A 72,089-nucleotide genomic window follows, 5' to 3' on the forward strand; every position below is an offset into this window, starting at 1 on the left:
CTAGGGGCAGGAAACAGCTTCTCCAAAACCCGAAATGATTGGCCATGGGGATGGACAAATGCTCGAAACCCGACATACCCGGAGCGGGTATTTCATAACCCTCATGACCGAATGCCCTTTTCTCGATCATCTTGCCTTTGGATTTTTCGACATCGGCGGGAATATCCACCAATGGCGGCGGAGAATCCTGTATGCAAATTATTGTCTCAGATGAGGCCATAGCTTGTATCGGAAGGACGGAACCAATACCGTACAGAGGCGAAATATTAGGAAACTTTGAACATGATACAGATGAAGTTGCCTTCGATCCAGCGGATGCCCCGACCTTCAACCCGATGCTCCCTGCGTCCGTCGGTCTCGAGATGCCCCTCGATCCAGCCGAAATTCGACTCGAGTCTTCCACCAATGGTGGAGTGATTTCAACAGAACCGGTCAGATCATGCTCGAGGAGCTCGTTAATAAGACGATGCCCACCCAATGGCTGATCATCATCGTCAGAATGGTCCAATAGTTGACCAACAACCTCAGCATCCAAAGCACGGGCCGAGACATCTTCCGATGAGGTCTCTCGGATAATGATCCTCGATCTTTTCCTGGCCTGGGTAGGAGCTCGAGAAGATTCGGAGGGTCTTATTTTCTTTTTTCAGCTGGGTCTCCCTAATCAGAAGCTTCAATATCTTGCTCATCAGCTGAGGCCTCGGCAGTTTCCTGGCCTCGAATTCTAGTGGCCTTTGATAAACCTGTGAAGCAAAAAGAAGAACAGTCCTTATCAATCTAACGTGGCGTATTGCGTAGAAAAGAAAGGACGACGCTTTAAGGGAAGGACTTATCGTGGGTTCCAGCCTCCCAACAGGATCGGGATAAACGTATCCAGGTACGATCGACATAAGTAAGTTGGGAATAGATTTTCCCAATCCACTGGTCGAGGTTAGGAACCGCACCGAGGGTTCGGATAAGTGTTGTATACACATGAGCAAATAAAAGGTTCAGTACAGGTGCAGGCACATGGCCATATCGTACCAACATAAAGTTACTTACGGTTTGGGTTCCATCTCTCGAAAAACGATAATTTGTCAACGGGAATCAGATCCGGTGTCCTGACTCGGTCAAACCTGCCCTGCCAGCCTCGGTCTCTATCTTCGTCCAGAAAAGAGAAGGGCGCTTGTTCGGCTCGTTTTGAGAGTTTAATCATTCCCCCTCTGAAGACACGGAGGCTATATAGCTGAAGTAGATGGTGTACCGTGAATGGAATATTTACGTTTGAAGTAAAATAACGGAGGAGCACAACGATCCTCCAAAATGACTGGTGAATTTGGTCGAGGGTAATCTCGTACCGTTTGCAGAAATCGACCACCACAGGGTCGAGTGTGCTGAATGTGAAAGGGTAGGTATAAACACTTAAATACCTTTCCACGTAGGTCGTTATGGCTTCGTCCTGGTCAGGGATAACGACCTCCTTACCTTTCCACCCGTAATCTTCTTTGACTTGCTCGAGTTTATTCGGGGGTATCGTGCACAAATAGGCCGATATTTCGACACCTCGATCCCCCTATAGAGAAGGTTTATCGACCTTGAAGTCCCGGATGGTCGAAAATTCTTGAGGAATAAAGTCAGTCAGCAGTGGCTCTGGTTTAGGAGCCGAAGAGGTCTCACCAGCATTAGCCTTTGAAGATTTGCTCGTCATTTCGGAATTATGAAAATAAGAAGGTTTTGAGTGAAGGTTTGAAGATATGAAGATCAACGTATCCAAGGCACACGAAGGCAAAATTCCCTTTGGTAAAAGTCGAAAAGTGAAAAATAAAAGGGAAAACTTGCTTTTATAGAGTGGGACCAAGACGGTTTGCCTTCCGCAACCGTCCTCAGAGCCAACAGGGCCTCGACACGTGTCGATGTCAGACGGATGTGACCTTGATCCTATCTAATCATGGGAAGCGTATGCGAGAAGGAACCGGGACGTCCACTGAACCAACATATCGCTCTTAAACGGGTCGACCTTCCGAAGAAACCTAGATCGGGACCTCGTACAAACACCTCCATGATCGAGCAAAGCTTCCGAATAAGTCGCAAAGGATGTGGTTTCGAACCAGTCGTGGCCGAGTTTAATAATAAGATGTTCGACTATGGTGGCCGGCAGCATAACATTTCGGGTTTTTACGGATTATGGAGCAAGTGATTATTGATTGAATATAACAAAGGCATATACAAAGGTTTGGGTACAAACAATACACACGGAATGCTCAATGAAGTCCAATAACAACCAATTTGCCATCCCATTAAAGATTTTTTCCATTTCACAAAATTCTGACTATGTCGGATACATCAGTACATCAGAAAAAGCAGAAGAAACCCTACTCTACGACCATTAATTGGAAAACAAAAGTAGACAGCCACACCCTTAATCAACCTAACAAGTTGGAGGATGAGATCTCCGAGCCAATCCACGGGATGCAGCAATGATGGGTGATACCGATTAGATATCCCCGTGGCTTGCGCCAGAGGCGGATGACCCGGGGATATCCAATCCCGGTAAATCTTTCTCATCGAGCACAATCGTTGGCGGAGCTTCGCCTGAAGGCATTTCCCGACGGGTCCCCATAATATGACGAGTTCGAACTCGAACTCCAACCCCCGAATGCACAACGGGAAAACTTCCAGCCTCCCTGCGTCTAGGTGGCCTCGGTGCAGCAGGTGTTCTTCTTTCCCGAACTACGTCCTCAGCTATCGACTTTCCCTTCGAAGCCCTCCTCGTCTGAAGTCCTGAAAATCAAAGGTATTGAGTTAGGATATAATGCAGGGAAATGAGGGTCGAAACGATCAGATTAAGAAATTACCGTGGTCTTTGCCTTTCCACCCTTCAGGTGCCATTCTTCTCCAAGAACGGCCTAAGCTACGAGAAGCTCGGAGAAGGGCAATCACCCATGCAAAGATAGCAGTTTCAAGCTTGGGTTCAAGCGGATTCGGCGAAGGGTTCCACACTTCGGGAAAATCGGCAGATGATGGACGGTGAAGTTGAACTGTGCGTATCATCACAAACCGGTGAAGCTATCCTCAATCATAATCGTCTTAGGGGTCGATTAGGCTTCGGCTCCCCGTGGGAAGCATCTGAACAATTCCCCCTCGGATCACCCGAGGTACATATAAATGAAGCAAATGGTCAAGGGTGAAAGCGACTCCGGCTGCATTGGCCAACTTCTCAATACAATACACGAGCCTCCAAATTTGCGGGGCGATCTCCCCGATACATAATCGATACCGACGACAGAAGTCCTCGATCACTCGATAAATAGGGAGGGTGAACCCTATAGCAAAGAGATAAGTATATGATAACGAGTAACCGGCAACATGATGATTTATTTTCACACCATCCCCAATGGGGAGGATGTCGACGTCTGCGCCTAGATGGAAATATTCCCTGACCGTAGTAATGGCGTTATCACCGATACAGATTTCGAAATTCTCCACCAGGTCGAGATGACTGAGAACTTTACAGTCGTTCGTATAGATAAAACCCGACGGAACAATACCAACAACGATAGATTCTAACCCTCTATCAGAACCAGCGGTTCCAGTTGATGGCATGAACGAATGCTAATCTTCACCCTAAGTCAATAACGGTATGTAAGCCATGTTCGTGGAAGGTTTTCCTTAACGATAAGTAGTCACGCCCTGAAAAAAGAAGATTGAAGATCCAAGGAGTATTATGGGCTCAATACAGGAATAGCAGTAGGTTTTGAGGTGGAGCAAAGTGAGATTTGAAGAAGTGCGCAGATGCATGGAAAAGAAAGAAGACATGGGCTTTATATAGAAAGAGAATCAAGAGATCCTGTAGCGTATCAAGGACTCTGATACAAGGAGGATTCCCCAAAAAAAAGTTGGCGGCTGGGTAATGATGACCTAGCATCGGACAGAGTGAGAATTGACTGAAAGGTCTTGTCCTAGGTAATTGGAGATGGCTGTTCAGCTTATTTGGGTGTCAGTAATTGTAGTACCTCGGGAAATGGGGGGACTATCTGTATCGGGTAAAACCGAGGATACAGGCACGCTCGGTTTTCCGTTGTCATAGTTATGCTCGGTCACGATACGACCGTCTCATCGGGAACGAGGCTTCGAGTTCGGGGCGGGATGAGGCGATAAAGGAAGGGCGGTTGACTACCACAAGGAGAAAACCAAAATATCCGCCCTCAACCGGATAATTCGGCGTCGATCTCGGTAAAACAGCTATCACCATATTTATTTTCTTTATTTAGAATTGTACTAGGGTTGAAACTCCTCTACTATATAAAGAGGAGGTTTTCATCCATTAAAGGGGTTGGCAACAGAAAGAAAGAAAGAGTTCATATCAAAAGATAAAAGAATTACTTGTATTCACCTCCATTTTTGTTCTTGAGTTCATTTCTATTATCCATCGTATACAGACTCAGCATAGAGTATCGACCTCGGTTTTCATACCCAAGGCTGGACTTAATTAACATCTGGTCAGATCTGTTTTCTTGTTCACTTATTGGTTTCCCTTGTAATCTAATATCAAATTGAACTTAGCCACATATCTTAGGCATCACGCATAAATTTAATTGTTCCCCATTTTAAGGTTAAACAGTTTGAAGATTCTTATCAGTGTTTTCATCTTTAGCATGCTATAGATTAGCCTTTTCATATGGACAGAATGGTATGAATGGGATCTTTTTCTGCATAGCTTTAATTAGCTTGATGATTCTTCACCCAAAGAATCCTTCAGGTGGCCATTTGATTTTGTCACAACAGGTGTATTCAAGGAACGTTAGTTTTTAGACTATAATGTGATGGTCCTACAGCATCTCTCAGTAATGAACTTACTCTTCCATTGCATTGTACATTTTAATTCGTCCTACGGTCAGTGGCGAAGGCGGGAATTTCCCTAAGAGTATCAAGAACTAATACATGCATATAGTCATATTTGACCTATATACGCAGTATCATTTCAGACGGGGTGTGTGACCACAGTGAACTTCTCAAGATTTGTATCTTTAGGAGATTCACCTTTGCCCCCTTTATTGGCTCCATTTTATTTCCTTCTAACAAACCACTAAATAGGTTTCCAACTTCAAAATCCAAACCACAGTAACTTACACAAGAAAATCAACATCTTGGAGCTCTACAGGTAGTGTAACATATCCATCTTTAATAGCCATTAAGTCACTTGAGTTCCCTCCCAAATAAGATTCCAAAAAAGCAACCACAATTCCTCCAACAAACCTCTTCATATGCTCTCTAGATTTTCCATTCTTGCACAAACAATATATTGCCTGACCTCGAACCCCTTTCGTTTCATCATCTGGCATATCAATATGTCCATAATCCTTTACTACAAAGTAAAATGCTGGCTTGCAACATTCGTTGTAGATATTACGATGATTTACTCCCTTTGGGGCAAAAGCAGGAACAGAAGATTCTTCTTTACTACTCCCAAACCCGAGCCAATTACCAAAACCGCCATATCTAGATCGAAGGACTGAGTAATGTAGGCAAAGACAGGTGGTGGGGTCTGGTTTTTATTCTCCATACCATCAACAGGATCAAGGCCTATTAATGCTGAGAATTTCAGTTTAGGAGAAACATTAGCAACTTTGCCAAGAGCTAATGCAAATGCAGCTTTCCCCCCACGGCTATGGCCAGCTAGTGCAAGCTTTTTCAAGTTTGGCTCAACTTGAGATGGAATAAAATGGTGTAATCCTTCAGGTAACCAGTTTGTGATTTCAGCTGTGCATTTGATTTCTTTAGTTGTATCTGCTCCATCCACCAGATACAACTAGAAGCAAATGCAAATGCAACATCAAAGTCAGAGCCAAGAATCACATTCATATGTTAGTTCTTACTAAGATAACAAATGTTTTATATGTAGTAGTAGTTGATAAAGTTTCTGATAACTATTTCCACGTCCAAAATTAAGCTTTGTAGTAGCCCCCAAGCTTTGGTCTAGTGGTAAGAGCAAATACGTGATGTGTGGTTTAGGTGCCCGTTACAAGCTCTAATCTTGCCACGAACAAAATCTTAGTCTTTGAATGGAGAAAGGTAGAGGGCGGGTTCTTTATCCACCGAGTTTCAAACCATACGTCACTAGTCCACTGGATTCCTCGGTTATAAAAACAAAGTTTCATAATAATCAACCTTTTGAAGAAAATCCCTTGAAACTGCTAATTAGTTGAGAGAAATTTGGATGTGATTTTCATATTTGAGTTTTGACTCTAATGAAATGGGTAAGACACATGTAGCTAAAACAGTTTTAGATTATTATCTATCATTATTTCCAGCAGCTCATCATCCTTCCACATTAAACTAGTTTTCATATTACGTTACATAATTGCAAAAATGATCATGGCAAAAGGGGCACCAAAATAGGTAGATATCAACAACTAATGATGGCAAAAGGATCAACAAAATACTAGGTGTCAATCAACAACTAAACATGACAAAAGGGGAACCATTATAATGTTTTTACAGAGCTGATTGCAGATGTATCATATGATTTGTCAAATAATGATTTCTGAAAGACGTGCATCAAATGATCAGGAAATTAGTGAAAGGAATATCTCATATAATAAGAGTATGATCTAGTGGTCAATGGCGTGGTTGAGAAAGAACTCATATTCAAATTCTGTGGAGGCAAAACATTAGGTGATTTAATTTCTTTCCATCTGTCCACACTACTAAAATCCCTCTATTTTCCCCCTGATTTTCCACTAAAAAATGTTCAGTGGTTATTTTCCATTGAATGTCGGTGGGAAAAACCTAAACAGTAGTATTTTCATACAGAAAAATTAGGAAATTTCCAGTGATTCAATGGAACATGTTTCCAGTTAACTGATTCGATGAGAATGAGGTGGAAAATCATGGTTTATAGCACAAATTTTCCACGGAATGTCGGTGAGAAGAACATTTATTTCTAGTAGTGTCAAGGCTTGGTGGACAGAGTTACCTTGTACTAGTGCTGGTGGGCAGTAGGAGGTACCCAATGAAATTAGTCTCAGGTGAGCATAAGCTGACTCAGACTTCATGTTTATCCAAAATAATAAGAAAAAGAATATCCCAAGTTACTCAGGATTCTAATTCGTGCACCTTGTTTGGATGATAGTTATATATAGTTTCATAATGTATCATATTATATTGTATTGTACTTTATTGTCTTGATAAATCTATTGTTTGGATATATTGTATCGTTTCCATCATTGCATAATGTCACACATCAACAATTTGAAGGATAAACCTACAAGAAAAGCAGTGTATGGAGTAGAACTATTATTAAAAAGTATGATAAAGAATAAAATAGGATTATTAGATAATAAGGAAAGACAAAATTAGGAGGAAAAAAAACGTAACCACACTGTCATATCAAATCGGTTGTTACATAAAATAAGATTTTTCGTTGTTACGTGACGATGGATTTAACGATATGATACAAAAAAAAATAAGTAAAATAAAAACAAATGTTGTATTTAAACTAACAACACAATACGATACAATAGATAATAGCCATCCGAACAAGGTGTTGAAGAACATCAAGGGAATGACAACTTAAAAAGGAGAAACAATAACTAACCTGAGGAGCCGCAACGATGAAGCCATGAGAATAGATATGTTGGATAAGTTGAGAGTAGAAGGAACTGTGTAAAGAAGATATCCATGAAGGAATAACACTACTGGAAAATTTCCTGCTTCTGATAGGGTAGCAATTAAGAGTGGCTTAAGAGGAAGAGGAGGAGAAGAATTTGTGCATGATCGTGGCTCAACATTCAACAGCTTTGTTGAATAGTTTCCAATGTCAAAAATAGTTGTGGATGTAGTAATGGTAGTAGTAGAGGAAGAAGAGCAAGTTATGATCACTATGTCTGAGCTTATTTTTGTTTTTCTCTTTTTCTCCTGTAATGTATAATCTAATTTTGTCGTGATTTTTTCTTAGCTTGGGGCTAAAGCTGACCCTTGTTGCCCTTGTTTTGTCCACCTTACTGTGTTCCAAACCGTTTTTTGAGCTGTGACTTCGCCAGCCATCAGAGCAAGTTAAGACTTTTGACTTTTGGCTCGCCGGTCACTTCCTGACTTTGTCTTGTGAAATAGTCACTATCATGAAATTTCAATTACACAAATTGAACAAATGGCTATTCGTGAACTTTACATGCGCGCGCAGGGCACTATGTTCTTGGAATAGACATAACCGTTCATTGATTGGGCAGGGTGGAGCTTGTAGCTCAAAGGATTAGAGCGCGTGGCTACGAACCACGATGTGGGCGGCTTGGTAAGCTCTTTCAGCCCGCTTGCGAAGCATTCTCCCTTTGAATGATTATTTCTTTAGAATAATAATTAACATAAGTTCACATCAAAAAAGTAAGATATGTTTTATACTCAATGCATTTAAGTTGAAACTTATTGAAGAAGAAAAAACTCATTCTTAAGACATGGCTCGGGAGAAATTACCACCCAAACCTTAGTGAAAAATTCTTGTAAGCAATCTAAATTCTAACACAAAACTCTAACCAATGAGGAGAGTAATCTAACATCCTTTAACGAAAGTCATTTTATATCTCAACATCTTATACGCGTTACTTGATGCTTGCTCAATGACTGCGAAACCATCAACATATGACCAAGTTGTAGGCCCTTCTGGCTTAAGTGGGCTTCAATTCAATTCGTTTAGACCTAATGGGCCTTATGCATGGCACTTTTTTGTGCGAAATTCCTTCAAAGGCACTGGTCTATAATTTTTGCCACTCAAATCGGTGGTCTTTAATTTTTGTTCTTCGCTAAATAATCATTGATTTCGGATATGAATTTCCGCTCAGTTAAAAATTAAAAAAAAATTGTAAGGTCGAAATTGGATTCGCAAGTCATAAGTTGGGTTTCAAACTCTACCTTAAGGCATAAGTTGAAACAAGCAAAAAAAAAAAAAAAATTTAGCTGTAATTTTGCAAACCTCTGCCTTAAAGCCTAACTTTTGCCCCAATAGACCTCATTTTGGGCAAAAGTTAGGTCTTAAGGCAGAGGTTTGCCTTAAGGCTTAATATTAGGTAAAAGTTTGCCTTAAGGCCTAACTTTTCTCCGAATAGAGCTAATTTTGCTACAACCTCTGCCTTGCGACTCTTTTTTTTTTTTTAACTAAGTTTGGGTTCGAACCCAGGACTTCGAGGTATTAACCGAAGGGAAATAATCAAAGATCACCAATTTGAGGGACAAAAATTAAAGACCAGTGCCTTTAAAGGACAATCGTGCAAATGACCCTATCCATGGCATCGTACCATAAAAAATTTGCACGATTGTCCTTATTCGGGAGTGGTCTTTAATTTTTGCCCCTCAAATTGCTATTCTTTAATTTTTTTCCTTCGCCTAAAAACCTTTGGATTCCAGGTTCGAGCTCTCGCTCAGTCAAAAAAATTTAAAAAAAAATAGCAATGCAGAGTTTACCTTCAACCATAAGACAAACTCCATCTTGCGATTCTTTTTTAATTTTTAACTGAGAGGGGTTCGAACCCAGAACCTCATGGTATTTTTCATCACTTTCTTAAGCGAAGGACGAAAATTAAAGACCAACAATTTGAGGGCCAAAAATTAAAGACCACTGCCTTTGTCCTAATGAAGTATTTCGTTCCCACAGAAAAAAATAATCAAGTAGTAAATTGCAAAAACTTTGTTTAATCACTAAACTAAATTCCGTTTACAAAAATGTTTACGATTATAAGTAGTGCGAATAGTGAAGCTGCTTAACAAATGTTTCTTTAAGATAAAGACTAGATAAAATGTTATCAATTGTATTAATTAAAATTATCTAAGAATTAAGCAAAAGCTTTCTATCGTAGAAAATGCGACAAGACTCAATTAAAAGGTTTAGTAGAGTATGATTTTTATCAAGGTTCTAAAGCATATATAGTTGATGAATCAACTTCACTTACTTTCCCATATATTGTGATGTATGTCTAACATAATTAGAAACCATGCTGATTTTTTATTTATTTATAGAGTATTAGATAATAAACTATAATTACCACTCGATGTTTTTAGTACACAAAAGTTGAAAATTTGAACGTACTATCTTTCGCGTTACCGGCAACCGCAGAATCATCATGCTTGCAAAATTAATTCCCAACCTCTCATTTCCACTCCAATAACAATTCCACACACAAACCAAAAAAAAAAAAAAAAATGTCACCAACTCTTTCATATTCTTCTTCCTCCATATTTGATCTAAGCCAAACTCTTTCTTCATCACATTCAAAAACATTTGTTATTTGCGTGACCAATACCCCCATATCATTTCATCCCCATCCGGGGTTGATTTGATATCTGATAAAGTACATTTTCTCCACTAGTCCTAGAGGCATATTTATCATTTTAAAACGTAAGTGCATGCAGCTCATAATATAGGGTAAATGATTAAAAACACCTCTGGAATATACAAAATGAAACAATTTTACGTTTAGCTAAAAAATGTTCATTTTACCCTTATGGGCTAACAACAGCTGCTAAAAGGAAAATTTAAACCATTTACAAGTTCAAGGCCACATTCTACCCTTTTTTATTTATCTTAATAATTCAAGAATCGGTTTTCCGCCTGTAATTTTATTTACCTTGTTCAACAGCAAAGTGTTTTGTTCTCCTTGCAAAACGGAACAATTTTATTCTTCCTTAATAAGTATCTTGTTCTTGCTCCTGCCGTTATCAAAATGGCTCCATTCTGTCCATATGTCCAAACGACAGCAACTAAAGGACAAATTTAGACCACTTGCAACTTTCAATGGCAAATTCGACCTTTTTTTCTCTTTTGTCTAATGTAATTCAAGATCCAGTTTTCCGCTTGTAATTAATTCAAGATTCTATTTTTATCAGATCTTTCAGGAACACGTGAGAAGATGTTCAAGCAAGGTGGCATGGACATTGAGTCCGGCCAAAAAGGCGGTGGCGTTGGTGGTGGCCAAATATATCCAGGGCAAATGGAAGATCCTCAGATGAGATGGGCATTTATCAGAAAAGTTTACTCCATTATATGTGTGCAGCTTTTCGTCACCGCCGTGATCGCCACCGCCATGTTCTTCACTCCGGCAGTCAAAGTTTACATGCGAACCATTATGGGCAAAGTCACCATTATTGTCCTTCTTGTCATCGCTTTTATACGTACGACACTTCTTCTTATATACTTCCCTTATTATTATTATTATTATTATTATTATATTATTATTATTTTATTACTCCGAATCTACCAGCAACAATTTCTCTAGTATGCGTATTCCCGTTGTGAGATTTCACTGAGTATGTTATTGTTGTTATTGCTATTCTTTATTACTCTGAGTAACTTAATTTTGGGGGTCTTATTAAAAGATTATAAATATATTCCTTTCATCAAAAATTATTTGAGATTCTTTTCTTTTTTTATTCGTTTAAAAGAGAAAGTGGCACCCTTATTTTTACCTTTAATGAGATATTTTTGCGGGAATTTACATGATTGGTGATAAACCTTATTATAAGGGTACCTTTTGGTATATTTTGTGCATATTTAGAAAGAAAAAAAATTATTATGTTCTGGTAAATAATACTCTCTATTTCATTTTATGTATTCTATTAGTTTGACTGTGCACAGAGGCTAGGAAAATTCGAAAGATTTTTGGATCTTCTGATCTTAAACTAAATGTGTGTGCTAAATGTACCAACATGTCATTTGAGACTTATAATCTGAAATATGTCATGTGAAATATTGCATTTAAAGAATTTTTAAATATCAAAATAACATTCGTTTTTTTAGACAAACTAAAAAGAAAGGGAAAACACGTCAATTGAAAGACGTGCTAAACAAATTGAGACAAATGAAATTCTAAGTTTGTGGAAAACTTATTTTAACTCTTTTAGTTCCCAATTTAAGATGTTTCTCACTCTTTCTCCATCATTCTTCATAATTTTCATGATCAATTTTAAAAGTTGTACTAATCGTTTTAATTTTTTTTTATATTTGGTGTAAAATTGGCAGTTGTCTTCTTGATGGCAAAATACGGCAAAAAACATCCATGGAACTATGTACTTATGTTCGTGTTCACCTTGTGTCTGGCATGTGTTGTTGGAGTGGCCTGCGCATTTAAAAGCGGTAACTTTTATTGAACTTCCTTTGAATTTAACCTGCTATAAATTATAATAGATTAAATTATATTGATAGTCTAAAAAATCTTATTACATTTCGTGTATATTACTTAAATAATTTTTTCAATTATATATTGGATACCAGTATTGTTAATTGATTGTCGCACAAAATGCACAATATGAAAATTTTATTACAAATTTACACAATAATCTCCATTTAATATTTTCTTGGTTATTGAGCTCTGGAGCCTCATTAATCCAGATTCGGCCGGGATGTCTCATTTTAAGGGTTAAAGTAATTCCTGCCAAAGGTGACTCTATTCTGAATGCTTGATAACATGACCGTTGATTAGGTTCGGAGGGATATTACCACCCACCACACCTCTGATGATTGTTTTTTCACAAACATTAGAAGTACACGTATTATTTCATATAAATCTTACAAGGAGATAAGCAATTCATATTAATTTTTTAGCTACGGATAAGCGGCAGATTATAAGAAAATTCAATCAACTAGGAGCTATTTAGTGACGAATTAGCTGGGGATTACGCACAAATTTCGTAGCTAATTCCGTGTTTTCTATAGTGAGACTGACAATTAAATATGAGTAATGAGTTTAAGATTTTCACCTCATACAGTCCCTCGTTAAATCTTTCAAATTCATTGAATCCTTTTACACGTTCGATTATGAACCCCATCATTTACTCTGAAAGATGATAATATTGTATATCGAAATTCTAACTTTAATGTAATGTTTGTTTACAGGGGAAACTATCTTGATGGCTGCTGGGCTAACAGTTCTTATAACTGTTAGTCTTACCCTCTACACATTTTGGGCTGCAAGTAAAGGCAAAGACTTCACCTTTCTTGGCCCATTCTTATTTTGTGCCTCTATAGTCCTCTTTATGTTTCTTCTAATGCAGGTATGTATATATCACCTTATATATATATATATATATATATATATGTATATGTCTGTGCGTGTACTTATATCTATATACTTCTTAGAATTCGAAAATATATACTTTTTTTCTGCTAAAGATATGTTTTTCAAAATGCAACAGTTTGTTCTGCATCTAGGAAAAGAAGCACGCGTGGTATATAGTTGTCTTGCAGCACTCCTATTCTCAGCGTATATCATATACGACACAAATAACTTAATCAGGAACTTCACATACGATGAATATGTCATCGCAGCAATCTGCCTTTTCGGAGACATCGTTAACCTATTCTTAGCTCTTCTTGGCCTCACTGGTGATTAAAGAAATAGATACTCCAATTTGCTTGGAAAAAATGTTTGTACTTAATAATTTTGTGGAATAGAGCCTATGATTTTTTTTTTTAATTAGCAAACTGGAAGATTTCCTAGTCTTGAGAATGTTTAGTACTGCCCTAAATGTATGGTTCGTTTAATGTACAATTGGGCGAAGAAATATATTGACCTGGAGGTTTATATTACATTTGAGTCTTCAAGTGGCTTGCTTATCATTTTATACTAGTATAATTATACTACTTACGTCTTACTATATGTGATTTGTTTATTCTTAATTTGATTGTACTTTCCTTTTTCTTTAATTTAAATGTTGAGGTAGAATTGGAAAAAGAGAATATGATATTATTCCAACTAATGATGGGCCTCCAAGTGGAAACAAGAGAAATTAGGATAGATTAAGACAAAATCAAAGTGTATCTATCTAAAAAGAAACCTTCATGTGAGCTTCAGTAACAAACAAAGGTATAAAAGCTCAAGTCCAAATGTTTGATTAAGGGCCATAAATCAAAGACAAGTCCTTATCACCCACCATATTATACTAAAAAATTGGACCTGTCTTCTCTTTTTGACTGCCTCAGTCCAAGATACTACTTTCCTTTATCCCACAAAATAAAAGAATTAAAGGACACGGATCACGTGGTTCTTACCTTTCCTTGGGTTCACTTTACTTTAACCTTAACAAATGATACAACAAAGACCAGAACAAAAGCCCAAAAAGACATTCTCCAAAGTAAATAGTAGAAGACCCCATTTGGATAACTTATACTTTAATTTCATTTTTACAATAGAAACAGTTCAACAAATAAAAAGCACAAGTACACCCCACCCAATATCATAGCATTTGGTTAGTCTAAAAATCCATCAAAAGGGACAAAAACATAACCCCCTACTAAATCAAACTACTAATTATGCAAGTTTCTACCACCCCCTTAAAAGAAATTCAAAATATATGTCTGCTATTTCTTTCTGCAGCAATACTTAGCAGCCTTGAAACACCCTGAGTCCATAGATCATACTCCCTCTGGTCTCGACACTCGAATTCAACGACCCCTCGTAAAACAGTCTTCAACGCGAAGTATCGAAAGTTGTCACTGTCCGGGAGCAAGTGGCGCCCCGGCCAAGCCGGAATATCCTTCAACACTTCCAGCACTATATCTGCAAAAAACAAAAAAAGAATCAAAAAGAGAAAGCTAAAGAACACTACACTACTAAAGATGATAACTTTATCTATCTCTTTTCCCGATCAAAGTTGCGAATTTCTTGCTTTCTCAAATCCCCAAAAATAGAAGGAAAGACCCACAATCCAATTGTGTTTACATCATGAGTGAGAGGAAACGAGACAAAAAGCAAAGCATAAACTTACTCTTTTTCTTTTTTGTAATGGTCCCAGCAACGTGCCTACTCTTCATTTTCAGTATCACCTACAAAAAAGAAACCTCCAAGTTAATAATCCGCAGTAAGAAAGTAGATACTTTTGTGTCTATTATGCGATAACTTTAACTTTCCATTATTCAATTTTCAGCAAGAAGTTTCTACAATATCACTGAAAATCAAATTCTCAAAGAAGACTCTCTGATCATGGAATCTTAGTCAAAAGAAAAATATTTCAACTTAGAACTATTGAGTATGCAATAATTGAAAAGGCAAGCCTACCTGACCCAGCCTATTTATATATACAGACACTATCTTCCAGTGAAGCTCTCCTGCAATAAAATAAGCATTACAGCAAGAACTGTTAACAATGGTTTAAAAGGGGAAAAAAAAAAACTTTCTCAATTTCATGAAAACAAGTATTATGAATAATTCATGGCTTAAAATGATAATTTTGGATATTAAAGATCTTAATATACCGATCTAAAAGATTGAATTTGTACCTTGACGAGTACGCTTTAGTAGCTCACCACCTCTAGCAAGCAATTCCCTGCTGCAAATTCCAAGAAAATTCTCTTCGGGGATTAGCTCTCCACTTGAACTACCATTGCTACCACCACCATTGCCACTTCCTATCCCTTTATCTACAGGAATTACAGCTGCTATGTTCCATACTTCCTTCAATGTTCTAGCCTTTAATGTAGCCGCACCACGTAGAGCTACAAACGATACTCATAAATTAAAGAAAACCAATATAGCAAAACTCAAATCTACCACCTAACACCAAACCAAATACTATCTATACTAGGGGTTGTTTGGTTTGAATACAAGTTACACTGGGATTAGCTGGCATTATTTCTGATCAGAGTGTTTCATAATAGTACTGATATTGTTAATGGCTTGTTTTAGTATGTATAAGAATAGTACTGAATAAGAGTTGATAAGTAATACTTGTATTAGGTGTACTAGACATAAATTTGTAACCAAACAATGAACCAAAATTTTATACCAGCACTATTCTACCCAATACACCCTATGCCAAACGACCCCTAACAATAAAAAACTGTTAACTTCTATGTATCATTCCAATTACACTCCTACGGAACAAAAATTTGACATAATTGAGGAATTTAGAAGTGTACCAGTAGCTGCAGCGGCAGTTAATGTCATAATATCCCCTGCTGAACGAACGTTCACAGCAGAACTAACGACTGATGCAAGGTGTTCGCGCTCAGCTCCCATAGCCTCAGCAGCTTCAACACACTGTGCTGCTACCAAGGTGGCAGCAGAAGCCACAGCCATATCAGTTTTGTCCTTTCCGTTACCGGACGAGGCTGCAGTTGCTGCAGCAATCGCTGCAACAGCAGCAGCAACTCCTGCGACAGACACAGCAGCATGGAGTTGTGCGTTATGTGCCCTCATCTCCTCTTTCTTCTTCTCTTTTCTATCTTTCAACCACCTACCAACCGTCTTCCCGCCACCACCTGCACCTCCGCCGCCAGTGACAGCCGAGCTGGTAGCAGTAGCATTGCTCCTGTACTGGTTATTGACTGGCACGTTGTTCAGACGACAGTTCTGAAGATAACAAACTTATGTGTCAGCATCAATTGAAACAACAGTACTACTTTCAGTTAGACAGAGTCTCCATAACAAATCAAAATGTTGTCACCAAAACTATTTCAGCAAAAGATGATGCCAATAAAAATTACCAACATTCTGAAGGGTACCTATTACCTAATAGCAAAAATTGTTGAGCCAAACCACCTCGTGACTGCATTAAATTTCAAAATTGATTGATACCACCACAATAAAATTGGACCATTTTTTCTTGGTTCTAAAACAACTGTCCCCAGACCAACACCCCGCCCCCGCCACAACCCCCAACATGAATGAAATCTGGATTCTTTTTGTAGTTTCCAAAAAAAAAAAAAAAAAGAATAAAATCTTGATTTTACCCACTCTTGTCATACAAGCCAAGGACAATTTGGTAATTTAAACATCCAGTACTAACACGATAACTGTAGTGGTACCATACCAATATCTTTCTGTACTAAACACAGAAGATCAGAGAGTAAATACACTGCCCTTTTGCCCACTACTTATTAACTAACATCTGAAAACCCATCATGTACAGAGAATTTTTCATCCCATTTAAAAAATTTACTTCTTCCACAGATCAATTAAACAAATACTATCATAAAAAGTCAAAAAATAAATTCTTGAATTAATGATAACCTAAATAGAAAAGGGAAATCTTTTTTAAAAGAAAAGAAAGACGACTAAACAAGTGATTGAAGACTTTTGATTTGTACACAAAGCAAAGAAAAGCATCAACGTGGTACTCTTTTTTTCTTTCACTACCTTAGGCACGAGGTACAGAGGGGCAAGTATTGTTTAAAGAGAAAGCTGATATATTGTCTCTACAAGTCTGAGCTTCACTTCTGTTATTTCAGAACTCGTGCTTTGTATCAGAAAAATAAATAAAGAAGAAAAATCCCAAACACCCAAAAAAAACTAGGCCATATGTCATGTACACATGTTATAAACAACATTAGTAGAGAAGGAAAAATCCCAAACATCCACAAAACCAAAAAAAAAAAAAAAAAATATCTAGGTCGTATGTTATGTACACATGTTATAAACAACATTTGTAGAGAAAAAAAAATGAGACACAAACCTTATTATCATCCATTTCTGAAGGGGAAACTGGAGGACTGTCCGTAAGAGAACCACCATTTAAAGGTCCACTACTATGAGACAGCCGTCCAGATGTGCGTGGTGAAACATCCTGCTGTACACCACAATATTATTAGTACAAGTAATTAAATAACTAGATTAAAAAAAGAAAAAATAGGATCATTGAAGATTTGGATTATCGAACCAAGGAAGAAAGAGAAGAAATAATATATTTTTTATTTTGACAGAGGAAATGAAGAGAATGATTGTTGGTGGATTAAAATAATGAAAGCAAAGCCCAGAGAGAGTAAAAACAGTACTCTGTAAAAGCAAAAGAAATTCAATGCCACTACACTTGTTTTTTATGTTTTCAAGAAATCATAAAGCAACAGTTGTGTCACCATAAATGTCCCCGAAACTAAGCACTTCTACTACTCCTATCAAGAAACTCTTGGTTTTCCCATAAAATACAAAAACAAAAAATTCACTAGCAACCCAACAAAAATTAAAAAGTAAAACCCACCATAAAACTCCAACAATCTGAACAAAAATTCAAAAAAAAAAAAGGACATGTAGACAAAAACCAAGTGTTACTAACCACTAAGATAACGCTAAAATTGATTGTTATTTTTCAAGATGCAACTAAAACTGTTCAGAAGTCAAAGATAATAGTCCATTTCACAGTAAGTGATGTTTTTAACTTTATCACACCTCTTTTAAAAAAAAAAAAAAAAAACTACCCACTTCTAAAAAGTAATAGTAAACGTTTTTGCTCAGTTACCTTTAATCAAATACGTCCAAAAAAGAGTTATTTAACGATAAAATTTATTTTATTTAAACATCAAATCAATTCTTGACTTTGTAATTAAAAAACACGAGAGGCTACTTCATTCATTGTAAAAAACAGAGGGGGTAAAAAGGGGGTACTTACAGAGACAGACATAATACGTTCCATAATAAGTTGAGAAGTTTCAGAAGAAGCAAAAGAAAAAGGGTTGCCCGTAAAAGCATTAGATTCATCAAAGACTCCAGCAATATCTTCTTCAGGTATAGTTCCACTACCACTCCCAATATTATAACAAGAAGAAGAAGAAGAAGGGCCAGCACTAGTAATATTAAGTGATTTTGGAGGAGTTAAAGCTTTAGAAACTTCAAAAGCAGAGACACTCCAAGAACGTGACAGAAATTCCATGGGTTCTTTTGGTGTTTCTGGTGGTGGTTGCCTGTACATTGGCTGTACTTGGTCCATTTTTTTTTTATAAATTAAAGAGTGGGAAAATGAGAGAAGGATTGTATGGAGTAGTTGTTAATAGGAATGTAGTAGTGGTGAGAGTATTTGCTTTGATGCTTTATAGATCGAAGGGTATGAGAAAGTGAATATGGAACAGTGACTCTGTCTGTGCGTGTATGAGAGAGAGAGAGAGACAAAAAGCGCAGCTCAATTGCCAGTCATATATTTTGCTTTTTTACCTTAAGGCTCAAATGAAACTAATCATCAAAAATTATTACCTTATTCGCTTGATATAATAAAAAAAATATCATTTGACATATATAAATTAATAATATGTGCAATTTTAATTATAATTTTTCTTATTTGAACACATTAGATTATATTAATTTAAATCTTGTGATGATTAACCCTATTCATTATACAATCCTGATTGATTGTTGATCTATAACATATAAAAAAGATCATATCATTATAAAATAAAAGGTTTGCTTGACACAATTATTAGTTAAGTAACTTACGTCTAATATGATTTGGAAAGCAAAAGAAATTGTAAATGCTATATTTTAGAGTTACCCACATAAGAAATTAATTTAATTCTTAAATTTTTAATGTGGTACTTGAATTTCTTTATATTCAATGTTTTTAAATTTGGTTCTATTTATTAAGGCTTCCATTACACGGTCTTATTCATAATATAATTTATCTATTATAATATAATCTAAAATATTTTTTATGCTAATAAATTTAATACTCTGAGAGTTTATTTGCTAAAAGTATTAGAGCAAACAATTTGAGTAGAATATGAGCAATAACTCATTCCCGCTCCCCCCCCCCCCCCCCCAAAAAAAAAAAAAAAAACCTCCCACATTTTACCTGATCTCCCAACATTTACTATTTAACTTATTCTTATAATAATGAACCAACAAATATTATATTTTATGTCACTTCCCAAATAAATGAAAATCAAAAAATTATTCATATGTGTTCATGTGCACTCAAGAACATATAGGTTTCAGTTGCTTGTTAATTAGAAAAACTTGAACTTATATTTTTCAAGTGTTAAATAAAAAATAAGCATGAATTACTTAAATAAGATATACAAATTAATTTTGACAATAACATTTATGCATTTGTAAGCATAAACTATGCGGAAATTCGTTATCATATGTATTCATAAAAAACACATAATTTTCCATCATCACTCAGATTCTTTCTTTTTCTTGGAAATTTCAAATAATGATTATCCCTTTCGTTTGAGAAAAATAATCGAGAAATCGAAGAAGGATCATCAATGTGAAAACCAAATCAATAAACCCGCTGTGGAAAAGTACAATGAATCTTATCATGTATTTACTATTAAATTATTGAAATTTTTAGTCAGTGCCATAATTTCTTCCATTATATATTACACATATTTTTTTCATTTTTATAATATTCACTACTCAATAAGTGTTCTCACATTCTTTGCGCGTATATTTTAGTGAAAGTACATATTCCTTCTTTGTCGAAGACGTCGAATTAACTTCTTTTCAAACTATTCTTCATTGTCTCCTACTACTTAAGAAAGTGATTTAAATATGACTTTACGAAGAATAGTAAAGATGATTCAAGGCTAATGCTTGAACTCCAAAGACCAACCTTGGTAATTAATTAGTGTATTGAGAATGTCTTATGAATTATATTTACCCAACAACTCATTGGAGATCTGAAAAGAAGAAGAGCAAAAGTTTAAAAAAAAATGGTTAATAAAATAAATATGCAATGAATATATGAGTGTAATGGAGGCTTAAAAAAATAATTATAAATAAATAATAAGCAAATAAAAATAAAGGTGAGAAAAAAAAAACATCTAACTTTATAGCTCACAAAGCGTTTAAGCAAATTTTGGGGTGCTTCTAATTTTCAGTAGAGAAATAAAAAATAGTAAGAAGTCAAAGTTATATAAAAATACAATATGAACATATACAAAAGAATTCTTACGTTAGCATGGAAATGAATTCTTACGTAAGCATGGAAATAGAGATGACGATTTATGACCCCTCGATTTAAGAAAAAGCCAAAGAAAAAATTGTAAGTAATTGATCTAATGTGTAATATTTTTCCCATTCTTTCCACAGTTTCAAATCTTTTCCTCCAACCAAAGCAAATTCAATGAAGAATCCTTGAGAGAGTAAAGGGTGTGTTCGGTATGGAGGAAAATATTTTTCAATTTTCTCATGTTCGTTTAGTCAAAAAATTTGAAAAATATTTTCCTTAAAATTGGGGAAAATGACTTCCCTAATAAAAGTAGGGAAAACAAGTTCACAAGTTCACTCTACCAACCACCCTACCACCACCCAACCCAATCCTAACCACTCCCACCCCACCCCCGACACACCCCACCATCCCACCCCACCCCAACCCCCCGCCCCTCCCCCCCCCCCCCCCCCGCGGCCAAAAATAATTTTTTTTTTTTGGAAAAAAAATTTTGACATTATTTTTGGTTTTTTGTACCCCCCCTCCCCACGCAAAACCCGTACCCTACCCCAACCCCCAACCCCGCAAAAAAATCATTTTTTTGAAAAAAAAGTTGACTTTTTTTTTGTACCCCACCCCACCCCTGCACCCCTATCCCCCAGTCCCCGGCAAAAAAATTATTTTTTTAAAAAAAAAAAGTTTTGACTTTTTTTGCACCCCACCCCACCCCGCACCCTTACCCCCTCACCTCCCTACCCACCCCCCAGCAAAAAAAATTGACTTTTTTTTTGCACCCCGCACCCTAGCTCTCCCCCCACCCCCGCACCCCTACCCCCCAGCAAAAAGATTATTTTTTTTGAAAAAAAAGTTTTTTTTTCCACCCCCACCCTACCCCTCCCCCACGCTCTCACCCATACCCCTGTCACCCCCCCCCCAAAAAAAAATTAATATTTTTGAAAAAAAAGTTTTTGACATTTTTTTTTTTGAAAAATAAGTTTTGACATTTGTTTTGGTTTTTTGCACCCCCCCCCCCCCCCCCCCACTCCAAAAAAATTGAAAAAAAGTTGACAATTATAAAAATTGAATGTTTGCTTGGTTAAAAATTAAAACTTTTGGAAGGGGTGATGGGGTATTTTGGGTGGGGGGTGTGTGGTGAAAAGATTTTTTTTTGGGTAGGGGGTGCTGGGGGTGTAGAAACCCGCAAAAGACAATAAAAAACTTCAAAAAAAAATGTTGGATTGGGGTTGGGGGGGGGGGGGCGTTGGTGTGGTATGGGTTTCACGCAACGGGGGAGGGGGCGATGGGGGATGTGGTCGTGTAGAAAATTTAGAAAAAAAATTAAAAACTTCAAAAAAAAATGTTGTGGGAGGGGGTGGGGGGTAGGGTGCGGGGGAGGGGTGGTGTATGGGTTAAGGGAGTGGTTGGGGGTGAGGGTGCAAAAAATAAAAAATGGAAGGGGGTGGGGTGGGGGGTGGGGGCGTAGGGGTGTGGGGTGTGGGTGGGGTGGGGGTATGGGTTGGGTTAGAGTTGGTGAGGGTTGGGGTGGGGGTGCAAAAAACAAAAAACAAAAATTCAAAAGAATTTTTTTTTTAGGGGGTGGGGGGTGGGTGGGTGGGAGTGGGTTGGGGTTGGGTTGGAGTTGGTGAGACTTGGATGAGTATTTTCCGGAAAACGTTTTCTATCAACCAAACGAACATGAGAAAATAAGTAAGAAATTTACTTATTTTCCACTACCCAAACGAACATGAGAAAATAAGTGGAAATCAATTTGAAGTATGCATTTTTCAATTCACTTATTTTCTAGGAAAACATTTTCCTCCATACCGAACACACCCAAAATGCATACTTCAAATTGATTCCCTTGGAATGCTTCCAATTTTTAGTAGAGAAAGCACAAATAGTATGAATTTCGAAATTATATAAAATGCAATGTGAACAGATATTGATAAATTCTTTTATGTAAACGTAAAAATGGAAATGAGGATAGATGACGTTGCTCCTGGCTTAATTTTCAAGCTCACTGTCCTCTTTTATACTTATGAAGCTTAGTGTCCTCTTAAATCTTGATTGGTTAGGTTTGATATGGATCAATTCAAATTTAAAATCGATGCATTTATTATGATAATGATAAAACACTAAAATCATAATGAGAAGTTGTAATCAGTTCAAATTCGAAGACCCCAATTGGGTAGGATGTGGATATAGAGTCTAGACTAATTTATTTTTTTAAAAAAAAAAAAAGTCCCAAAAGGCATATTAGTACGTATGATTTTTAATTATTGAATAATATGCAAGATTTATTAATTAATGGATTCTTGAGATATTATAAAAGCTTATCAGCCATATACCTCTCGTGTATTTAAAATTTAAAAAGCTCAATTTTTCAAGTTGGATATGGATCAACACATTTTTTTATTTTTTATTTTTATAAAATAAAGTCAAAACAGAATAGCAAATAAAGTAGATTTCAAGATAATGTTATCTTTAGTAAATTAACAACTAACGTTGGCTTTTTTCCAATTGGAAATTTCGTTAGTTTTTCCAATTCAAATTTTAAACTTTACCTTTCATTTATCAATTCAATATTTCCTCAAATAAGATTCAAAATGTTTTTATCACTTCATCCACACCACACGCGGTTTGATCTTTATAAAGAAAAATATTGTGCATGTTTCATCAATGGCTGTGCTATTTCATGAATGTGCAGTGTATATCACACTTTTTGTTAATCTTTTTACTTGTTAAGTTATTTATAACTTTTGAATTTGAACTGTGTGTAATTTTGAATTTAATGTTGTTAGTGCTTATCTTTCAAATCAAATTTAATAACTTTATCTTTCAATTTTTAAAAAATAGCTTTTAAATTTATTTTGTCCTAATTCTTATTAACTTTGCCTTAAAATTTCCAAGTGGCTTGTTATTAACTTGTCACTTGGCTTAATCACGTTGCTTGCACTTCTTCTATTATATATATATATATATATAGCTTTTCTTGCTTATAAGATTGTTCCTAATAGTTTAATTGTAAGCACTGAAGTGACATTTGCTGCCTATTGTTGTCATAAAGCTTGATTTATTAGAAATATATAAAGTAAGTTGAACTACATAAAAAACTCTGGAATTGTGCGTAGGGTTCGTGCCAAAATGTACAATTAGGATGTGACTTCATGAATAAATAAAATCTACACGGACTCATGATAAAATCACTAAAGCAAATGCGATATCTGGACAATAATTCTTAGAAGAGTTTCTAAGAATTTTCTCAACATGAAAGAAGTGGAACCTTGATTTTTCTTAGCCCCAAAGACTTGACAAAATTTGAGAAGACAAAAAAATACACCAAATCCTGCAATCGTAAATGTGGTGGCAAAGTTATTCCTCTAATCAGTCCAAAGACTTTCCAAGTTTTCCTTCTACACGTATGTACACTAGATAGCTACATTGAGAATTTTTACGTGATTAACTTAGATTTATTTATATATATAAATCTAAGTTTGAAAAACATTATCTTTCAATTCAAAAACTTTATCTTTAAAAAAATGATATTTCAGTTCAAATTAAAAAAAAATAGATAAATATAAATATTGTTAATATCTGTTTTTAAATATTTAGCTTTAGATTAAAATTTGAATCTTTATATTTCAATTATCAATTCAAAACTTGTACTATTACAATTCTTATTAACTTTGTTCTAATTCTCATTAACTTTGTCTTAAAATTGCCAAGTGGCTTGTTATTAGCTTGTCACTTAGCTTAACCACGTTGCTTGTACCTCTCCTATTATATATATATATATATAGATATAAATATAGAAGATAGTACCCGTGCAATGCGCGGTCGGTATCTAATGAAAATAATCATAGAAAATAATTACTCCTTATTGATTAGATATATAAAAGAATCATCATATATCATTGGCATATAAAATTAATAAATTTTTGAAATATTAAATTATAATTTTACTTATTTGAACAAATTAGATTATACTATTAATTAACAAAATCTAATTGTCGTCTCGTGTTCTCGTGAAGAAAAAGTTTATTTGACATAACTATTAGTTAAGTAACTTACTTTTAAGTGTGATTTAGAAAGCAAAGAACTTATAAATGATATGATTTAGAGTTACCCACATGAGAAATTATTTATATTTTAAATTTTAATGTGTTGGATTTCCTTATATTTAATATTCTTAAGTTTGATTCTAATTATTAAGATTCCTTTACGCGGTCTTATTCATAATATAATTATTTTATTATAATATAATTTAAAATAGATTTTTATTTCAAATGCTAATAAATTACCCGTTAAAAGTACTAATGCAAATGTTTTGAATGGAGTATGAGCAATAACTCATCCCCCACCCGCTACAAAATTTTTTTTGCATGATTTCTCCAATGTTTGTTTATTCACTTATTCTCTTACAATAATGAACCAACAAATAGTAATAAATTTTATTTTATGGCACTTTCCAGAATAAATAGTCGTAAGTCCTTTACATTTCTAATTTGGCATTTCTGTTTTTTTTTACTATTTTAAGAGAATAATGGGAATTGAAAGCAAAATAAAAAATATTCATATGCGCAAGACATATTTTTCATCAAAAAATTACCAAAACAAATAAAACCAATTTTAGGAAAAGCTTATATAAAGTAATAATAATGGAAAAGACATACATGCACTTGTAATAACTATACAATCAGTATTACAGGAAGAAAATAAAAGCAAATAAAATGAAACAAAAAATAATATTTTTTTTGAGCAATACTTTTAGAATAATGAATAGAGCCAAATAAAAGAACCCTTCTTATACCGCCGTCAGTAATAACTCATCCAACATGGAAAACTTATAAGTAGGAATTAGCTAATGATCCTACAGTTTCATAAATAATCACCACTATACTTGTTAAATCTAAATATTATAGAAATTAATGATACTAAATTTACTATATAAACTTGGTTGGATGTGCAGAGCTCAATTCGAGGCATTGTCACTCTTCAAAGATCATAATTTATTTTTTCTTATGATGTGTAATCCTTTTATTTTTCAATTCTAACTAATTGCTACATTTTGTGAAAAATAAATTTGAGAAGTAACATATTTTTATAGCGAAGTAATAACAGCTTTTGAGAAAATAATTAATATATAGATTGAGTTTCCTACTAAGCATCTTTTTTAATTGAAGTTGATCTTAAAATAATGTTTTTTTTTAAATTAAGATTACATTGAAAAGTTGTCAATATAGAAAAGTGAATAAAATTTGAAGTGGGTGGATTAAATTTTGTTTTTTTTTTTTAAAAAAAACAACTTATCTAAATTTGGTGCATATTAATTTTCATTGATCTGCAACCTTGTTTGTTCGATTGAAAAACACCACGGCTCACAATCTCTCCTCTGATATCTATATTTTATATAAGGAGTAATTATTAATATAGTGAGACCATATTAACTATTCGAGTAATTTCTACTCAGAAATATGTTAATATTCAAGCATGAAATGTCAAATGAATTCCTCATGAACTCACAAATAGACTTTCAGAATCAATCTTTAGCATTTAAAATTGATTTTTCCCATAGAAATTTTCTTAACCTGCTAATATTGATTCTTCTCTTCAATAAATAAGAGACTCAAGTTCAGTTGGTCGTTGATTTACTATCAGCCTAAAACCAGCTAAAATCTAATTAGTGGCACAAATAAATATTAAAAAAAAAAGTTCTCATTTAAGTTGATATAGGCAAACAAATAGCATCAATCGCACTTGAAATAGCAGCGATGATAACATTTAATTTCTAATATTGGCAGTTAGACACTGACAACCGAGAGGAAGTTGCTTACTTTATAATTTGTAAAAGGCTTCTTCAAATCTCTTTTCTTCATAAACATCTTGTCACCGCTTGTTGCTGCATCATTAAGTAATTAGAGATTCTTATTGGCCCCTTATTCTTTAATTTTACACTTTCAAGCCAATGCAGTTGAATTAAATAAATATAATTTCTAAATGAAGAAAAAAAGAATATTTAAAATTATACAGCATACTGTGATATCTACCTGGGCAAAAAAGCCACAAAAGACAATTAGAATAGTCATCACAATCTTACTCTTCATGTAGCGCAACGTAACTGCCGTTATATTTTAATTTTTTGGGGCAAAAGCAAAAGAGGATTGTTTGTACATCTAACGCGTAACGTCTTTTTTTTTCTTTCGATTTACAATTCCGATCGGCTAGTTCCTCCAACCAAACACAATACATATAATAACTGCGTGTTAAACACATCTTTCCAAAACATAATTATATCTAATCACAAAAACAAACATGAATTTGGCTACATAAGTTTTCCAGCAAGCCATGAAGGTAATCGAAATTGAAGATGTAACCATCTTAAATAGTGGACGGAAGGAAGTATAGGTTTATCAATAAAAGGTTTACTTTTCAATTCAAAATTCAAATTCAAATTAAAGATAAGTATGATAATGATAAATTGTTTAAGAGATATTCATCTTCAATTTAGATTATAAATGATATATTTTTCAACTCAAATTTACATTGCAGATAAGTATGCTAAAGAATTAAGAAAATACATTTATCTTCAATTTGAAAGAATTTTTTTTCTTCTTTTAAATCAAATTCAAATTACAGCTAAGTACAATAATGATGATTTATTTTTTCAACTCAAATTTAGATAGCAGATAAGTTTTGGCTAGGTAGAGCAAACCTGATAAGATTAATAAAGATTTCATATTTGACTATTCATATTCAAATTGTAGTTATATTAACATCCAAGGAGGCTGCCGTATATATCATAACTTATATATATAGAACACTTGATATATTTTGACTTAATATAATATCTTAATTTTTTATTTACATTCATCTATTAATAAACCATAATTCTAGAATTTTAAATAAATATTAATCAATTTATTTTATCTAAAATAATTGTGTAAATTATGTTGGAGATATTATCTGGATGAATTTAAAAATCAAAATACTCCTATATCTTGCAATATTAGACAATATCTTCATAAAAATTTGAATAAAATAACAAACACTTTATGTTGACACCGAACAAAAATAAGCGAATTGGATAACTCTTCAAAAATATGGAACTTATAGTATTTTAAAAAGAGAAGGTTTGAAGGGTTTTGGTTTAAAATTCAAAATAGCACATCATTTCTTATATGACTATCTGCGATCTTTCTTGATATTTATTTGTTTATAATTTCGAATTAGAAAATTTTATTTTCAATGTTTATTCAAAACTTATATTTCAATTCAAATTTAAACACTTTATCTATAAATTCAAAAACTTTATCTTGTAATTCAAATTCAATGTTATTACATAATATAATAGACATCGTCTTAAAATTGCCAAGTGGCTTGTTATATTATTAATATTATTATTATAGATGATGGAAAAAAGAAAGAAGGGATAAACATCCGACTATGATGTTGTTTAGAGTTTGAAATCTACTCTACTTTTGAAGATTGAGTCTTATCTTTAATTTCAAATTTAATTTTTCTATCTTTCATTCAAATTCATTTTTTTTTTAATCTTTTATTCAAATTCAAGTCTTATTACGATGTTTATTAATTTGGTCCTAAAATTGCCAAGTGACTTGTTATTAGCTTGCCACTTGGCTTAACCACATTACTTGTACCTCTCATTTTTTATATATATAGATATAGAATATTTATTAGAATTTGGATATTAATTAAGGTTATACTATTAAGATTATAATATTGAGTTCATCTATTTATTAAAGTAAAAGCAGGATACCTAAAGGCTCCTTAATCTTGATGAACTTTATTCAAATTACCCTTGTATACTTGGCTTTTTATAATCTTTACCTCCTGAAATAACATCCGGTCGTAATTACTCTCTTGTATCTTTGAAGGGGTTTCGATTATGGAAAAGTCAAATACATGACGATAATTGAGACCTGTTCTTGTCTGAGGAAGTAACGACTATATAAAGGTCTAGATCGAAATAATTAAGATCAAATAAGTTTACTCATCAGCAGTTTAATCCATCAATTTTGTTAAAAATGAATATATCTAATCTCCATCATATAACACAAAATATTAGAGAAGTCCCTTCAAATGCCATTTAGTGTTACACCAAAATTGCATTAAAACCCGTAATCAAATAAAAATTGCATAAACTACACCTTAAAAATTGTTTAGATATCATAAATAGAACCAAAAAATAAATAAATAGAAATTGCAAAAGTTACACCTCCAAGTATAAATTGTTAGTAATTTTCTATTTATGAACTCGCATTAATATATTTTACATAGATGCTATCATTAAATAAGCCCATTTTATGATCTAATAAAGTATTATTAGATGAGCCTAAAAAATATCTGTCATTTCTTTTCTTTTATATATGATGGAAATGTGGAAATATATCTGAAAAGGTACCTATTTTGTAAGCTTCCTTAGGTCTTGAGTATTTACTTGTAAGAACAGAATTCTTTGTTTTCTAATGGATAGTTGCAACTCCGTAAAAAAGAATTCAGTCAAATTTTTCTTACATTGAACCATTCCTATATTATATATGTGTATGTGTAAATACAGGTACCATATATAAATTTTATATGGATGTATGGATTCGTTTGGTTCTTTTTATTCTTGCTCTAGCTGGATGATTAAAATTATTCCATTTCACAGTTCTGATAACATTTAATAGCCTGTACTTCTAAATATTTGACAGGGATGAAAAGTGAACTCTTTTAACAAACCTAAAAGACCAAAACCGCTCAAGGATATATTTATGGGGTCATTTAAAACTAAACCAATTATACAGAACGAATTTTGTCATGTTATTTTCACATACTGTCTTTTTCGAAAGAAGATACAATAAAATTATAAGGAGGATACTATTTGGTATGATGGATAAGGATAAATAATCCCGAATTATATTTGAGATAAGTTTATTCCATATTTGGTTGGGATAAAATCACGGTATAACTAATCCTGGGTTAGTTATCATGAGATTATAATGTTATTTTATCCCTGTGAGAGGGTGGAATAACTAATCCCGAGACAAGTTATCCTGGGATAACTTGGTTCCAACCAAACAACCCCTTAAGCTCAAAAAAAAAAAAAAAACATTTTGCTTCATACTCCAAGCAAGTAAGCGTCAATGACTTTGCAATCATTGAATTGTATTGACAAGAATAATAGTAGTGGCATTTAATTTGTTAGCTATATATTTTTTTGCATTACCTTCCAATTACTTAAGGAATTTATGATCTAAAGCATCAACCATGTACAAGGAAGAAATTTCTGTAAATTTGTTTGTTATAATAGGAATACACTTGTTTACAAGTATTAAAGATTAAAATGAGTTAAATTAATAAATAGGCCGGTCATTAACACGTCCAAATGTTACTTGAAGAAAAGGGCTGGATCAAACAATGGATCGTAACTCAACCCAACCAACTCTTATTAAATTTTTATTTCTTTATGTGTTTAATAAGTTATTTAAATACCAAATAAAAATGTCTTTATTATGGCTATACATAACATATCGAACCAAGAAAAAAGTTTTTCTAAAATTATTTGAAGAAAAGGGTTGGATCAAACAATGGATCATAACTCAACCCAACCAACTCTTATTAAATTTTTATTTCTTTATGTGTTTAATAAGTTATTTAAATACCAAATAAAAATGTCTTTATTATGGCTATACATAACATATCGAACCAAGAAAAAAGTTTTTCTAAAATTATTTTGACAAGATTTCTCATGTCAATTAGAGTTATATATCAGCTCAACTATTAGGCGAATTGAATTAGACAGATCAAAATGGATAAATTAATATACGAAAAGATCGATCGATTTGGGTCATATTTACATGGACTAATTTTTCCACCCCTATACTGTTACATCCAATTTTCATATTGACCTCTAATGACACCACCTGTCCGATAATGGAACTAATTAAATTTAAGGGTTATTACTCCCTCGGGATTAAAAAAAGAGTCCACTTAATAATTTTCACACCCCTTAAGAAACTACCTACTCCAAGAAAAAATATGTTAATTCACTAAAATACCCCTAATTAAATAAGCACTGGGATTTGATCACATAACACTTAATATGGGCAAATCTGAAAAGATAAGGTTAGTTGTTTCTTGATTTAATAAGATGACACTTTTTTTGACAAAAAAAAAAGGCTAAGTGGTCACTTTTTTTTATCCGGAGGGAGTATCTTTTATCCTTTAACTAATGAATTTTTTTGATTTTTGTCTTTCTGATATCGGACTAAGTACTTTAAACCTTGAATTGATTGAATTGCGCACTTTTGACCCTTTTGTTTGTATCATAGTCACATATTTACTATAATTATTAATCGTTCCATCACTTAATTACCCATATATTATGTTATGTTAAATATGCATTGTACTCCATATTTGAGATAATATAGGACTAGAAATAGTCAAATACAACATATTTTCTCATAAATGGACCAAACACACATATTTATTTTAATCATTGAAGATTAAATATGTTGAGTCATACACCACAAAGACCAAAAACAAAATTTACTAACTTAGGACCAAAATAGAGATGATCTCGGACAAATTTACAGTCTTGTACAAAGAATTCAACGTTGCTATATTTATTACTCCCTCCGGATAAAAAAGAGTGTCCACTTTGCCTTTTGTCTTGAGTAAAAAAGAGTGTCTACTTATCAAATCAAGAAATAATTAATCTTATTTTCAGATTTGCCATTATTAAGTGCTATGTGATCAAATCCAATAACTATTTAATTAGGGGTAGTTTAATCAAATTACCTCTATTTGTCTTAAGAGTTAGTATTTCTTCAAGGGGTGTACAAATGGCTAAGTAGACACTCATTTTATCCAGAGGGAGTAGCTTTCGGTTATTTAATTGCAATATTTTTTATTTAGTAGTTAATTAAACGATGACATGTGTAATGGGATTTCATTAGTTATTTAATAATGAAAATTGATGAAGCCATAGTTTTAATGTATTTGATAACCTTTTGGCCAGAAGAATTAGGCATCGATAAATAAATCAAAATTCAGACACTAATGGGAACTTGTGGTTAATTATGCGGTGGATTCGGAAATATGCCTAAATAAACACATAAATCTATATAAATTACCTTTTTTTTTATATATTAATCTTATTGGATAATATTAGTTTAGGCAACATTTATGTTGTAGCTGTTAAATGTCAGAAGACGATTGCGATTGCTTTTATTATTCTTTTAAGCTGCCCTTATCATACGTGACGACCAAGCTAAAATAATAAATAAATAAATAAATAAGTCAATGCTTCTTCTAATAAATCCTTCGAGGATATCCGATTAAAAACAATTTATGTTTTTGAGTATAAACAAGTAAAATTAATTATTTTGTTAAGCATAACATTATTTACAAAGAATTGTATTATGTGATTTACGGAAAAACTGTATGTGGATTGGTCTTCTTCTTTGTATATTCTTTTTTCGTTTAGATTGATTAGAGTAATAAACCAGAAATTATTTAACCATAATCCCAATAGTTAGAATGGTAATTTTTGTAAACTCCATGAAAGGAGCTTGAGAAACGAAGAAGAAAGCTTGTTTAGCAAGCAACACACGGAAGAGAAGGAGAGAATAAAATCAGTTATAGAGAGAAGATTTTTACATATTGAGTATAGGAGAATAATGACTTCTTGTTATTATATTCCTTGGTCTCTTATTTATACACTTTACACATATACAACTAACTCATGAATTGTTTACTTGACTCTAACAACTTAACCACCTAACCACCTAGAATTAATTGCACATGGCTCCTACTAACTACACTCTAGTGATCCTCAATTTCATAACCATGTAGCTTGTGCATGATTCCACATGCTAACACTCCTCTTCAAGCTCATGGTTGGAACAAGTTTACAACTCCAAGCTTGTCCAGGAGGTGTTGATGCTGAACTTTGCCTAGCCCTTTAGTGAGTAAATCTGCTAGCTGCTCTGAAGTGTGTACATACTCAGTTTTCAGCATACCTTAACATATCCTCTCTCTCACAAAATGACAATCAATGTTTATGTGTTTAGTCCTTTCGTAAAAAATGGGATTGGCTGCAATTTGGATTGCAGCTTTGCTATCACAAACCATCTTAACAGGTGTTTCAACTTGCACTCCTAACTCTTTAAACAGACCAATCAACCAGGTTATCTAGGCTGCACATGTGGCCATACTTCTAAACTCTGCCTCTGCTGAGCTCCTTGACACTGTCTCTTGGACTTCCAAGAGATCAATGCTCCTCCAAGTTTCACTAAGTAACCAGTGACAGACCTTCTAGTTTCCAAACAAGCACCCCAGTCTGAGTCACAATAGGCTAGCAGTTGATGTGTGTTTTCTGCTGGCATTAACAATCCTAGTCCAGGTACTTCTTTGACATATCTAACAACTCTGAGTGCAGCTTCCATATGAGAGACTTTTGGACAATGCATGTACTGACTTAAGACCTGTACTGAGAAAGCTAGGTCACGTCTAGTCATGGTTAAATATAGTAGTCTGCCTACCAGCCTCTGATATTTACTAGGATCCTGCAACTCTTTGTCTTCTTTGACTACTATTTAATCTTTCTTACTTTGATCCTTTTCACTTCCTTGCTTATCTTTGGTGTCACTGCTTGGAACACATTGATCATACTGAACTGAAGTGAGTTTTTGATTCAGCTCAAGTGGTGTACTAGCATTTTTGGCTCCTCCTAGACCAGACTCAGCTATCAGCTCCAAGGCATATTTTCTATGTGATAACACAATACCTTTGCTGGACCTTGCACATTCAATGCCTAGAAAAAACTTGAACTCTCCTAAATCTTTCATTTTGAACCTGTTTTGTAAGTCGTTTCTAGTACTGCATAATAATTCAACATTGTTCCCAGTTATTAGAAGATCATCAACATATACTAGTATAATGACAATGTCACTCCCAAACTTCCTAGTGAACAGTGAGTAATCAAATTGACTTTGTTGGAATCCCATTTGCACTAAGGACTCAGTTAACTTCAGATTCCATTGTCTAGGAGTCTGTTTGAGGCCATAGAGTGACTTGTGAAGTTTGCAGACCTTAGTATTCCTCTCTTCTCTGTCAAACCCCTCAGGAACTTGCATATACACCTCTTCAACTAAGTCACCATTGAGAAAAGCATTATGGACATCCATTTGATAGATGAACCAGTGCTTAGCAGCTGCCAAAGCAATGACTGACCTAACTGTGACCATCTTGGCAACAGGACTGAATGTTTCTCTATAGTCCAGACCCTCCTTCTGGATATACCCCTTGGCAACTAGCCTAGCTTTAAACCTCTCCACTTCCCCATCAGACTTGTACTTAATCTTGTAAATCCACCTGCAACTAATGAGCTTTTTTCCTGGGGGCAAGTCAACTAAACTCCAAGTGTGATTGTCTTCAAGAGCTGCAATTTCCTGTTGCATTGCAGCAACCCACATAGGATCTTGAGAGGCAGCTTTGAAGGAAATTGGTTCAATGAGAGTAGAGTAAGAAGATAGAGCATGCTGATAAGCAGGTGACAGATGCAGGTAAGAGACATGATTTGATATAGAATATAGGTAGGAGTTGGAAGTAGAGGTCATGAAATAGTCATGCATCCATAGAGGAGGCTTGATTTGTCTGGAAGATTATCTGGTGGTTATAGGAGCTAATGTAGGACTAGGTGTAGGTGAAGGAGAGTCACTAGGAACTTGTAAGTTAGGTGGTGTAGGTGAAAAAGAATCTCTAGGAACTTGTGAGGTGTGTGGAGATAAGTCTGATGTAGTAAACATATCAGATGAGGGTGGTGTATGTATAGGTGAAGTAGGTACAGATTTAGTGGAAGGAGTATTATTTAGCTCAGGGGAAAGTAGATCCAGGACAGGAAATATAGGATTTGAGGCAGTTTGCCTATGCTTGAAAGGAAAGATGTTCTCTTGGAACACTACATGTCTGTTTATAAAGAATTGTTTCTAGTGTAGATCATACAACAAATATCCCTTTTAGTTGGATGAATAACCAAGAAAGACAGCTGAGATAGCTCTAGGACAGTTTGTCAACTAGTTTTGGGCATGTTGCATAGCCCAAGCACCCAAATACCCTCAGATGCTCTAGAGAGGGAGGGTGATTGTACAAGAGTTCAAAGGGGGATTTGAACTTGAGAATCTTAGAGGGAAGTATATTTAACAGATATACATCAATTACCACACATTCACCCCAAAACCTTAAAGGTATAGAAGCTTGAAATCTCAGTGCCCTTGCCATATCAAGTATGGTTCTATGTTTTCTCTCAGCAATGCCATTTTGTTGAGGTGTATACATACATGTGGTATGATGATAGATCCCAAATTCATTTAACAAGACCTGACATGCACTGGCAATGAACTCACCCCCATTATCTGTCCTTAGAGTTTTGACAGATGTAGAAAAGATGTTCTTCACTTTTGTGAAGAATTGTCTCAATACTGCAATAGTGTCTGATTTGCATGTTACTAAAAAAATCCAAGTATATCTTGAGTAATCATCCACTATAGTCACAAAATACCTTTTATTACTATAAGTAGGCACCCTATAAGGACCCCAGATATCACAATGAATCAGTTCAAATGCAGCATGTGACACATGAAAGCTCAATGGAAAAGCTAGTTTTGTCTGCTTTGCAAGAGGGCAAACAGTACAATGTAAATGATCAGCAACTTTCAGCATTTTAAAACAGTCACGCTTCTTTATAATATCAACAGGAGCATGTCCTAATATTCTATTCCACAAAGAACTACTAGAAATAGATGCATTATTAACTGCATAGGCAATGTCACTTGTAGATGTAACTGGTGCTTGAATTGCAGACTGATGATGTAACACCTGAAGTGCTGCTTGATTTATTCCTTTTCTTAGTATATGGAGGCCACATTCTTCCCTACCAATCCCCCTGACCTGTCCAGTGTAGAGATCCTGGAAAATACAGAAGTGAGGAAATAATGAGGCTGAGCATTTGAGTTCTTTTGTAAGTTGTGACACTAACAACAAACTCTATTTGAACTCAGGAACAAATAGCACATTAGTGATAAGTTGATCTTTAAAAATACTTGATTGGCCAATATGAGAAACAGACACTACATTGCCATTTGGCAAGTGTACTTGCTTCTGGCCAGTTTGAGAAACTTGTTTGAATTTATCAAGCATATCAACTTTTGATGTCATGTGATTGGAAGCCCCAGTATCTACTATCCACTATCCACTCTCTATTCACATGCTTTGACACTAAGGCAACTAGTATTCTACCTGCAGCAACATCTTAGGCAGAGTGTTCAGCTGGTGCATTGTCTCCTCCTTTAGTGAGCATCTGCAAGATCTGCTTGTACTGGTCTTGAGTGAAGAAGCCAGTTGTAAGTGTTTGCCCTTGAGGTGGAGGCATATGTGCTATGGGCTGTGTGGTTGCTACTTGATTAGCATATGGTCCATTCTTCTTCTTAGACTTCCAATTAGGTGGATAGCCATCAATTTTGAAGCATTGATCCTTTGTGTGTCCCTTGTATCCACACACTTCACATATAATGAACTGTTTATGTGCCTTCACTTGATGATTGCCATAATGTCCTCCACCTGGTCCATTGTTTTCCCCTCCTGGTCCACCTCCACCAGTGTGACCGACTTCAATACTGTGTCCTTTGTGACTAAATAAAGCTGTGCCTTCAATCACTCCAGGACCTATGCTAGCATGAGTAGTACTAGCTAAACTTCTCTGACTTTCTTGATCTATCATGAGTGAATAAACTTTGTTCAAACTTGGAGTAGGAGACATCATAAGGATCTGTCCTCTAGCTTGAGAGTAGGACTCATTTAGTCCCATTAGGAACTGTAGCAGCCTTTGATACTCAAAGTGTTCTATGAACTTGATTGACTTAGGACATGAACAACCAGGATATGGCATTATAGCATCAAACTCATTCCAAAAATCTCTAAGTTTTGAGAAATAATCAGATATTGACATTGTTCCTTGGACACAGGTATGAATCTCTTTATGTAAGTGAAACACATGAGATCCATTTATCTTGTCAAATCTCTCCCTCAGTTCACACCATACTTTATGAGCATCACATGCATACACTACACAACTCAGCAAACAAGGCCTAACATCACTCATAATCCATGACAACACTACAACATTGCATTTTCCCCACAAATCATGAAGTTCTGAAGGAAAACTGTTTTTAGGATATCTACCATCAATGAATCCTAGTTTTCCTTTTCCTAGCAATCCAATACGCATAGATCTACTCCATAAAGCATAATTCTCTGAGCCAATTAGTTGTAATGTTATCAGTGAGCTACCTGGTGTATCAGTCGACTGAAGGTACAAAGGATGTGTATGGTCGACATTTGATCCTGATGCATTTGTTGGAGAATTGCTTACATTTGCATTTGATTCATTTAAGTTGTCATGCATCTGCAGATTTCCAGTTGCTGCTCGAGTTTGTGATTCATTCACTACACCATTCGCCATTGTAATACGAATTGACTGATCTTCGATGAACTAGCAAGTCTATCTATTACTTATTTTTGACTCAAGCCTAAACTGATTCGAATCTAAGTAATTGTTTGTGAGCAACCGACTGCGTTTATACAGCCTATGATCTATGCAGGCTCTGATACCATGTAAACTCTATGAAAGGAGCTTGAGAAACGAAGAAGAAAGCTTGTTTAGCAAGCAACACACGGAAGAGAAGGAGAGAATAAAATCAATTATAGAGAGAAGATTTTTACATATTGAGTATAGGAGAATAATGACTTGTTATTAGATTCCTTGATCTCTTATTTATACACTTTACACATATACAACTAACTCATGAATTGTTTACTTGACTCTAACAACTTAACCACCTAACCACCTAGAGTTAATTGCACATGGCACCTACTAACTACACTCTAGTGATCCTCAACTTCATAACCATGTAGCTTGTGCATGATTCCACATGCTAACAATTTTACTAGTCAACCTATTAAAATAAAGGTGATGATATTGATCTAGTAGAGAAATTAAAATTGAGCAAAGACTATTTTAATTTATTTATCGATATTTTCAGGTTGGTAAGCTTTCGATGAAATGTGCATATACTATCTTAGACAATTTTTTATATAAAACAAAAGCAAAAAAAACTAAATTTATATCAACAAAAGTTTGCATGATATGAATCGTTTGACAATATTGCTTAAGAGACAACTATTTGAGATCGAGTCCGGAGCCTAAAGGACATAGTTTTTGACACAAAAGACCAAAGGGGGTTGACATTTTCATGATAAGCCAAAAGGGATTTATCGTGGACTGCCCCATGTTTTGTAGTTCCTTTAATGGAGCATTGTAAAGTCGTCCGTTAAGGCTTCAACAAAAATCAAATAAATAAAAATAATAATAATAAGATAAATCATGGACCAGTCCGCGTTTTGCAAATTGTGTGTACTTGTTTTATATTTGCTCTCAAATCCTTGTTCTTTGATGTTCAAAAGGGTGGGTGATTTTGTTCTTTTGGGTTTAGTTAAACTTTTTAACTTTTTTCCTCATTTACTTCCGTTTGTCTCCCTTTCTGTGCGTCTGAGGAGGGTTTAATTTATTCTTTAGTTGGAAAAATCTAGAGATAAGCCAAATTTTATTTTTGCAAAACGTGGGCTGGTCCACGATTTATCTTATTAATTTTTTTTAAATTTTGTTGAATGTACCGATGGACGACGTTACAATGCTCCGCTAAAGAAGCTGCAAAACGTGAGACAGTCCACAATAAACCCCTTTTGGTTTATCATGGAAATGCCAACTCCCTTTGGTTTTTTGTGTAAAAAAATATGCCCTTTAGGCGACTCATGTGAGATCTCTACATCAAAGCAAACAATATGTACTAGAATTTGTGTTGTGAGAAAGGTCACAGGTGAAAATTAAACCTTAAACTGCTATAATATAAGTATATTTACAACCACTGAAACTGTTATTTCAATTTAGAATAACACTTGCAATTATTATCTACACATCCCAATTTCATTTCGTGACATTTCACCTATCTCGCACTGCATCTCAGCCTATTGGCACATAGTTATATCATATGTACAATAATTTGGAAAACACATCATCCAAACCGTCATGGACTCATGGTTGTTCTTATCAAAAATTAATATATAAAGGCGTTTTCCTCGAGTTTTCTTGCTAAATAAACCAAAAAAATATAAAAATAATAATAGAGAAATGATAGAAGCTGTCTATTAAAAAACCCCACACGGAACTGAACCACAAACCTTATGAACTGTGACCCATCTGGAAAATTAAATGACTGGGCCCAATATAGCCAGACCAAGAGGACTCTCAAGATAATAAGAGACAAGGGGCAAAGCTTGTGTACCTTAACTCTTCGTTAGAACTTAGCACATGCGACTCAAATTTTTTTGTCACATAATATTTGCTTAGATGGTCAATTGTACGGTAGTAGGGTGCACCAAATTATAGTAATATTTTTTTTCCCTCGAACTTGTGTACCTTCCTTTGACCTTCTCTTGGAAATTGTGGTAGATGCTTAGCGTGATTGAATTTCATCGATCATTTCATTTCAGGATCAAGTCCTTCAACATAAATAAGTAAAGTTTGTGATTCCGTAAATCAACTTCTGGTCTTGTTCAATAAATCAGCCGGGTGTATTTGGTTACTTCACCTTTTGATGAATTTACCGCTGAACCTATAGCTCGTTTTAGTTATTGGATTTGCAATAAAAATCTATACATTTTTAGTAGATTTCTTAATGCATTTACCAGGTTTAATCAAAAGATACAGAAATCGCCCGAAGCCATACTTAATAATGTAGCTCCTTTTCTCTAGGTAATTGAGAATTTTTTTAAAAATATATATTCAAGTACATATCCATACGAAATTTGCATCTTCTTTCCTTGCTATAATAGAATGAGTACAAATGTACAATATTGCTCCCAACTCACTAAAAATTTGGATTAAGTTTACTTGTAACGCATTCCTGATAGGAATAGCTGTTCTGAAAGATCCAATTCCTAACTACTGATTACTCCGTAGTCTAGAATACATTAATGAAAGGAAAGGTTTTAGAATTTTTCAAGAATTAAAATTAAATGAATGTGGTTTATCCAAAAATATTAGCCCCACAAGAAAGAGCGGTGATAGTCAATGATTGGGATTTGGGAGCTGATAACCTTCGGATGTAATGAAAATGTTTGGCCTTTGGTTCATAAGGACGTGTATGGTCTCCATCTTTCACATGTCAAACTTGTCAATATGCAATTACTTCTCCTTGCTCTAACATCACTCTCTTTTTTCTTGGAAAAGGAAGCAAAAGAAGACGCGATTTTCAAATGATTTCAAAGTAGAGATACTCTTAAAATCCTTAAAAATAATGACTTTTTATTAAAATAATCTTTAAAAACTGTCCAAGCTGAAAATGTATGTTTTGTGAGTAAAGTTTTCGGGTGAATTTCAATCCATTTTTCATTTTTTGGTCCATATGCGACAGCTATCTTTATAATCCACCCATCCCAACTATGTGTCGTTTTTGACCATGCACAAAGTTTACGATAGAAAGAAAAACTTTAGAAACTTGTGATCTAATAAAATAAGTTTTTTAACATTTGTTTGGCTATAGCCAATAAATCATATCACTAAATTTAAAAGTTAAATCTTTTAGATATAAAAACGATGATATTCTTTATGGGATAAATTAAGAAGAAAAGTATACCGCATAAATTAAGACGACAGAGAGTATTATCTTAGCTTAAGTATTTTATTAATTTCAACTTCTCAATACATATTCAATTTTGATTTTCAATGATTCAATTTATACTTATTATTAAAAGGATAGAAGGTAGGGAAGACTTGTAGTTGACACTGGACCTATATATTTCCGTATCTTAACTCATAAATCTTTCTAAATTTTCCTATTATTGTCAGTTATAACTTATATCAGTATTGTTAGCTTCGGCTGCGTAGTGGCATCTTATCTTTTGTTAGAATTTATTACGGATACAATAAGGTATTTAGCTGGCCCATTGTCGTTTTCTCATTTTTGTTTCTTTATCTTTTTCCCAAATAGTCAAAAACCAAATCTTCCGAGCGACTGGCTACCAAAAAAAAAAAAAACCTGATATTAGTTGTGAACTTTGCAACTAATCTGTCGCTAAAGAAAATTAGAAACGAATTCTACTATTAAGTTACACAATTAATCTTTCGCTAATTTTTTTTTAAGAACTTCGGTTACTATCAAATCTTATGGAGCTGTGACATTCACCGATCAAATAATGAATCGTAAGAGGCTATGTAATGTTTAACTAACTGCTTTTTTCCATGTGATATACGGAATTTACTAATTCTACTTATCGAGTTTCGCGCTTCGTAAAATTTATCAAAAGAAAGGTAATTCTTTAAGAATTTCCATTCCAAGACTTAAATCAGAACTTCTAGCTAAGAATGAAGAAAATCTTATCCCCTCACCACATCTTTAGGTGGCAATAAATAATGTTTTTGAAGGTAATAAAGAACCACAAAAGACGAGAAAAACCATAACATCTGAGGTTCAAGCTTTAAGGAAGGCAAAAATACTATGTAATGTCTTTTTATATATCTAAGCATTGATGAAGGGCAGAGTTATCATTTGTCCTGATAAGAGGTTGCAAAATTCCGTAAAATAGTTGAGGTAGAGGCAAGCTTGCCGTTCACCACTGTTATTAAAAAAAAAAAAAAAAGTATCACATTTTTGGCGATCATAAAATATAAAATGCTATGTAACGTTTACCAACCAGCTGTTCCTTTATTTTACCCCTTTTTTTAGGGGTCCAGATAACTGCTGGTTAACGTTATTGAAAGATTTAGTTAGATTTCCCTTTGATTATTTCTTCACTTTACATTCCAGAAACATTCTTAAAAGTGCGCCATTATGGTTGGGTCTGTATTTGCATAAGTTTTGATGGGGCAGGGGCCATAATTATAAGAGTTTCCTTAATCCGAGAGTTAAAGCAAATGATGGACCTTGCTTTGAATGATGGTCGTTTTGTTTAGCTGTGTTTAATCCTTATCATTGGATTATAAATGCATACTTTTTAACTAAAGCAAACAATTTTGTTGTGCAAAAATTGGAATAATCATTAGGATCAACTAGATTCCCTTCCCCACCTCCCTTTTATTTTTTTTTTTTCAAAGAATACGATATTCTTCTTTTCCTCTTTCATTTTCTCTTTAACTATGTGTAATGTATCCCACAACTGTGGTCCGGGAAGATGGTGTGTACGCAGCTTTATCCTTATCTTGTGGAGGTAGAAAAGTTGTTTCAATAGACCCAGGGTTCAAATAAAGCTTATCAAAATCAAGTATGAAAAGAAAATACAATAGTGAAGAAGTCATGCTAAAAATAAAAAGAGAAGAAAACAATAGCAACAACAAATAATACGACAATCGAAGCAAAAAAAATAAATAGATAATAATAACATCGAACAGTAAGATAGTAGGAGGGTAAAAATAACAATATTGATAAGGGGAAACTAGACAATGCACGACTACCTCATGTCCACCGTCCATGGCATCTGTGGATCTTCTTTTCATATGCCCGAACCATTTCAATCTCGTCTCCCTCATCTTGTCGACCACGGATGTCATTCCCACCTTGTCCCAAATATCTTCATTTCTAATCCTATCTTTTCTAGTAGGCTCACGCATCCAAATCAATATCTTCATTTCAACTACTTTCATCTTCTGAATGTGCAATGATGCGCATTCTTGACTGATCAACACTTCACTCCATATAACATAGCTAGTCTGACAATCATTCTATAACGTTGTTGATGCATTAAGGAAAAGGATGTTGCTATTTGGCACAACCCAAAATGGCACAATTTAGCACAACCCTATTAAAAAGTTGTAATTACCCTTAATGAAGATTTGGATCCAAACAATTTTTTTTCCCTCCAAGACTAAGACATAATTACACTTAGGCATGCCCAAATTTTCCGTTTTTCAAACACCTCGAGAAGATGAGAAATCTCGTTTTTATACATTTATATGTTATACATACACCATTAAATATTTTATACGGTCTACGAATTACTTTGCCTCTTTTTTATTTTAATTTATACCATTTAAACAATAGAAAAATCCCTAATTACATACAACAATTACCTCTTTTTTATTTTATCTTCTACAACAGTTGGCTCTTACTCTTTTCTCTTCTTCCTTTGCCTAAATTACAAACATAAAATGGACCCAAACATTTTCAATTTTGATAATAACAACAGTGAAAACATTGATTAGAACAGTGAAACTAGTGAAACTGATGATTACAACAGTGAAAATGTCGTTAACAATATTGAAGATGGTGATATAAGGGCAACCTTGAATAATGTTTTAGGAATTGAAGGTAATGAAAGTTTGCTCTCTAATGTTAGAGAAGATGAAGATGAAGATTCAGAGGATTTCAATGGTGGTGGTCTAAACCCATATTTGCACAGCGAGGATGAAGGGCTCAACTTAATGCGTGTAGAGGAAGAGGTAAATACTCCAGATCACTTTGAGGAATACGAAGAGGATCCTTTGATGGATGAATATGAACATGAGCATGATGTGACAGATGAAGATGAAGCTAGAGGAGAAATGAATAAGGAGAGATTTACATATGGACAATTTTTACAAGGTCCTATTGAAGGGATGGCATTTGGAAGTAAAGATTCAAAGTTTTCATTTTACAGAGAGCACACCAAATTGAAAGGGTTTGGTGTGGTGAAAAAAACAGCGATAAAAAAAAGTAGTGATTTTGTTATTTATGTTGTCTATTCTTGTGATAGGTCAAGGAAAGGAAAACAAAAGAAATCGAGCAAAAGGATTGAATGTAAAGCTCGTGTTAATGTTGTTATGATGCTTGATGAATCATGGCGTGTTACTAAGGTTAAAAGTGAGCATAATCATGTGTTGGATGCAGGACTATCACGATTTATGCTCTCACACAGGGAATGAGCACGAGTTTGAGAAGACAGCTTGTTGCTCACGACATTGCAGGTTTGAGACCTTCAAAAAGCATAAGACTTTTGGAAGTTCAAGTTGGTGGTCCTGAGAATTTGGGATGTACCCCTAAGAGCTGCAAAAATTTCATTTTTACGGGAGAGGAGGTTGAGAACCTTGTCCACCGATGCAGAAGCAATAAACAGGTTTTTTCTTGACATGCATAATAAGGATAGGGAGTTTTTCTATGCAGTAGACCACGATAATTCTGGTAGGCTATGTAACTATGCATGGGTTCATACACATTCTAAGTATACATATCTTGAATTTTGTGATGTGATATGTTGTGACACTACCTACCTTGTGAATCAATGGCGCATGCTGTTTGTTTCATTCATTGGTGTGAATCAGCACCAGCAGTCCATACTTCTTGGATGTGCTTTGATTACAAGCGACGATGCTAACACTTATAAATATGTCTTCTCTACTTGGATTAGAGCCATGAATGGTGTAGCTCCAACCGCTATTATGACGAACCAATGTGAGAGTATTAAGGCAGCTATTAGAGCAGTGATGCCAAACGCAATCCATGGGTATTGTATTTGGCACATTTTCACAAAGTTGCCTCTCAAGCTAAAGCGAGTTCATAATCCTAAAATTGCCAAGAGGGAATTTAAAGCAGTAATCTTTGATAGCATTACTATTGATGAATTTGTTAGAAAATGGGAGGCATTTATTGAAAAATATAAGTTACAAAATAGAAGATGGTTCTCTAATATGTTTTTGGAAAGGGAGAAGTGGGTTCCTATATATCTAAAGCACTATTTTTGGGCTGGTATGCTATCCACACAAAGGTGTGAGGGTATGCATGTTTTGAGGGTATGCGTGTTTTCTTTGATGGCTCTATCAGTGGTTCTAGCATACTAAAGTAGTTTGTTGAGCAATACGAGATAGCCTTGAAAGCAAAGTTTGATAAAGAGTTAACTTCTGAATTTAATTCTAGGTATACAAAAGCAAAAATTTTCTCAGGATTCATGTGGGAGGAACAAATATGAACTCATTACACTCGTACAATATATGATCTTTTCATGGACCAGGTAGCGAAAAAGTATCACTGTGAGATGAGCATTCATGAAGATGTTGAATTGGTGGAAGGTGTGGAGAAGTTCGACGTTGCAAATTATTCAATTAAGAATGATTTCCATGGCAATGTATTTGTGTTCTTGGTGGAATACAGACCAAACGGTGAATATTTGGAATGCAATTGCAAACACTTTGAATCTACTTATATTTTGTGTTGCCATATACTAAAAGCTATGACAACAAAGAGGATTGACATAATCCCTAAGAGATATATAATTAGAAGGTGGAGAAGAGATGTCGTTCGTCCACATTTGAGGAAATTCTTTCCTGGTGGCTACCCAACCATGACTGATGAGTTCAAAAGATATTATATGTTGAAGAAATAGTTTGACAGGGTCTGTGATGTTGCATTGGACAATGAAGTGAAAATTAGAGACTTTAAAAAATGTAATGAAAGCCAGACTGGCTGCCTATTTAGATTGGGAGGATGATGTGCTGGTGCTAGACGTTGGGGGAGATGATTCAGGCGATGATAATTTCACATACATAAGAAACCCAAGAGAGACTCGTCCATGCGGAAGGCCACCAACTAACAGATGTAGAGGAGGATGTCAAAACATTTTTAGGCGAGGGGGTGGACCATGGTATAGGGATAGATGTGCACCTAATGCCGGTGGAAATAATGAGAATGGAGGTGATGCTAATGTAGTTGATAATAATGGTGGTACAAGTACAAGAAGACGTGCACGAGGGAGTGCGAGAGCTGGACCTAATGTTAATGGTGACAATGCTGATGGAGGTGCTAATAATAGTGGTAGAAGTTCAACAAGACGTGCACGTAGGAGTGCAAGAACTGGACACAATTCCAATGGAGGTAATGCCGATGGAGATAATGCCGATGGAGGTAATGCCAATGCAGTGGATAATAATGGTAGTAAATGGAGAGGGAGGAGTAATCATAGAAGCACAAGAGGTGGAGGTGTAGGGGGTGGTAGAAGTGGCGGTAGGAATAATAGAAAGTGGTGGTGATGTTGAAACAGGTTAACCAGTCATTCAAGAATAAGTGGTACAAGCAAAATAAATAGTGCAAGTCGTTTTTTTATGTCCAATCATATGATCTTGCAAGCCAAGTTTAATTGAATTAGAAGTTTTATTTTGTGTTTCAAAATAGTGTAAATGTTAAGGTACTACTTGATGCATTATTTGTTTGTTAGTATTGCAAGTTTTTTTATGTATTGCGTAACAAAGAGAAGTTTGCTATTTGTGTTGACTTCAAACATTTGATTTGATCCAATTGAGTGATCAAATTGGAAAGCATCTTAGTGATGATCCAATGTCACAATATTGGAGTCAAACACTTGTGTTGACTTCAAACATACGATTTGATCCAATTGAGTGGTCAAATTGGAAATCATCTTAGTGTCACAAAATTGGAGTCAAACACTTGTGTTGACTTCAAACATGTGATTTGATCACAAAATTGAGAATGTTCTGCCTAACTTTTGGAAAAAATATCTTTAAAAAAATAGTTTCATAAAGTCTCTTATATTACTTGTTCAACAGAAATTAGAAATCTGAACCAACATAATAAAATATCATCCCATTTATATCAAATTAAAATTTGAAAATTTCAGCTACTCTTTCTAATGGAGGGAATCCAAATTTTTTTGGATTGAAAAACGTTTAGGAGGGAATATGAAAAGGTGAAAAGTCGTCTTCTCACTCCAATTTACTACTATTTAAGAACGTCCTGCCTAACTTATTATTTACCCAAAAAAAATTCAATACAAAGTAGTTTTGTAAACCAAAAGTTTTTGTTGATTAATGGTCGATTTCACTCCAGTCCATCGATCCGAGTCACCGTCACCACCCCTGTTTTAGAATAAGGCTTAGTAGATCTTATGCAACGTTGGATGATGTGGTACTCACATTTTCCGTTATTTTTTGTTAAATTACAATGGATTTATAATTCTTATTTTTTTTTACTGTGGTTGCCAACGCTTGTATCTCAATACATTCCTCCTCGAGTAACTGCCACTAAGATTATTCATCTCAATGTAGTATGGACAGCCAAAATTGTACCATGTGGTGAAAGAAGGAGAATCCAGGATGGATGGAAATAATTCGTTGACGAGGCAAGTTTTGAAAAAGGAGATGTGCTTGATTTAGTGATGTTTAGGAGCTCAGATGAGTTTGTGAAATTTGTGGTTGTTAACGACGACCCATTTTTCATAGCTTTTGCTAATGCATTACCTGACGTTTTGGTTTGAAACCATTTGAACTATGTATGATCTTATTATGAATATCAATATCTTGTGAACCGATTTTTAATGAATTTGGGTTTATAGAATGCTGTTTTACATTCTTAAATGTTTTTTATTCCATGGTTTGTGTGAATGAAATAGCAATGTCCTAGTACACATCTGAAAAAACTTAAATTTGTAATAAAAAAAAACTTTAAAAACAATGTCACTCAACTTTAAAAACAATGTCACTTAATGAACCGGCAGGAGAAATAAAATCCTTTGGTTATCAAGGTTTTGTAAGCTGAAAGCATTTAGTCATCAGTGGGAAGTGCAAACGTTGCGACTAATTTAAAGTGTTACTTACATTTAAAAATTAACAAAATTAAACTGACTAATCGTTATATTCCATATTTTCATGATTATTTTAAATTTCATATAAAAAAAAACCTAGAATAGTTTTTTCATTATTATGATATATTGTGTGCATTTAAATACCAATCATATTTTTCAAGTTTGTTGTTCTTAACAATGACCCAATCTGGATGAATTTCAATGACTTGTTATAAAGTTCTATCTATATGCAAGTAATGTTAAACTTTTTTTGCCTATTTCTGTCTAGTATTTTTTGTGTACCAAACCATAAAAAAAAAGCCTTCAACAAGTACGTAAAGACAATAACAACATACTAGAGCCGAAATCTTACATTGCACATGCTTTTTAGTACATTAACCAACTTAACATGTTTCAAAACAAAAACTAAGACATAGAACAGAAGTAGACCGTCTTAACATCAAAACAACTTCTTTCAAAACATAAATTAAATAACTGGACCACCAACATGTTAGAATAGAAAAACTATATCATCCATACTAAAGATCAATAGTGTTGACTTCTTCAATGTCGGCCCAAAACCTGTGCCTCAGCTCCCAAAGTTCATTCCTAAGATTCCTCAAAGTCTGCCTAAGTTCTTTCACTTTAGTCCTCAAAGCTGTAATCTCCCATACTAGATCTGGCACTGGATCATCCGAAGAACCTTGAGTAGTTGAACTTATGATTTGGGAAGACACCTTTTTTTGGAAATTTTTAGGACTGATTTCTGAAAGTAGATGAGTGATTTTGCTTGTTAGGGTTTGGTATTTAAAGGTGTAGAAGCATTTAATAGAGTGGTTGATTTTATCACCTGCCAAATTTTTCTTTGTATTTGCTCAATACCAAAATTGATTACTGTGTGATTTTGAATTTAAATTTCGACTATTATTCTCTTAAGAAACTTTCCATGTACTCCTTTGTAAATCATAACATGCTGGCAGGTCCGATTAATCTAGTGTTTTTAATAGTGTTTATAATATAATGCAATTTAATAGTAATGATGCAAAATAATGACATGTTAATACAATGCCAAATATAATGCAATGTAACGTATAATACTAGCATGTTAATAGTAACTATGCAAAATAATAACATACCATAACGAAAAAAAAGTACTAACATATTTCTAAAATTAACTTGTCTAATATAAACGGATAGGAATGTTAAAACAACATACCATAACATAAAGGTACTGTAGTACTTCCATAAAAAAAAAAAACTTAACAATAAGCACCTAATACCCACTAAAATGGAGTGGGAGTGGAGGGGGTGAGTAACAACATCATATGCATTCAACTTAGCAAAATGGAATAGGGCGCTGAGCATCCTCTCCAATCTCCATTCGATTGCACTAAGGTGTTCCATGAATGTTGAGTGACAGTACCTAACCTCGTTCAACTGAGATTTGAAGGCATTTGAATGGTGGATGAACATCTCATTGGTAAGAGTGAACCAATTTTCCAATGCATCTGAACGTCGGTTAATAAAAAATCTATGTCATCCAACTTACGCATGATTCTCTTAGTGCGACGTAGTAGGTGTTCCATTTCTGCAAATAATAAGACAAAAAATTAATCTTTTACCTAAGGTTGAATGTTTGAAATCCTAGTTTGACTACTTTGTTGAAAATGAATGTACTATACATGGAGCTGCTAGAGACTGGTTAGAGTATTGAATTGTATGTCAACAATGAGAATAAGAAATGTGGTACAGTGCTTCTCTTCTTTAAATAGGTCAAACATGTCATTTCAACTGGATCAACCAAACTACATTTAATGATTGGCACTTATTGCAATACACCTAATTCCCATTATATATTATAGTTTTAATTTTATTTAATTCTTGTAAAATTGAACGCAAATTCCTCATAAAATTAAAATTGTTCAGATATTAAAATTTAAATAACAATGATACAAAATCGTTCAACCATGTGCTCATAGAAAATACATTTAAAAGGGAAAATCTAAAACAATTTATCGGGGAAGGACGATCTTTGAGGGTCATTGTTAGGCATGCTGAAAGAAGGCAGCATCATTCTCTCCAGCCTAGTCGCAACGACTTCCATACGCATGATCATCATCTCTTGCTTGTGGCGCAACCCATCCACACGTCGACTTAACGTAGCAACTTCCATTCTCAATTCATGAATCTGACGATCAAGTGACTGAAGCGGATTGTTCATCAAATACACATGGGCTTGGGGGCGAGTAGGCCTAGGGACATCCACTGTGTTACTCATTTTTACCGGTAAAGAATATATATAAGAAAAAAATTAAAACGATAAATATTAAGTGGATGTAAATGAAGAGTAGTAATGATACCTTTCAATATTTGATTTTATGTCTTACAGAGATTTGGTTTCAAGATTGCTTGTGATAAGATCTCGTGTCTAGTAGGGTTTAAATAGCAAATGATACAAGTGAACGGTCATAAAAATTTAAGAACAAAGCACACCTAGCCAATTGCAATTTGTTACTTTCCTTGGTATATGAAGAAGGGTCACAGGAAATCTGTTTTTTTTTTTTTTTTTGCCATACCAACGTGCGCTGATATACGTAAAGTCATAATTATCACCATTCACCGCCCCTTTTTTTCATTTTCCACCATTAACACTTTTTTTTTTTTAATTTCATCAATAATACATAGCTTCAAAATTAAAAAAAAAAATAGATTTCCCTCTCAAAAGGAAAAAACATAGAGGAAAAAAATTTGCGACTAAATGGAATAAAAATAAAATATTCAATCTGAAAAATAAATATTCAAACTGAAAATTTATTATTACTCCACTTAATGTAATTGTAATACTTAGATAATTTCTTCATCTACTTGCATTTGGAAAGTGTTTAATATGGAATTGCCACATGTTGATTTTTAATGTCACCAATTATCAATGTGATCACTATATGTTGATTGTTCTATTTTATTTACTTGATTTTGAGATAAAATGTAAAAATAAAAAAGAAATTTGATGATGTCCAACTTGATCCAATTGAACCACACAAAAGTCAACAAAAATTGAGTAAAGACTAGAACCACTTCAACATTGAGATCCAATTTGATCCAATTGAACCACCAATTTGATCCAATTGAACCACCAATGCTTGGTGGAATGAAGGTGTGACTCTAAAATTGGTTCAATTATATCAAGATCAAGTGTTGTTGATCTTCAATTTGATCCAACTTAAGCAAGTCAACACAACAATCAACAAAAATTGAATTGGGACTAGAACCACTTCAACATTGAGATCCAACTTGATGCAATTGAACCACCAACGCTTGGTGGAATGAAGGTGTGACTCTAAACTTAGTTCAATTATATCAAGATCAAGTTTTGTTGATCTTCAATTTGAGCCAACTTAAGCAAGTCAACACAAAAGTCAACAAAATTGAATTAAGACTAGAACCACTTTAGCATTGAGATCCAACTTGATCCAATTGAACAACCAATGCTTGGTGGAATGAAGGTGCGACTCTAAATTTTGTTCAATTATATCAAGATCAAGTGTTGTTGATATTCAATTAGACCCAGCTTAAGCAAGTCAACAAAAATTGAGTTGAGACTAGACCCACTACAACATTGAAATCTAACTTGATCCAATTGAACCACCAATGCTTGGTGGAATGAAGGCGTGACTCTAAACTTGGTTCAATTATATCAAGATCAAGTGTTGTTGATCTTCAATTAGACCCAACTTAAGCAAGTCAACACAAAAGTCAACAAAAATTGAATTGAGACTAGAACCACTTCAACATTGAGATGGAACTTGATCCAATTAAACCACCAATGCTTGGTGGAATGAAGGCGCGACTCTAAATTTGGTTCAATTATATCAAGATCAAGTGTTGTTGATCTTCAATTTGATCCAACTTAAGCAAGTCAACACAAAAGTCAACAAAAATTGAGTAGAGACTAGAACCACTTCAACATTGAGATCCAACTTGATCCAATTGAACCACCAATGCTTGGTGGAATGAAGGTGCGACTCTAAATTTGGTTCAATTATATCAAGATCAAGTGTTGTTGATATTCAATTAGACCCAACTTAAGCAAGTCAACAAAAATTGAGTTGAGACTAGAACCACTTCAACATTGAGATCTAACTTGATCCAATTGAACCACCAATGCTTGATGGAATGAAGGCGTGACTCTAAACTTGGTTCAATTATATCAAGATCAAGTGTTGTTGATCTTCAATTTGATCCAACTTAAGCAAGTCAACAAAAATTGAATTGAGACTAAAACCACTTCAACATTGAGATCCAACTTGATCCAATTGAACCACCAATGCTTGGTGGAATGAAGGTGCGACTCTAAATTTGGTTCAATTATATCAAGATCAAGTTTGGTTCTAAATTTGATAAATTATTTAACCAAACCGCCTTCTCTAATTCACACATACTATATAAAGACATTCTTCCAACAAGACCACTCATTTCTAACTTTTTGAGAAAAGTGCCTTTTAGAAGATACATACCAAGGTATTCTAACAGTTCATCTTCCATTTTTTTTTTGTCGATTAATAAACTTTATAAATTGCTTTCTTCTGTTAGTTAATCTTCTCCACTTGTTGTTTTTGAAGAAAAATGTCTGACGAAGCACAGTCGCCTACATCCAGCATTTATGAAAACATCCTTAGGCCACCCAGATCTGTTCATAAGCGTCTTATAAACATTAATTTTTTGTTGGTAGACGTGACGTACAAACTAGACAGGATGATGGAGGAGATTGTTGAGTTAAAAATCAACAAAGAGAAAATAGAGATGATGAGCAAGGCTACATGCGGAGGCGTTGGCCTTGAAGTTAAAAAGATCTTGGCCCCCTCACCCTCCCATTTTATTAATTTTAGGAATGATTAGGGTTTGTTGTTGCCCCCACCCCCTCCCCCCACCGCCACCCCGCCCTGCATGTCAGTGTTTTGGCTGGGTTATTATGTATTGGGGTCTGATTTTATTGTTTTGGTTTCAATTTGAGAGGGATGATTTGTTTATGTAATTGGGGAGGTGGAGGGGGGGGGGGTGTTGATTTTATTATATATATATATATAATTATGTCTTATTATGTCTAAATTTATGTTGTGCAAAATGTTATTTTTTGAGTTCTATTAAGTATTATTTTGTTTTAGTTGATTTAACAAATACAACTATCACGAAAGTTACAAATATAAAGTATAAAATAAAATACAAGATATTTTAGATTCTTTAATCGGATTAATACTCATATGTAAGTTAATGGAATATTTAATTTCACATAATATATTAGAAGAGCCAAATGAACCTTTCAGTTTCCCTCTAAAGGAAATAACGTGCACAATTAAATTTGCGAGTTAAAGGAATAAAATAAAATATTCAAACTGAAAATTTATTATTGCTCAACTTAATGATAAAATATTCAAACTGAAAATGTATTATTACTTAACTTAATATAATACTTTGATAATTTCTTCATCTACTTGCATTTATAAAGTATTTCTGATTAATGGAATCAATTACATGAACAATATATATGGATAAATATGAGAGGTTATTTTTTTTCCCTTTTATTCTCTGCAACTGCCCTTTCTAATTAATTTGTCTCACATATATAAAGAGACTATTCAACAATACAATTCATTTCCAACTTTTCATTTGCATCGTTCCAGAATATACCTACCAAAAGGTATTCTTACATGTTCATCTTTTTTTTCCCCTTTCAGACTAAAAGACAGTATAACTTGCTTTCTCTTTCTTTTAGTTAATCCTTATACTATTTGTTCTTTGTGCAGAAATGGGTGACAAGCGGCAGTTTGGTGGACATGGCAAGTATGAAATCCTCATCAATCAGCCCAAGAACATGAATGAGCGTCTTATAGACGTTCATTTCTTTTGATGGAAATGGCTGAGAAACTAGACAAGATTATGGACGACCGGGCTGAGTTGAAAGCGCGAACGGAGAAGTTGGAGGTGATGGCCAGGGCTACAGTCAGAGGCGTTGGCATAGAACTTGATGAAGTCTTAACCACCTCGCCCCCACCTTTTCCTAAGGCTGTGTGAATCTTTTGTCAGGATTAGTATAAGTATGTTTGGGGATTGATGTTGTTATTTTGTTTGTATTGGGGGGGGGGGGGGGGGGGTATTAAATATAAAATTATGAAAATTTTAGTTTGCTCGCCAAAAATTCTTTTTATTTTAGTTGTTATGTTAGAGAAAATTATATAAACAAAAAATATATGATTATTAATATAAATTACACTGGTATGGATTTTATTTAAACTATCATTTGATCTTATTTATTATGATACACAAATGTATAAACATATACTCAGATATGAACTTATTTTTTATAACTTACACTGATAGAGATAAACTTATTATTATAAGAACTTATTTCTTATGACTTACAGTGATATGTATAAACTTATTAGTATGTTATTTTTTTTTTTATAAACACTTATAATTTTTATGTGATTAATTAGAGAAAGTTATATAAACATCATATGAACTTATTTTTTAGACTTACACTACTATGTTTAAACTTACTTACACTGTTATGTTTAAACTTACACGTATATGAATTTATTTTTTGATTAATTACACTGATAGAGATAAACTTATTAGTAAGTGATTTTTCAATATTATTTAACCAAAATTGTGTAAAGTTATTATTATGTGATTGATTTAATTAATTAAATAAATAAAGTTATATAAACAAAAATTTGAATTTTGACAACACGGCATACAAGATGCACTCTTGTTTACTTCCAATGTCCACCTCTTAAATTGACCAACGAGAATTTAGCTAATGAAGTGGGTAACCAAATCTAATTGGTGGAGGGTTTAGGTGTGGGTGGGTTTGGCCGCCCAAGATAAGAAAGTAATTATATCAACTAATGCATGATCACTAGATGGGTTGCAAGCAAAACTTACCCTAAATACGTACTAAGCTATCAGTAACTAAAAAAATGAAGCGAACACCTAAAAGAAGAAGACTAAGTTTAGGTTTATGTGCATCTCTGAATGTCATAGAGAAGTTGTACCATACCAAAAAATAAAACTACGAAACCATGGAGGATGAACTAACTAAGCTCATACACAAGCTAATCAAGCTTAGAGGCAGAGACTCTACTGAGATGATACTCTTGCTTGACCCTCTTCCCCTTACCAAATCTTATGAAATATACGAGAAGCTCCCGAAGAATAACCCCTCTCATGTCTATGATACTGATGGTGACAATGAGTCATCAAAGGATAGCCCCTTACTTGATACTAGGGGCGTTGCTTTTGGTGATGCATGCACCAAGATTCTTGATCTTTGAGGTGGTCAAGATTACTAGTAGGAATGGGTGGGGTGAGTGTTTTTGTCTAGATGCTATGTCGTCTAACTGTTTTTAATTTTGTTGCATTTTTTTTAGCTTTTTATCTTTGTTTGAAATGAAATGTTTGTTTTGCAATTACAATTCGTATCTCTTTTAATATTTCTAGGCTTAATCACTAAATGTAAAAAAGGAAAAGAGAAAAAAATAAGGTAGTAAAAAGGAAAATGTTCATATATATGAGTAAAAACCCAATTCCATTGATCAAAAACAGTTTTACATAACAAAGATGAGTAACAAACACTACTTCATAAATATAAACATGCTTTTCTATGTCACCGAAACCAATTTTCACTTGCACCGGTTAGGAACTCAAGGGAAATTGTAATTTTTTTTAAACGCGCGTACCTAGACTCGAATTCGGGACCTAAACGTTCTAAACTTAAGGAGAAACTATTATAGTAGGGCAGATCAATCGCGTTTAAGAAACAACATTAAATAGTTTTACTCGCTATGTTAGGCCTAACTATCATTTTACTCTTCAAAATGGAAAAGGAAAATGTTCATAAATATGAGTAAAAATCCAATTCCATTGATCAAAAACAGATTCACATAACATACATGAGTAAAAAACACTACTGCATAAATATGAATATGCTTTTCTATGGTTGAGAATTGAATAGACATGGATGGTGGTTGAATACGCAACCATCTATAAGATGCACCCTTCTATAAAAGTCCAACCGAAAATCCAATAACAATAACAAAAGCATGTCTTACAAGGCCAACTAAATAACAATGACAATAACCAAAACACTACTACATTGGCCTAACTACTAAATTAGCAGCATAACAGTAACTAGATACATAAAAATATAAGTTTTAAAATGAAACATGAATAATTATATCTTATTCTCGCATATTTTCTGACAAAATCTTGCAGGAAAAAAAATATCTCGGAAGAATGAAAAATAAGCAAATGCCAAAGAGATAAGAAAATATTTCATGGGTGCAACCACAAGTCCATGTTCACAACCATGAAATTTCACATCTGGGAATTACATAAAGACAACATTGGTTGAAGTTGCAAAATTCACGGATGTGACCATCACTTTCATCTTCACACCCGTCAAGTGTTGGCATCAAGAAAGAAGTTGTATAATTCACGGGAGTGACCACCACTTTCATACTCACATCCATAAAGTGTTGAAATCGACGGTATGACCGCCATTTTCATACTCACACCTGTCAAGTGTAGGCATCAAGAAATAAGTTGTATAATCCACAGGTGTGACCACTACTTTCATACTCACACCCATCAAGTGTTGAAATCCACGGGCGTGACCTCCACTTTCATACCCATACCCGTCAAGTAAGGTCACGGGTGTGAGCACTACTTCAAGGAATGCATTCGCAGGGGGAAACACTATATTTTCCTATAAATAGAGGGATCACTTTGCTTAGAAATTATCGGAATCCAATCCCTGAGAAAGACATAAGAAATAGTCTTTGCTCTATTTTCTCTTCTTTTTATTTTATATTTGTAGGAGTAGTATTTTATTTTTAATTTCTTTCTTACATACTCCCTAATGGAGTAGTTTCTTTTTGTTGGGATAGTTGAAAAAGCTTGATATGATGTTATAATATCATATTTACTTTAATTTTTTCATGTCTTGATATTCAAATCTTTGATCTTGCTTCTTTTAGTCCTAATTCTCATGGAGGGATTAATTCAAATAATTTTGTTGGTTTAAAATTGTTATCTTATTTCTTTTGGTCCTAATTCTCACAGAGAGATTAACTCAAATAAGTTTAATGATTTGAGGGGTCTCCATTTTATTTCTTTCAGTTCTAATTCTCGGTGAGAGACTGACTCAAATAAGTTTATTGATTTTAAGGTCTAATCGCAAGAGGTCTTTATTCCTCACAACACAAATCAAGTCAAATAAGTTTTTCTATTCTTTTGTGAAATTTACTAGAATGAGATTTTATTATAATTGTACCAAGTGGATTCAATGACTCCCAACTTTTTTCTTTTTAAATTTTCTAATAAATTGTTTGTTTTATTTTAAGTAAATTTTCAAAACCTCTCCTTTCATCAATTTGATTCTCTCAAATAATAACCAAGACAATACACATCTGTAGCCTAGGTGGTTCCAATCTCTGTGGAACGATATCTTAAACTATACTAGAATTTGACAGAGTACGAGCGAATTTTCCTATGCAATTTGGCCTCGTCAATACACATAGAACAACGATCACAAGCCTTTTGAATTTGGCTTTTGCACAGTCCCTCGCTTGCTTAGTTATCTTCAACTTTTGTTTCAATGAATCAATCTTGTCTCCAATATCCTTTATTTTGTGTCTTACTGTATTCCCCTCTTCTTCAATCTGTTTAAGCTTCTCCTTCAAAAGCTCAATCTCTGGAGAAGGATCAATCCATCTAAAATAACCACATCCACCCTTATCTTATATAAAACGGTAAGGGTGAAGAGAGTAAAATTTGAATGAAATTTTCAGAAAGGGCATAAGCATAATAGATAACGATGGCATTTGTGCAATTTATGCCAAAAGTCCACTTGAATTTACATTAATACTCCTAAAAAAGTGGAGTCGCGCCAAGTTGTGCCAAATATACTTTTCCCAAGCAAAAATGTAATACTCTTCTCATACCGTAAGGGGTCGTTTGGTAGGTAGCCAAAATTATCCTAGGACTAATTTATCCCACTTTTTGAGATTATTTTATCCCATCTTCCAGATGGGATAAAATAATCCCAACCTTAGTGGGATAAGGTGGGATATCCCATCCTTGGGATTATGCTTCATTTTGTACCGTATTTGGTAGAAGGTATAAATTTACCTCCTACCATATACGGTATAAAAAATTAGTGCTGGGATATCCCAGCCTATACCATGCACCAAACGACCCCTAATAGTAAGGAAACAGGCCACGCCTAGCGAAGTGGACCAAGCTGTACGATAAAGAGTCCGGAACCAAAATGCCCTCAAAAAAATCACTTTGAACCAAAATACCCCAACAAAAAAAAAGTTACAAAACTAATTACTACACTAAAGCAGTTCACGGCGACGGAGCCGTTAACTGCTTTAGCGCAGTATTTTACTGCGTTATAGAAGCAGTTAAAAAAAAAATCTATAACGCAGTAAAATACTGCGTTATAGATACCAATTTTTTTTTCTATAACGCAGTAAAATACTGCGTTATAGAAACAGTACCAAAAAAATAAATTGGCTAACTTTATTTTTTGCAACACTTAGTGTTTTTTTTCATACTTTGACCAATGATTAGTCATGTGTCAAGACTCCGAAACGTCAATATTTTATATAGAACCTGATATTTTTTCTCTGCGTACAATAATGTAGGCCCAATACATCAAGGATACGTAAACGTTCAGATCGTCATTTTAGGGGTTGAAAAGGTGCCCGAAGTAAGTTTTGTTTGTAAACTTTAGGTTTAAGTGTTCTATATACATAGACGTCCATTTTTGTTTGAAAACTTGTTGTCATTAGCTTAAGGTTTTTTATTTTTAGGGTTTAGATTTATTGAAAATAAAGTCGTTGCCAAAAGGTTTTTAACTGCAAGATTTTTTTATTTTTTTTGTATAGCGCAGTGAAACAGTACCAAAAAAAAATAAAAAATTGGCCACCTTTTTTTTTTTTGCAACACTTAGTGTGTTTTTGCATACTTTGACCAACGATTAGTCGTATGTCAAGACTCCGAAACGTCAATATTTTATATAGAACCTGATATTTTTTTCTGCGTACAATAATGTAGGCTCAATACATCAAGGATACGTATACATTCGGATCGTAATTTTAGGGGTTGAAAAGGTGCCCGAAGTAAGTTTTGTTTGAAAAAACTTAGTGTTTGACTGTAAGGTTATTTTAGTCAACTTTATATGTCGAGAAAATTAGTCAGCTTTATTTTCAAAAATTGAAACCGCAAAAGTGAAATTGACATTCACAGCTACATTACCCCGGAATTTTTACGTTGAAATCTATTGCGTATCATCATCTTATAAGTAAATAAAACTGAAAATTTCATGTCAATTTGGGGGAAAATTGAAATTGAATGGGATAAAAGGTGTTTTTTTAAAAATCGGCTCGGCCAAACCGCTTGTCAGCATAGATCTCGAAAAAATACGCAAGTTAAAAAAAAAGGGTAAAACGGACGTCCGAGCGCAAAGTTATGACCATCTAAAGCTTGATGACTTTACAACTAGATTTTTTTAGAATTATATTGAACGTCTACGTATCCTTGATGTATTGAGCCTACTTTATTGTACGCAGAAAAAATATCAGGTTCTATATAAAATATTGACGTTTCAGAGTCTTGACACACGACTAATCGTTGGTCAAAGTATGAAAAAAACACTAAGTTTTTTCAAACAAAACTTACTTCGGGCACCTTTTCAACCCCTAAAATGACTATCCGAACGTCTACGTATCCTTGATGTATTGGGCCTACATTATTGTACGCATAAAAAATATTAGGTTCTATATAAAATATTGACGTTTCGGAGTCTTGACACACGACTAATCGTTGGTCAAAGTATGGAGAAAACACTAAGTGTTTTCAAATAAAACTTACTTCGGGCACCTTTTCAACCCCTAAAATGACGATCCGAACGTCTATGTATTCTTGATGTATTGGGCCTACATTATTATACGCAGAAAAAAAAATATCAGGTTCTATATAAAATATTGACGTTTCGGAATCTTGACACACGACTAATCATTGGTCAAAGTATGGAAAAAAACACTAAGTGTTGCAAAAAATAAAGTTGGCTAATTTTTATTTTTTTTTTGGTATTGTTTCTATAACGCAGTATTTTACTGCGTTATAATTTTTTTTTTAACTGCTTCTATAACGCAGTAAAATACTGCGCTAAAGCAGTTAACGGCTTCGTCTCCATGAACTGCTTTAGCGCAGTAAATTACTGCGCTAAAGGTAATTTTATAACTATTTTTTTTATTGGGATATTTTGATTCAAAGTGATTTTTTGGGGCATTTTGATTCCAAACCCTGCCATAAACGAAGCACTCTCTAATGTAAACGTAGAGACTAGAGATTGTAAGTAGTAAATAGGGAAAGTCACACGCTGGCGTGGGCACAGTACCCAATTGTAGAGAATCGAAAACACTTCAGTCCTTTTGCCCACCTCAGACCCCAACATTTCCTCATTCTTCTTCCTGACATTTTTGTATCCGCATCACAATTCCTAATCATACACTCCACTATTGTTCCCAATTTTCTATGATTGTTTTTAATTTCTTATAATCACACTAGAGTAATAGGAGTACTTTAAAATTCAGTAGGTCGATTAAGGGAAGAGCGGGACTTTCGGTTAGGGATTCGGCATGACCTTAGCTTATAAGTTGCAGAAAATAAGAACAGTATTTTTCAGCTTTTTTAAGTGTTTGGTTGATTAACTTATAAGTTATTTTATACTTAAAATAAGTTAGTTGGAGTAGTTTAACTTATTTTTTTTGCAACAGCTTATAAATTGCTTTTTTTTAAGGCCAAACGGGCCCCAAGTAGGTTTGGCTCAAGCTTTATATTTATCTTTAAAATTTATTGAATATAAATTATTAATTTAGAATCTAATAATTTTAAAGGACTAGAATTTGAACTCATAAATTTTAAATTTCGGTTTCACCTTTGAGTCTGCTTGACTAATCCAAATTCACGCTAGATAGAGCCCGTTAAGGAAGAAAACACTTTATTCCACTACAACTATCTTCTTATGGACTTTTTGTTTATCAAATGTTAGTTTGAGAAATCTTTATGTCGAGAATTATTCGTCAAATAGTTGGTCAGTGTTCATGGCAACTAATATTACAGGAAAGTGGCTTAATATTGTGGAGAACATGAATGAAATAATATAGTACATTTTGTCTAATATCTAGTCCGTACATGATATACAGGAATTGTATTGTTTCTGCACATTTGTACTTATAACTTTAAAAAATGACGTGTAAATTCATCCAATATCACCAGTGCAGATTAATTAGTTTTGATCATAAAACTAATACTGTAACAGAAGTGTAATCCTTTGTAAATGTTTAACTAGATTTTTTTTATTTTTTTTGACTTCTTTTTCAGTAAGAGTCGAGTATGCGCCCTGAAAAGATCAATCAATTTCACTATAAGAAAATATAACTTGAAATATTTATATCCATTGAAGGAGAATTAATGACATATGCTAAAAAGGCGTGGGTAGCATAAACTGAAAAAGTCATCATCATGCTACTGATCTGGTGTCATCTTCTCTTGCATTCCAAAAGCTTCAAAATCCAAAAACTTTTCGTAAAAATGTAGCTTTACCTCTTACTTTTTACCTCTTCTGATTTTACAATACTGGAGTAATGCAGAAAACGTGTGTGGAATGAAAATATCCGAGTATTCTCCAAACAATTATAATCACTCAATAAAAATGGGCGCTAACTGATAAAAAATACCTTAAAGCATGCAGTAATATTGACACCTAACATAAAAAATTAGATAGTGACTCGTGGGACCTAAGATAAATGCCCAAACAACAAAATTCAATTCCAAGAAATGGCCGGGTTGAATCATTGATAATTTTCGAGGAAAGGAATCTCTGTGATCACAATCCTATATATACCCAAACATCCGCTATTGCTTTTAAGAAAGAAACAAAAGAAAATAGAGCATGTCTGGATTAACTGATTATTAGTAATATACATAAATTCTAGCTGAAAAGCATTTAAAGAGTTGAAATTAATATTATAAATAAATAATTACTCCTATGTGTTTGGACTGTAGTATTGAAGTTGATTTTAAACAATTAAATGTGTTTGGTAAAAAGGTATCGATAAGTTTCACATTTAAAGTTAAAAGTGACTAAAATACCTTTAAATTCTTTATAAGAATTATAAATTTAAAGGTATCCTTATAAATAAGAGGAAAAACGACAAATACATATTAAAGTGAAAAGAAAGTTAGGAATTTCTTTTTGGCAAATTAAGGAATTCTGAGAATAGGAAAAAATATTAAAATAAAATAATAAAAATATGATCAAACCAAAAGGACGACTTAATAAGCTGAACAGTGATCATAAGTTGAGAATTGCCAAACTTATGCTAAAATTATGAACATAACGACCAACTTTCCGAAAATCAACTCCCTTGACAACCTTTCGGCATAGAGAATATTTAATGATAATTCACTGAAATTACACTCTTTTGTAATATCATCGTTACCCTAAAATTGTGAACGTAACGACCAACTTTCTTCTTGCCTTCCCTTTGCTCTTTTCTTTGCTTCACAAGACTATAAGTTGAATTAAGCTCGATTTTAGTGTCAAATATTTATGAACATAAAAGCACTAATATTAGTCAAAAAATGAGGCTACAACTAAGATTCCAAGTAAGAAGATATAAAGGTGAGTTTGAAACTAAACAACATTTGTACTTCCACTGAGATAAACATTCTTTTCTGGCATAAAATTTCGTAAAGAATATACTACGTAGTCTTTTTCTTTCCGCATATTTAGAAAAAAATCTCTCAGTGTTCGGACATTTAGTAATGTGAATTTAGACACCTACCATACATTGCATGTGTTTTCAAATTATTTTAATATGTGTTTATCGACCATAAAGCACATTGGGCCAGTAATCTATTAAAGTTGAAATTACTGGAAAATGCTAAAATACTTGCCTATATTTAATAGTTACAGTACTTCAAATGATTGTGACAAATTGAAGAGAGAACACATATCAGTTGATGAATTCTGTATATAAATATATCAACCAAATAGTTTTGAAGGTTTTACTGACCCTTGTGAGTGAATTTAGTAAGAGAGTTTTCTATGTAAATCATTAGGTGCATATGTCAAATATATTGCTCCTTCCACCCACAATTTGATGACTAAACTTCTACTCAACATATATGCATGTGGTGGTGAAGTGCCTATTCTACTAGCTAAGACTGGTTGGAATAAGTCTTGAAGTTAAGTTACTCCTAATAGTTTCGACAGCAACAATAGGAATCTATCCAAATTAACGAATAAATGCATAAAAGATAATAGTAGACACTCGTTGTCAAAGGTCTCGTTTTCATCTGTAAATGGATCAGATAGTGTGCCCCCATGCCATGATAAACATATTCTCCTAAACACTTCCAAAATTCCATAATTATAACTTGATTATTCACATTTAAACTCTTTAAATTAATTTGGACCCCCAAAATGGGGACCTTGAGTGATCCATTCCGTTACAGACAAAAATGTACCTTTTCTTTGTTGGCACGGCTGATTACTTACAAATCCTAGTCTACTATTATGGTAGAGTTCGGAATTTTCAAAAGAAACTAAAAAATATAGAGAAAATAAATATATAAAAAATCAAGATAATACAACGGTTAATTGACTTGTCTATGGTAGAATCTAAAAGTTTTTTATTAGATAAATACTATCAATTGACTCCTATTAAGGCAAGATTGCTTTCATTTACGGGTTCGGCTGAACTTAAAAAGATTTATTAAATATGTACGAATTATTAATTTAGAATTCATTAACTTAAAAAATTAGAATCGGGAATCATAAGTTTAAAAATCATAGCTCCGCTTCTGAGTTGATCCATTATAACTGTTCTTCCTATGTGATCTTTTGATTCTTGAAAAGGTTTTATATTGTTAGAGGTAAGAATGTGCTTGAAAAATTATTTCGCTACAGTTTACTAGCGCATTCCTAGACTAAGACTATGACATTGAAGAAGCAAGCTCACTCTCATTTCAGGAATCAGAGGAAGACATTTTGTCCGATAATGAAGTTAGAAGTTTCCGGCTGGCTTTCTCTCTTCTCTTGCATATTTATGAAACTTCGTCGTATTCTGAAATCTCTAACCACTAGTTTTTTCGAAAAGTCTGAATACTGTTTTCAAGACTATTTTCAAAATCTCTTTTGAAATTAAAAGATAAAGTTATTATGTGTCGGTTATGCAAATAAAAGTAGAAATGATGATTAGATAGGGACAGGAGTCTAATTAAGTAGGGAAGGAGGGGAAAAGATATTAATTAAATGAAGAAATAAGCGCTTCACCAACTCCCTTGTTCTTGCAAGTTCGTATGAACCCCTCAATTTGCTTCTCACACTATATATTCTCTGATTTTTTAAGGTGAAATTCAGCTTAGTTTTTTTTCTTTTTTCTTTTTTAGGGTGGTGGAATAGCTACTAATTAACACAAAATTTCACCTTTATTTTTATTTTTTTAAAAAAGGAATTTAACAATTCATTGACAGTATACATTTGATATATTTTGACATGTCTGAAAACACTGAACAAGTTACTTATTAAATATTTCAGATTATCAATTTAATTAATTTTAACACTGTACCTACGATCTTATTTTGTAAAGTTTTAGATTATAAGTTCAAAAGTATCTCTTTTCCTTTTAAATTTCTTGCACAAAACATTTTTTGATAAATTGGAATGAAAGGAGTAATAAATTTGTACATATCATCGAGTTTCAATCAGCTAAACTATCCAAATCTGAAGCGATAGCGAGTTTTATTTTGCCTTTAGCCACAAAATCTGCAACTTGGGGGTTTGGGAGTTGACCTGTGATTGATTGAGATGAAATAGATAGAGAGCTTAAAATAGTGTCTAATATATATGATACAGAAATGATACTAAGATGGAGACACATAGCTAGCTTCACTTTCCAATGACCATTAGATTGGATTGGTACCACATACTTAGAAATAATTAGCATCAGGCTATAGCTAGTGTGGTGCTAGTTTTCATTTATTAGTGTGATTGAAGTTCCTGACTATATTGCCTGCTCTAATTCGACTAGATATGAAAACAGAAGCTAGTGGCAAAAATGGAGATGGATTGAATTGGAAAGCTATTTAGCTACGTAGATTAGAATATACACATTTTTTTATTAAAAATTTTGGAAAAAGAATAATGGTAATACTAGTATCTAAGAGACAAGAAAATTTAAAATTCTGAAAGAAATACGTGTTACAAATCAGACCCCTAACGAGGAAAAAATATACCGGCATATACAGTACATATATAATATGTACATACTGTACTATTTTCTTGTGCATGTTAGAACTTAGAAATACTCCCTCCCTAAAACTTTATTTATTATATTTGACTTGACACAAATTTTCATTAAAAAAATGAAGACTTTTAAAATTTAAAATTTCATAACATTTATATAATTATTTAAAAAAAATGGTATTAAGTATCTCATATTAAGGGAATATATGATTCAAACTGTGGTAGTTCCTTTCTTCGATTCGAACAATAATCTTATTTGAAATAGAATAATAGACAAACAATAGTCGATGGATTTTAAAACTATGTCGCATAAGCACAATTTTAATTATCTTACCAAAATCTTCATATTTTAGTTCTTTTTTTTTCACTATAAACATACTAACCTCAAGTACAAAATTAGTCAACAAAAAAAAAATAGGCTTAATGCATATGCAGCCCCCTAAATTTGTTTTTTTTTTTTTTTTTCTATTTCAGCACCTTAACTACGTGTTGTTCCTATTGAATCTCTAAACTCATCCTCAAGTGTGTCTATCAAACCCTCTAAATCTGATTTTTATTAGAATTAAAAATTAAATTGTGGTAATGAAGGTGAAGTAATATTTTAGACGTGTGGTAAGCTATTCTTTAGGTCATGAATGTGTCGGTTTCTGCTGGTTTATGTTCTTCTACTGCCAGCTTAATTAAGAGCTTACTCTTTTTTCCCCTCTCAATTGCTGTTAATTTTAGCTAAAAAAAAATGGCATAATCAAATAAGAATATATATTAGCATATTGCTACATTGAAAATAGACTATTATGTAAGTCAGATTGTATTTGATAGACACACTTAATGACTAATTTAAAAATTTAATAGGAATAACACTTAATTAAAATATCAAAATGAAAAAAAGAAAAAAATTCAAAGAGCCGCATATGCATTAAGCTAAAAAAATATGTGGAGCAACTTTAACAAGAAAATGGCGCATAGGTAGGAGGACCTCGTGGTAGATGAAATTACAGGAACTTCCCATCTATTTTTTTTTTTTTTTTGAATTTTAAAAGAGGAAACTTTCAACTTACAAAATTTAAGAAGTGAAAAGGAAAAGTTAGCAATAATGCAAAGACACGAACTTCAATTCTGTGAGAGGAAAGATTGAAAAAGACAGTGATTTAATGAAAGAGAAAAATGTGAGTATAGTGAGGAGATGAATATATATAGTTGTGCCAAATCTTAGCGTCTTTTGGGTAAACATCATGTGTCTCCGTACGCCGTCGAATTAGGCTTAAAGGAGGAGCATCGTACCATATTGGTTTCTTTTTTCTAGATAGGATATTAATCATTTTGTTTTAAAACAAACGACAAGTTTTAAAATATTTAAAAAGAAAATTCATACACAAATACTAAAAAGCCGTTTCTATCTGGTTGTTGTCTAAATTAAAGTATTTATTTAAGTGTTGGTATCAACTTAAAAGAGGTTATATGTTGTTTCTTTAGACTCAATTATTTTTTTATCTTACTTTTGTTTTTATTTGTTGCTACTGCCTTATTTATTGTTCTTTGAGCTTACGGTATATGAAAACAGTTTTTCTACCCTCACAAAGATAGGGGTAAAGTTGCATATATCATGCCTTCCCAGACCATTTGCATAAGGTTGCGTATTTTGCTAGAACTTTTAACTAAAAAGCTTCCTCTTACATATAATGACTAGTTTTGTGAAGGCAGCAGCTATCTGTGTAAAATGATGCTCTGGAATTGATGAATTAAATGTTTCATTGTGAGAAGTGAATGGCATTCTTGCAAAAGAAGAAGGTAAAATTGGGGATTGCGAGTTATAACTAAGGGAAAAGGGTCTGATTTGCCCCTCTACTATTAGAAATACTTCATATTTACCTCCGTTATACTTTCGGCTCATTTATGCCCCTACCGTTATCTAAGTAGCAATATTTGCCCCCATTTGGATGGCAGTCCACCATGGCAATTAAAATTTCACGTGGCCTGACATTTGAATGAGATGGCATGCCACCTTACCACCTCTCCCCTTTCCATTTCTTTCTTCCACAAACAAACGAAGCCACCTCCAACCACCATTGAAGCTACACTCCACCACAATCTCCTCCAACAATTTATATCTTCTTTTTCACTAACCAAACTCATCGGAATCACCATAATCGCCACTACTATCACTTTGGCTGGATACTGTCCATTTTCTAACTCCAACCCAAAAACGTCACAACCATTAAAATTCTTAAAACCCATTTAACAAATCTGAAGTTACTTTTAGATAAAAAAAAATTAAAAATTTAAATCTTTCAATAACATAAAAGAATGTCTTTTAACTCTTGTAAGCATTAACATCATTGCTAATCTTTCTGCTAAATCTTTACGATAATGTGAAAGATTAAGAAAAATAGTTTCATCATTGTGTAAAAATACAACATTTGGGTATTGAATGCCTGAAAGTTTTGAAAATAAGAGGGTTATTTCGAATGAATTTGAGGCCAGTGGTGGGAAGATTGAGTTTGAGTTTGAGAGAGGAAGTGGTATGACACAGTAAAGATTTTGATTGGTAATGGGTTCTTTTCATTTGGGTTGAGATGGACGAGAAAGGGGGAAAAGGTTGTTTGGTTGTCTTGGGGGTAGTGAAGTGGTGTATCAAAAAGGTGAGAGAGAGAGGACGGGGCAGTGGCGTGTGATGGTTGGGGAGATGAGTTTGCCGGAGTTAAAGCTGTTTTGGTGGTGTGGTCACCGACGGTAGTGTGGTTGCAGCGGTTTTCCGGTGTTTGAGAGTGGTTGGCAGCTGCTCCCAACAATGGAAAGAAGAAATTCTTTTTAGGTTTAGGGTTTGCAGATCTATTTTTAAGTTACTTGAATCTGATTTGCAGAAATTGTGTGGTTTCAATGGTGGTTGAAGGTGGCTTTGGTTTGAAGTAGAAGAAAGAAAGGGAGAGGGGAGAGGGTGGTGAGGTGGCATCTCACGTCCACATGTTAGGCCACGTGAAATTTTAATTGCCAGGGTGAACTGCCGTCCAAATGGAGGGTAAATATGAACTATTTCCAGTAGTAGAGGGGTAAATCAGACCCTTTTCCCTATAACTAATCTCCAATTAGTAAAGTTTAGATATCTATTTAATTATAATTTAAACTATAAAGAGGAAAGGAAATGTATCATCATTCTGGTTAATTTTGTTGCTGTTGTAACTAACTTGAAGTCATTATTAATAGACATGGTTTTCTTAATTTGGTAAGCTTATCTTTTGTTACTGATATGTCAATTTTGATTACTATTTATACATCCTATGTGTTTCTGATGCCACTTCCCTCATGCTATTTTTGATCAACCTACGTACTAGTATTAGTGGAGATCGGACTTTTCATCAAAGAGGTTCAACGTTTAGGATATAACATATATAACTATTTTCTTGATCTCTTATATGTATGTAATATTTTTTTCTCAACAAATAGAGTTCGGACAAACCGCTTCCACCCTCTAACTCTACTCCTCAGTGACCGGACCGAGAATTTTATGTAAGTGGGTTAAAAAAAATGTTTATTGATAATAAAGGTAGTATCCACAAATGAAAATTGGCCGACGCTTTTGGTGGTTTGGGGGGTGGGGGGTTTAGTAAAAAACATCTGTAGCTAATATTATAAGCAATATCGGGTATGACAAGTAGGTTCGATCACTTTTCTAAATACAATCCCAAAACAAAGTGATCTTGAAATCGGTGTTCTATAGTTTTAACATAGTTAGAAATACTTTTAAAAGGTAAAAGATATATATATATATATATAACAAATGCATACTTCGACAAATTCAATTTGACAAAAATATATTAATCTGATATATTTAAATAATAAATAATAGAGAACGTTTATAAGTATTAAACGAATTCTAATAATTTGTGAAGAAGAAACTGTATACCAACCAAACAAATTCAGAATAAAGTAAATAAAAATTTCAATTTAGACTACATTTACAGTACTAACAAATTATAAAATAATTTCAACAAATATACTTGCATTTTTTAATCAAATTCTAAGGAAAAATGAATTAAAATTCACTTTGTATATAGATTTAATTTTTTGAAGCAAGGAATATAGGAGAGGATATGTGAGAGTAATAAATTTAGGTTGACGTTGTGGTCCATATGGCCCAGGCCCACGGTTGAACATATCATTCAATGTAGACTAAATAGATAATAGATAAAGAGGAAAAAGCGCCTGGGAGGTGAGTTACCCTTGCATAAATGATCCCCCTCAGCCACCAGAGAAATGAATTTGCTTAGGTGAATTGGGTTCAAAATATTAATATTTGTTTAAGGATTTTGTACGTTTTAATTGTAAGTTAGCAATATACACGGAATAATTTTTAAATGAAGTGGGTTTAACTGAACCCCCTTGGAACTACGTGGGCCGCCCCTCCCGCTCCTACTTAATGACTAGTATATTGTTATATATATCACATATGTACAATAATTTGAGAACACATCTTTCAAACAGTTATGGTTGCTCTAATCAAGATTAATTAGCTAAGATAAAAGGGGGTTTTCCTCGTGTTTTCTTGCTAAAATATACAAAAGATCTAATAGGCAAATGATGACTGTCTGGAAAATTAAATGAATGGGGCCTAATTTAGGCATACCAAGAGGAGGACTCGGTAGAGACAAAGGGAAAATCTTCCTTTCTTTATGTGCACATCTAACTCTTCGTTAGGACATGTAACATTAAATGTTTTGTCACATAGATGCATAGTCAGATGCACGAACATTCATTGATAGAATCTTATATATGGACCGTGAAAGATTATCTGAATTACTGACTCTTTATTGATGATAAATATTTATTCGCACTCGATATTTATCTCTAACATAATGTGATGTAAAGTTTGGTAAATGTTCTACTGTACTCATTGCCCTCAATTTGTAGTCAATGTGCATGCATGATGCAGTAAACCACACAATTCAAATTTTGAATTCATCTCGCACCTACTCGTAGAGAAAAAATTCTAGCAAGAATTTTGTAAGAAAATACAAAAAAATCACACTTAAAGTTTGAACAAAGAAAATTTTGAGCTATTTTTACTGCTACACGCTAGAAGTTTCCATTATGTTTCAGAGGATTCAAAGTTTTATATCTTATTCAATAATTTTTTTTCCCTCTTTAATTTGTGCACTTTGGACCCATGTAACTCTGCCACTGCTCTCATCCACTCCGAGTCCGATATATAACCTTGAGAAAATGTTTTAGGATTTCTGAAGAATTATAATTTAAGGAATGTTTTATCAGCATTTCATTAAATATTTGCCCCCACAAGAAATAATTATATATGGTTACCATCAATGATTGGGAGGTGATAACGTCCGCCTGTAATGAAAATAGATTGGCCTTCGGTTCTGGACGTGTGGGGATCCATCATGAATGTCAAACTCAATACTCTATCTTTTCATTTTTTAGAAAAGAAAAAAAAAGAGGAGATTAAAGGGACTTTCATCTTATAAATCATGGGACTATAATTCTTTGTCATGAAAAATCTTGGTATTGAAATTAAAAATCTTCAACCTTCATCATGTTCAACAGTATACTCTCTTTATATAACAACAACAACAACAACATATCCACTATGGTCTCACAAGTAGGGTTTGGGAGGATAGAATGTACGCAGTGGCGAAACCAGAATTTTCATTAAAGGGGTTCAAAATATAAAAAAGTAAACATACGAAGACGTTAAAGGAGGTTCAACATCTACTATATATAGATAAAAAATAATTTTAACCATATATAAATAGTATATTTTTCAGCCGAAGGTGATTCGGGCCCTATGTGACTCTACCTCTGAATGTACGCATAACTAACCCCTACCTTGGGAGGTGAGAGCCTGTTTCCAATTATACTATCATAATATCTTCTCCTAAATTTATTACTTATATGGAGTTCCCACACTAGTAGGGGTGTGAATTATTCGTATGGTTTTAGACAATTCTTATATTATATAGCTATTTGTTTTTTCGATTTTGGACAATCCTCATATTATAAAGCTGATTTTTGTGTTAAGTTAGGTTCAAGATTGATTTCTTATCATGATATTATAATCAAACTCATCCAATCACAATTTACCCGATATCAAACCCTTTTTTGTTTTAAAATTTATAAATGTATAGAAATTATTAATTTTGAACCCAATAACATAAAAAGGCTAGTATCCAACTCATAGACTTGATCAAATCCAGAATCCACCTCTCAATCTTATATTGTCCATGCTGCAGCCTGCAGATATTGAATCCTGGGAGTGCAAGTGGTCTTGAGTTCTCATATTGGTATAATTGGGATTATTTACCCCCTTATATAATCTTGAACACGACATTTATATTCTAACCTCATGAATTTACTTTTGAGGTTAAGTTAGGCACAATTCTTATCGTATTATCAGTACTTTCTTCTTTTCTATTCATATTGTTGAAGTCAATCTTATTACTCAATCATCCGAACATCCACTTGATAATCATGATTAGAACAGTATGATCAACAGGGTAGAATAAACACTTATAGTAGGGATTGTTAGCTTTTTTGGCTTAATGATATCAAGATTTTGTCAAATTTGTTTACTATGAATAAAATAAAATCGGATATTTAAGTTGGTCGATCTAGTGTCGTTTTCTCTGTTCTTCATATTGAATTATTTTGCCAATACTATTGAGTTGGTGTGACATTTACCAATCTTATCATGAATAACATAAATGCAATTTTGCGAATCTTAACTTACTGAGATTCTTTTCAGGTAATCAATAATTGTGGAGTTTGAATTTTCCAGAGAAAAGGACCAAAATCATCCATAATGTTTGGGTTTGGATCAAAATTATACATATTCTTTCACATGGATCACTAATAGTACATTATGTTTGTATAAGTGGTGCACTTTTAATCAAACTCCCAAATAAATTTAACGGAAAAGAACAAAAATGCCCCTGAACTTTAGAAAAGGTATAAAAATACTCTTTATTCATCTATTTTGCTAAAACTACCCCTCAATTCAACTTTTTGGCTCATTTATTCCCCTTGACTACGGACAACACTAATTTTTTTAAAAAAAATAAAAATAAATTGCACATGACATTTTATTACTGAAAAATTGATTTATTCTTTTAACAAGAAATCTGAAACCTTGAAATTTTTTTAAATTTGATTTTTTTTTAAATTTGGAAAACTTTTTTTTAACGAGTAAAACCTTGACTAACGGACAACACTAATTTTTTTTCTTTTCAAAATGTGAAAAATTGGATTTTTATAAAAATCTGAAAAAATTAAATTTTTTATGGAAAAACTGTGTTTAAAAAAAAAACCAGAAAACTATCTTTTTTTTTAAATCTAGAATAAAATTATGGAGTATTAATTTTGCACATTTTACTTAAAAAAACAATCAGTTTTTCAGATTTAAAAATTGAATTTTCTAAAAACAAAATGGGGTTTCCACCCG

The 72,089-nt window shown here is 33.7% G+C and overlaps 3 protein-coding genes, 1 long non-coding RNA gene and 1 pseudogene across 5 annotated transcripts; 2 read left to right on the forward strand and 3 right to left on the reverse strand.

Moving 5' to 3' along the window:
* Window positions 1–5,102: 5,102 nt before the first annotated feature.
* Window positions 5,103–8,022, reverse strand: LOC132611663 (chlorophyllase-2-like; annotated as a pseudogene).
* A 1,862-nt stretch (window positions 8,023–9,884) lies between these two features.
* Window positions 9,885–13,528, forward strand: LOC132610641 (protein LIFEGUARD 4-like). The gene is made up of 5 exons (XM_060324959.1): window positions 9,885–10,360; window positions 10,849–11,133; window positions 11,981–12,094; window positions 12,854–13,011; window positions 13,153–13,528. Exons 2-5 carry the CDS (start codon window positions 10,872–10,874, stop codon window positions 13,348–13,350), a joined length of 732 nt encoding a protein of 243 aa, XP_060180942.1. The 5' UTR covers window positions 9,885–10,360; window positions 10,849–10,871; the 3' UTR covers window positions 13,351–13,528.
* Window positions 13,529–14,092: 564 nt separating this feature from the next.
* On the reverse strand, window positions 14,093–18,818 carry LOC132610477 (VAN3-binding protein-like). 2 transcript variants are annotated; one of them, XM_060324786.1, is made up of 7 exons: window positions 18,340–18,818; window positions 17,410–17,520; window positions 15,875–16,307; window positions 15,236–15,451; window positions 15,015–15,064; window positions 14,725–14,782; window positions 14,093–14,516 (listed from the first exon to the last, which is right to left on the reverse strand). In XM_060324786.1, the coding sequence occupies exons 1-7, from the start codon at window positions 18,655–18,657 to the stop codon at window positions 14,302–14,304; spliced, it is 1,401 nt and encodes a 466-aa protein (XP_060180769.1). In that variant the 5' UTR covers window positions 18,658–18,818; the 3' UTR covers window positions 14,093–14,301. The 2 variants fall into 2 exon arrangements, with proteins under 2 accessions (XP_060180769.1, XP_060180768.1); XM_060324785.1 differs by having other exon boundaries at window positions 17,410–17,523; window positions 18,340–18,817.
* Window positions 18,819–32,789: 13,971 nt separating this feature from the next.
* Window positions 32,790–33,119, reverse strand: LOC132611664 (secreted RxLR effector protein 161-like). The gene has a single exon (XM_060326058.1). The coding sequence runs from the start codon at window positions 33,117–33,119 to the stop codon at window positions 32,790–32,792; it is 330 nt and encodes a 109-aa protein (XP_060182041.1).
* Window positions 33,120–52,729: 19,610 nt separating this feature from the next.
* LOC132610253 (uncharacterized) lies at window positions 52,730–53,547 on the forward strand. Its single transcript, XR_009571069.1, has 2 exons — window positions 52,730–52,951; window positions 53,058–53,547. It is a non-coding gene; the product is annotated as an uncharacterized LOC132610253 (long non-coding RNA).
* Window positions 53,548–72,089: the final 18,542 nt, after the last annotated feature.

Source organism: Lycium barbarum, chromosome 9 (assembly GCF_019175385.1).
Source record: "Lycium barbarum isolate Lr01 chromosome 9, ASM1917538v2, whole genome shotgun sequence".
Classification (NCBI taxonomy): Eukaryota; Viridiplantae; Streptophyta; class Magnoliopsida; order Solanales; family Solanaceae; genus Lycium; species Lycium barbarum.

Excerpts from the sequence above, each read along its gene's own strand:
- LOC132610477 (XM_060324785.1), bottom strand. The coding sequence starts at position 18,657 with ATGGACCAAGTACAGCCAATGTACAGGCAACCACCACCAGAAACACCA. Across the intron at positions 16,308-17,409 it reads CAGAAATGGATGATAATAAG|AACTGTCGTCTGAACAACGT; the intron begins GTTTGTGTCTCA and ends TGTTATCTTCAG. Across the intron at positions 15,452-15,874 it reads AACTGCCGCTGCAGCTACTG|CTCTACGTGGTGCGGCTACA; the intron begins GTACACTTCTAA and ends TATCGTTTGTAG.
- LOC132610641 (XM_060324959.1), top strand. The coding sequence starts at position 10,872 with ATGTTCAAGCAAGGTGGCATGGACATTGAGTCCGGCCAAAAAGGCGGT. Across the intron at positions 12,095-12,853 it reads GGCCTGCGCATTTAAAAGCG|GGGAAACTATCTTGATGGCT; the intron begins GTAACTTTTATT and ends GTTTGTTTACAG. Across the intron at positions 13,012-13,152 it reads TTATGTTTCTTCTAATGCAG|TTTGTTCTGCATCTAGGAAA; the intron begins GTATGTATATAT and ends AAAATGCAACAG.
- LOC132611664 (XM_060326058.1), bottom strand. The coding sequence starts at position 33,119 with ATGACTAGACGTGACCTAGCTTTCTCAGTACAGGTCTTAAGTCAGTAC.